The sequence below is a fragment of the Trichogramma pretiosum genome, unplaced genomic scaffold (genome assembly GCF_000599845.2).
Source record: "Trichogramma pretiosum strain Unisexual culture from Peru unplaced genomic scaffold, Tpre_2.0 scaffold129, whole genome shotgun sequence".
NCBI classification, from domain to species: domain Eukaryota; kingdom Metazoa; phylum Arthropoda; class Insecta; order Hymenoptera; family Trichogrammatidae; genus Trichogramma; species Trichogramma pretiosum.
In genome coordinates this window covers 1-71723 of record NW_019641679.1, presented here as the reverse complement: position 1 = coordinate 71723, position 71723 = coordinate 1, and the positions used below count along the sequence as shown (strand labels likewise).

Below are 71723 nucleotides of genomic sequence, written 5' to 3'. Positions count from 1 at the left end.
GTGTTCAATTTCTTCTATTCTATTCTATTCTAAGCGTCATATCACCGCCAAAGTTTTGCTCTCATTGCTGCAGCTTGGCCATGATTAAAAATACATAAATTTAATCAGTAAAACTTTAAACTATATAATAAAAATATATAGGTTGAAAACAATTTTCCTAGAATTTTTTACGTACGTGTTGCATCTATTTGTTGAAAATAAAACGAATTTTTAACAAAAATAATATTCGGTGATCTTAGCAATATTTTTTAATAACAGTAGTAAATGTATTTTGAGTAAACAAAATAGAAACAATCATTAGATAATTATTAAAATAACATCATTGTCTATTGGTTTGGTTATGCTGAAACTATTTAAATATCGTTACAAAACTCCTTTCACCGTTGAAATTGAATATATCGTCGGCGCCGCGCACGTGCGGTGGATTTTTGTTGGTGTGACAGATTGCTTTCGAGCCTAGTTGCTTGTGGAAAAAGTAATTTTTTTATTTTGAATCGAATAATCAAACCAATAGAATGGATGTGCTTTCATTGGACGTTCATTGTTAATGATTATCATAGCAACTATTTTGCAATGCTCAATGATCATAACTATATCAAATAAATATATAAAATAAGATAACCATGCCAATAATTAATTTTTTATCTACTGGTAGTCACTCCATCCATTGACTTGATTACTCTGAAACTTTTATTTATATAATTAAAATACTCTTTTTAAAATTTAAATGAAATTTAATGAATTCTTGAGACGAGTCCACGAACAAGAATTCATTGTGTACAATCATTAATTTGAGAAGAGTATTAATTAAAATTATTGTACAATTAAATTTTGGTTATATGTTAGGATAAAACAGCCCCTGGTCATTATCTCGTGAAAATTAATTTGTTGTAAACTAGTTGTTGAAACGTTTATTTTCAAACAATGAAATATTGCGTCGATCGCAGCTAAAATTTTACTAGCGGTTAAAATTAAACTATGATATCGAGAATTCATCGACATAAATATGTTTTCACGAGGTGAACATATCTAGATTCCGAAGCTTCTTTTCCGTCAAGCGCCTTTAGGAAGGTCCTGTGGAATGACTCCTTGGATGATTCAATATTAAAGTTCGGCGCATGAAGCGGTGACGAGTTGATTTTCACCAACTCTTCCGGGCATATCTGTACATAAAACGTAAACAAAAGATTATTCTATTAGTCCTTCAATTCGGTGGGTGAGTTTTTTATAAAAATGTATGATTCAATGGTATTTACGGTTTTTGGGGACTTGTTAGTAGTGATTGTCAGGAGAGTGGCATACTTATTTGAGTCTCGAGGTAGAGTTCCAATAAAAATTCCGTCTCCGGATTTTTGCTCAAAAAGCAATACTTCTAAGATATTATTTCTCCGAAAAATAGCAATGATCACCTGCAATGAACATGTACTTTTGACAAATAAATCAAGTCGAAAAAAGAAAAACAAACTCACGAATTCTTTCATTAATTTTCTTAAGTGGGCCACTCTGTCTTGATTTTCTCGGGTACCGAAATAAAACTTCTGACTGTTTTTTAATGCATGACTCTTCAAGTTATCCTGCATGAACTCTCTACTGATTAAGAAAGCACGAAAAACTCGCGGGCATCCCTCCAATAATCTGCGATCAAAGCAAAAAAATAGATAAATAAATAAATAAATAAATCAACCCTCGCAAAAATCAAAAAATTCTCTCTCCGAGCATGAGTGAAAATTACGTCAATAATGGTCTGGTGTGCACCAAATCTTGATTCAAGACAAATTGCATGCAGAGCTTCGCCTGTCCGTCGACGTTCCACAACAGTTCGAAGGTGCCCTGCCACATATTTTCCAGTCCCGTAATGATTTTCGGCCTGCACGGAGCCAAGTCCGCGTGATGATTCGGTACCATTCCGATGAATTTCTTCCACCGTCTATTGTAGGTCACGATCATGATTCTTTCGATTTGCGTTTGGCACTCTTCGAGAGCTATGTATGCGACCTTGAGAAAAAAGAAATTAAAAAAAAAGAAATTAAATGAACGAAGGGAAACAACCGAGTCGAAGCCGCGCAATGACGAATGCATTACAAAATTGTTCGCGATCTTGTTTTTCAGCAACTTTACGCCCCTGGCCCTTGGGTCCAGATTCAAGATGAACCATCTGGCATTGACTATGGTCGATTCGCGAACGACCGCGTTCACGAGCTGGTCGTGCGGCGCCACTCGCAGGCTCATCCTCTTCATGCCCTGCGGTATCTGCATGATCCTGCAAACACACGATCGTGCAAACACATTATGTAACACATTGCCCAGTGTATATAATACGAAAAGATGCCGCGTACGCACTTTATGTACTCGAGCTCGTCCATCTCTAGCTCCGTCAACTCGCAGGGAAGCTCTATGCACATCCATTCCTCCTTTCCGCCCATCCATTCTACGGGCACGCTGAAGTCTTTGGATTCGAGGGTGCCCTGCCAGAAGGACGGTCGCAGTCTCTCTTTCCAGAGATCGTCGGGAAGGGCGTTCGGGTCGAGTCGTTCCCGCGTCTGCGCGAACAAACGTTACGCGAATCAACGTTTTGCTTTCGCTGTTTATACTTTATGATTGTTCGTTCTTACGCTCGTCAAAGCCGTCAGCGACACGAAGTGTCGGAACTCCTGGTAGAAGCCGAGCTCGTGGTCGATGGCCTGATACAATCGGAGCAGGAAATTCGTGGGGTGGTGAGCGATGATTCCAAACATCGTGTTCGGCAGAATGTTGTCGTACCACAAGTAGATCACGTCCTGAGTGGTATCGTACGGATCCGGCGACATCATGCAAGCGACGACCTGGGCGCAAAAAAAAAATTCGAATGAGATCGATCGCAGCTGCTGCTGCTGCTGCTGCTCCGCGGAGAACAATTTCAACGGTCGACCGATTGCGTACCGAGCCCGAGGCCATCGTTTTCAGGAGCATTCCCGTGTCTACCGGCGACGACACCTTTTTGAACTGGAAAAATCTCGACGGGGTCAGGTACTGGGCGGCGTCGCTCGATTCCACTATGTACCTCGGCACCATGACCAGATTCATCTGTTCCGGCCAATCGAGCTTGAAATGTCTGAATCGACGATGAAAAATCGATCAAATCGCGGCTGCGATTGCAAACTCGAACGAGTATAAACAAAAAAAGACTCACGGCATGTCGTGCATGTCGATCGTGGGATACCAGATCTCGTAAGTGACTCGATCGATCGCTGCGCCGCTGACTCGCAAATTTTCCGGCCTCTGAAGCGAGCATTTGGCCGTACCCGTCCAGACTCTCGTAAAGTCGGCGGCGGTCATCTTCGGGGCAGCGAAAAAATGATTAGTTTCACGCACTCGAGATCATGTAAAACATCGGATGGTTACCTCTAGGTACAAGCTTCTGACGTACTCCTCGCTATCCTTCAAGCTCATGTGACGCATCCTGCTACAGGCTTCTTCTGCTACTTCTGGGTTAATGTAATCGCGCGGATTCTGCATCATTTTTTTCTTTTGCGCGGTATAGACGACAAGAACGACGATAACACGAAGCACACACACACACGGGTTGAAAAAATCCAATTCACACTGGCGAGAGCGGCTCGCGACACAAACACACGCGCGCGCGTTGCTCGAGAGCGTGAGATTATATTTACGGGTCTTTGCCAACGTCGCCGATGGGAGCTGTATTATTATTACAATTATTACAAGACGACAGGACGTAAAGCCGATCAGCTGTGTTATTGTCGGTAACGCATGAGGCATGCAAAGATCATAACATTTAAAATTTACTAATTCGAGCAGCAGTGGTACTCGTTCATTGACACACACTCTCGTTCGCGCGGTCGATTCGAATTTTTCGATTCCCATTTCTTTTCGTAATTTGAGTTATTAGTGTATTAATTTACAATAATTTATAAATAAACGCGCGTGCTGTGTACAAGGTGGGGATTTAATATGGAAAACTCTGGAAATGTCGCAGGTAGTTCATTGGTGACCTTGGATCAGACCTTCAGCGTAACTTCAATGCTGTACACAGCGAACAAAAAATATATTTTTCTATTAGAATCCCTTATTTTCGAGTTTTTGATTTTGTTGTCACTACCTTTAAAAATAAAATCGTAAAATTGATTTTTTCAATTGTATCGAGTGGGTTTTCTCGAATAGATTTCTTAGAAATATGTTGGAACGATGAGAAAACGAAACGATTGGAACATTGTTTTTAGATTTTTTCGAAAAATTTCGGCTTCGATGTTGGTTTCATTTTTCATTATACCATCAGCTCGTGAAAGTATCCAATTTTTTGAGTAGAGGCAGAAAAATTTGAGTACTCAGGATCTTGATAATTTTTGAGTTCATTGACCACTGTCGCACATTTTTCCACTTGTATCAATGATACCTTTTGAAAATAATTGGAACGGTGAGTTTTAAAAAATCAAAAAAAATTCTTCACGAGGTACAAATATGGCCAAATCTAAAAATAAAAAGCAATTTCACCAAAAAAAAAAGTGCAATTTTTTTAGCTCTCCCATAGGCCTGGTCTCCGGGAAATTGTTCCTGAAGGTCCTGCCATGAGGAAAAAATGCGTGAACGTGAAATTTGAAGATACATATTCTTATTTAGCTACTTTTGTAATTTACAGGACAAAAAGTTGTATTTTCACGTAAATACAGCTAATTACTCGATTTCTAAGTCGTTGAAAAAGTATCAAAACTCATCTAAAAAAGTAACTGACTATGTTCAATTGGAAATTTCCTCAGATTTCCGATGGCATCATTCGATTTTTCGAAACATGAAATTTTTACCGAGAAAATTGCCATCAAACAAGCAGAGCTAAATATTTCAAAAAACTCGGTACGGCCAGAGTGAACTCAAAGGTTCATTTTAGATTTTTTTTCATGAAAATGTTATGTATCAGAAAAGCTGACTGAAACGCAAGAAAACTTTAAAAAATTTCAATCAAAACCATGTTGAGTCATCTAAATTTTGTCGTTTCGATCGAACAATTTTTAAGTTTTCTTGCGTTTCAATCAGATTTTCCGATAAATTTCAGGAAAATCTGTGGACCGCGTCCGCAGGTTCATTTAAAAAATTCTGAATCTGACCCAAGTATATTGAAAATATACATGAATGTTCAAGTACATGTTTTAATATAATTTCAATTGAAAATGTGCCAAGAGAATTGAGTTTATCTTGATATCAACTATCATGACTTTTTTTTCACTGTTTTCGGCTCATCCAAGGATCAGCCCAAAATTTTTTTTCGAGTCTTGTTCAGAGCTAAGATGAGCCGAGCGAAAGATTTTGATAAAGACGTAATCGGTAAAAACCATATTTTCTGTCAAAAAAAAAAACCAACGTTGGGAATCATTTAATTATTCAATTAAAAGCAACAATTGTTTTTTACTTTTTATTTATTTATTTATTTCGATTTTAACATTCATTGTAGCGAAGAGTTGGAATAGCTGTTACAGGGTTACCAATGAAGCAATGACGGCCCTTTACGAACATACGATCACGAGTTTTGACCGAAGACCAAACAAATATTGCACAAGTCTTGGTTCGTCAAATTATCGATGATCATTTCGCAGCAGAGAATCGGCAGTCGGTAATGAATCAGCGCCAAGAATGGCTCGAGTGCCCAGTCCCGGAAAAATCTCCTGGACATTTTTTCGCACAGATGCATAGCGCAAGCCTCTTGCGATCCTGCGGGTAATTGTCTCCACCCTTGCATGCCCTTCCCTGATCGCGCGAAGAATTCGAAGTAGTCGGTGTTTGTGCACAGCTTCTCTATCTCTCGGGATCGCAACCGCATCAGATCGTAGAGCGACAAGTCCGCTTTCACCGTCACCTCTTTCGCTTCGCTCGCGAACTCCTCGTCCTCGTACCAATTGGGTTCGAGATGTCCGGAGTTCTCGAATAATCCTCGCTTAGCGAAAAATTTCATGACGATCAGCGCTTCGCTTCGGTACAACTCGCGTCCCCTTCTCTCTAGGATATCGACAACTGCCAGCGCTCCGGACACCAGATTATACTTGTAGTGATGGTCGTGCTCGTTCCCAATTTCATGGAACTGGTCAAAGTCCTCCTCGGTGGGAAAGACGAAGCCAGACAGATCAGCGCCACGATCCAAGAGTTCATCTACAATATGCGGAAGCATTTTTACCACAGCGTAGTACAGTGGTGTCCGACCCGACCTGTTCCGGGCGTCGACCTCCACCGACTGATTCAACTCGTTGTTGACCTCGAAGAATAGCTTAATTAAGCCAATATGATCGATGCTCCCCACGCAAACTACGTGCAGAGGAGTGTATCCACACGAGTCTGCCAAATTAGGATTGGCCCCTCTTCTCAGCAACGATTCGATTTTCTTCTTTCTTCCAAGGCGCATAGCCAAGTGCAGCGGCGTCCGACCCAGCTTATCCCGGGCGTCAATGTGCACCGACAGATTCAATTCGTCAACAATCCGAAAGAATGGCTTCAGTGAGTCTTCGATGCGATTCTGGATTACGAAGTGCAGAGGCGTCGATCCCTCGAGATTGGTCGAGTTCGGATCCGCGCCTCTGCTCAGCAGCAATCCAACCACTCCGAAACGGCCAACCTGTTCCAGAGCCAAATGCAGCGGCGAGTTGCCATTTGTTGGCACGGGACACGTATTGGGATGTACCCGGCCGAGATCGAGAAATTTCTCGACGACGTTGTCGCAGCCGTACCGGCAGGCTATGTGAAAATGAGTCATACCATCCTCGTCGACGTAATTCGCGTCGAATTTGTTAAAAATCTGGAATAGGTTGCGGATAGCCCAGTAGGAGAGGCTGTGCACGCGTCGAGCCGCTCGATGCACCGGTGTGGTACGACGCAATAGCGGCTTGCCGTCTTCGCCGACTTTGGGCTCGTCCTTGTAGCCGGTGCGAGCCAAGAAGCTGATCAATTCACAGTTTTGCCAATTGTTCAGCAGAATAATTTCGCCCGTATTGATGACGTTTAGAAGACTCTCGATGTCTCCCTCGCGAAAGATGTCTCGATGATTTGGTACTGCAGCAAACCAATCACGGACAAGAGGATGAAGTTGACGGATAAATTCATTCCGCTCGTCTTCGATCTGCAAATTGAATCTTTCTCGCAATCCCTTCAATGTTTCTAATCGATCCATTTTGCGCACTTACATACACGACACACAATCACTCACGATAATTTATGATACTTATTTTTTTTTTCACTCGCTGCGATCTTTCTGTACGCTGCGGCGTCGTAACGTGTACTGGACTATCGCGCGTACACTACGGTCTACAGTTGGAAAGTTAAAAAAAAACACATGGCCGAAAGCAAGACGATTAGAAAGCGTCTATGAAGGTTAAAAGCGGTCGCTAGTGTGCATTGTAATGTGGGCGGGAACGGGACAAAACATACATATATGCGACCAGTCGATCCGTGTTTACGGGACATCCACAAATGACGTCATCACCTGGAGAGGGGGAGAGATTCTTCAATCATGACACTTGATGACGGGAGGGCGGGGGGTTTGTCAATTATGACGTCATACATACACTCGGCAACAAAATTATGGCAACAAAAAAATTCATCGAAATTTCATCGATTTTCAAATGCTTCTATCTTGAGCTAGATTTATCGTATCGACACGCTTTTTTTTTAATTTCTTGGAAATTTTGTCCTCTTTAAATTCATATAAATTAAGATAAGATTCGAGTTAATGTTGAGTTACCAGTAGTATTTGAGCGCGACACTAAAAATTACTAAAAAAAATTAACTGTTTGAACGTGTACCAGTACCACAGTAATTTTTCTATGGAAATTTAACACACACCATCGCAAAGTGCTCTTTTCAACGAGTAATTTAAAAAAAAAGGACCTCTCTACGATTTTTTTAACGCCCTGTAGGTCGTTTTGAAGATACCATTTAAGGTACGTAAAATCCCCCGTTTAGCTAAAATCAAGACAATTTTCTGGGCTTTTTGCGTACACAAACTATACCTTCAAATCGACCTACAGGCCGTTAAAAAAATCGTAGAAAGGTCCTTTTTTTTAAATTACTCATTGAAAAGAGCACTTTGCGATGGTGTATGTTAGATTTCGATAGAAAAATTACTGTGGTACTGGTACACGTTCGAACAGTCACTTTTTTTCAGTAATTTTTTGTGTCGCGCTCAAATACTACTGGTAACTCAACATTAACTTGAATCTTATCTTAATTTATATGGATTTAAAGAGGACAAAATTTCCAAGAAATTAAAAAAAAAGCGTGTCGATACGATAAATCTAGCCCAAGATAGAAGCATTTGAAAATCGACGAAATTTCGATGAATTTTTTTGTTGCGATAATTTTGTTGCCGAGTGTATTTATGTTAACACATATGATTTTAGCAGCACGAAAAAAGAAATTTGCAGCCGTTCCACAAAGCGAGAAATGCGATTTTCATGCTTCTAGTATGTGCAATGATATCCTGCTATGAATAGCGAAAAAATAAGTATAGCCTTAAAGGGCACAAAATTTTGAGATCATAATAACTAAAAAACTATAATAGATATCAAAAAACGAGTATTTGTTTCCTTTATGATAAAACGATGAGATTAATTGTTTTTAAATAACAATATGTTATCAATACAAAACCACAGTTTATCACTATAGTTCAGTGCAAAATTTTTTCAGTGTATACGTCCGTTGATCAGGCGACTAAAAAAATTCAGGCACTCGATAAAACTCGAAATTTAAAAAAAGACTCGGTTGCTCGCACATCTCTGTAGCATATTAACTGATTAAGCGGCATGTTTTTCGTGAACAAGCGGTTGTCGATAATAATATTTGAAAGACAAAATCAATACTTACGAGAGCTGATGAATGCACTTTTGCGAGCTGGTAAATTCGAATGTTTTTGACGGCTGTATCGATGAATCGTATCAACGAGCTCTTTATTTTTATCGAATTTTAATGCATCTAATTCCATCTGCTTCTTTTTCGCTCTTATATCCTGCAAGCGAATCCATCGCGCTAGACTTGAGCTTCCCATTTTAAACTTGTGATACACGGAGGCTTCATAATATATAATATAATATATATTACGCAGCGGGCAGAGTCAGATTTTCGCGGAGGTAAGCATGAAAGTATGCACGGTCTGTATAGGCGGTAGCGCATAGGAAGCAGCTTGTCGCGCGTCTGGGTCCTCCACGCAACGACCGCTCGGAGCCGCAGTGACCGGGCCTTGACGCTTCTTTTTTCTTTCTTTCTCTCCCTACACCCATCGAGGATCTTTATTCCACGAGAGACGTCGGAGCGCGAGAAGAGTGCGAGGGAGAGAAAGAGAGAGGAAGTAGCGCGGAAAAGCGCTTGGAAAGGCATCGTCGTCTATTTTCCACGCTCCGTCGATTGCTAAAGATGAAAAAAAAAGTAGAGGGACGAACCGTGGCGGCGCACGTCCGGGGGTTTTTTTTTCATGCCGAGCTTCGAGCCCTCGTGCACTTTGCATTTTCTATATAGCAGCTGTCGGTGTGCGCTTGTGCGTATATATACACGTGAGGCTGGCCGATTATATATATATACACCATCACTCCTATACTACCACTGCAACAGAGAAAGGGAGAAAGAAAGAAAGCAAAGCGGCATTTATCGCTGAATAATAACGTGAAAGCTCGATCGACGAGCAGCGATTTTGTATACAAAGAAGAGTTTGATGCCTGAAACGCGACAGCCTGGAAGGCGAGCCTATATATATTATAATACATAAGTGGTCGATCGAATGGGAATTACGCGTGAGATGTACACACGCATTTATACGGACGCTCCAGCTGAATTTTAAACTCGTGTACTTTAGTTTCTCGAATATTTATTTACTCGTACACTGAGAAAAAAATTTCATTGATTCAATGAAATATTTATTTAAATACAATCTGTGAAATAATTTCATTGATATAATCTTTTTTTATTTCATCCAACAAAATATTTAATTGTCTTTACCAAAGTTTCATTGCTTCAATCAATCATTTGATTAAATTAATAGTACATAAAATATTAAATTAGATTTCATTGAATCAATGAATTTTTTTCTCGGTGTACGTCGCAAGTTGAAATATTTCGCGCGAATTTCGACGTATCGCCGCGTGGGTCATTTAAGTATTTTTAACAAAAATAAAAAAAAACGAAAATGTCTACTCCGAGAGCTTCGACGTGCGGCTAGCAGTTGAACAAAGCTTTTTCATTATCGATATCGATACAAGATTGCTATAAATTAAAAAAAGAGAGAGAGCAGCTATTGACTTCAATAAAAAACTTATTAGAGACTAACAATTGGACCGTCATAACAAGGGTTTTTTCCATTGAGGCGAACCGACACTGTAACATAGAAACCGGGTCAACGAGATGATTGGTCATTGAACGAAAAAAAAAATCACTCGTTCCCTGCAAAATGGAAGGAAAAAGGACAGTGTGCGTTTCGAGTTGGGCGTAATATTTTTTTTTGTCTTTTTTTTTTCATTTCTTTACCTGACGAATCATCGCCGCTATGGGCACTGCAACGAGAAAGTTTATCGCTGTAAATGATATCATTTCCAGGCTCATCCCAGGGAAACGTTTCACCGGGGCGCACTGAAATAATTAAAAAGTACAGAATACAAATGTTCCTCCGTACGGATTTGCGCTCGAGTCTTTCAGCGATTTTTATCAATTATATATTATACGAACTACTTTTCTCTTGTCGGATTAACGAGCTTTACCCGTTAACCCGTGAAATTCTCCCGCTGATTTTTCGTTTTCTTCGTTTGTACAAACATTTTGAAATCATCTTTCGCGCGCAGTCTCCGTCCGATAATGATCGCGCGCGCGTCACGAGCAGTAGTGTCGGGGCGTCGCAACTTTAATTTCCACGTGTAATTATGAAATCTCGCGCTGCTGCTGCTTTATTTTTCCATTGATAAATTGAACGAAAACAGCGTCGTCGTTGTTGCCGTCACGATCCTGTGTACAAGACGCTCGACATCTTGATGGGCGCGCTCGACGTTCGCTTTCGCGAGAAATTACCTTATACTTTGCCTTTCTCCCTTTTTCGTTGCGTATATTCGTAGCGAAACTCGGTCTATCAATTATTCACGTAATCTCGAGTAGAGTGTTAAAATTAATTAGCTTTCCCGCAGTTGCGAGATCAACGCGCGCTCGTTACTGCATGCTTCTTCTATGCCAAATTTCGTTTTCTTAGCCCGGCTGATTTTTAGTACTCGTTGCATTTGGCTGATGTAACTGACAATTTTCAATGGTTCCCAGCCGTGAAAAGATCCCAAAAAGAGCTGAATTATTTCCATGAAAAAAAATTCCTTGTTCGTAGTTCGCTGCGCCGTTGTACTCACCTGTTACGCATACGTTTTTTTTCTCGAAATTTTTGAAGCCCCAGAATTACGTTTAATAATCAAAAGATTTTTAAGCAAAATTAACATATTATACACGTTTTTAAAATTTGCTGCACATATCTCGCGTATACGATGTATAACACGTGAAAACTGCGAACGGTCGAGAGAAGCCGCGCACGCGCGCAATATTACGCCCGTGATATAACACGTTTTCAAAAGTTCGAAAAACAGTTTCCACTCGTTGGGAATTTTCACTGCGAGCAAAGTTCATCGGACGCTCGTCGTAATTTTCATACGTATAATATAAAAATTAATAATCGTACAACGCAGCTGTAAAAAAAGGAAGAATCTTCATAAATAATTATAACGCCTACAGCGTTTCGCAGCCTCGGAGTCGATGAAAAAATCGCTGTAAAAATTAACAATCATCCCCCTCGAAAAAAAAAAAAAAAAAAAAAAAACAATGCAAGTTTTTGGGGCACGCGTTAAATGATTAACGACCGCGCACCATCTCACGCAAACCTCTTGTTTAATGTGCATTAAGTTTCAACGAGTCTACTGCCGCTTAATCACATTTAAATAATTCAGCGGTGCCAGGCACGAAGCAGCGCGAGTCCCTTGGGTTTTGCGCTCAAGTCGACGTAGGTATAATACGCGCGCATATAGCAACGCAGCAGCCGTCAATATATAAACCTCCGACGCGCCAAAGAAAATATAATGTACATAAGTACGATATAGTCGTAAATTAGCGAAAATTCCGCGTGGATGAAAACGCGAATCGTATCTCGCGTATACTCTCGTGCGCGAACGGCGCGCGCGTAAAAATGCATCGAAAAGGGAATTAAGCTTTATTCCTAATAATTTAAGCCTCTTATACGAGCCCCGGCTCGACCTCCCTTACTGGCGAAATAAGTGCTTTTGTGTGTTCCGCTCGGCGGAGAAAATGCTCTCTCTCTCTCTCTAGCTCTGTCGGTCTGCTTTAGCGCATTACCAGCGTTTCGATAAAGCGAGTTATAATCTTAGAAAACGAGAGGCAATTATAATGAATTACGAGCGACGAGCACAGATATATATAATACGATAGCGCGTGGTTTTGCTTATTTGTGTATACTACGGCATTGTGTGTGCTCGCTCGCGGTCATTTTCATAAATAGCTCCGCGCACTACACACGTGTGTGCACTGTTACTCTAATTTACCCTTAATTATTATCATTATCAATCCTAAACGATCGACTAATTTGGACAAAAGAAGAAATCGAATCAATTCCGCGCGCCGTAAATATATTTCAACGCGCGCGACTGCAGTCGAGGTACGAAAAGACTAAAAAAAATAAAAATAAAATAAGAGCTCATACGATGGCGCAAAAAATAGCTCTCGGGATAGTATTTCATAAAGGCAAAAAAAAAAAAATAAAAAAATAAAATAAAACAGTCGTGTACAGCGCGTATCCTTTTATTCTTCGATTAAGTTTTTTCCCAGCTCCCAGCAAATGTGTATATAAATATATATACAACGTAGTTTTCTGTTTCTCTCTCTCTCTCTCTGGTATGCTAGCAGGACTGCAGCACACACACACACACACACATGCACACAAGCTGCTCCAATTTCCCAGCCGTTTTTCTTCCGTCCTATCTCTGATGCACACGGTATTGCGTTATATGAGCAATTCTCCAAATGAAACGCATTTTTTGAGGTAGAATCGCGACAAATTTTTTTTTCAACCTACGTGGATACAGACCCCCGGGAAATGTTTTTGGGGGTCCTAGGAACCTGTAACCACGTAGGAACCATTGAAATTTCGATAGTGCTTATTTGTATAGCTACTTTTGTGATTTAGAGGACGAAAAATCATGTTTTCTCGTAAATACGGCTAATTACTCAATTTCTAAGTCGCTGAAAAAGTATCAAAACTCATCTAAAAAAAATAACTGACTACTGTGTTCGATAGGAAATTTTCTCAGCTTTCCAATGGTGGTATCAGATTTTCCGATAAATTGCACATTCACCGAGAAAATCACCATCGCACATTGAGGGCTAAATATGTCGAAAAATTCAGTACGGAAAAAGTGAACTTTTTGGATAATTGTTGATTTTTCCTTGTGAAAATGAAATTTATCGAAAAATCTGACTACACCATGAGAAAGCCAAAGAAATTTCCTATCGAAAGCATATCTTTATTTATTTTTTCGGTGGAATTACAATGTTATACATGGGAATTTCTTTCACGTTGTTCGCTGTTTTCTGTTTCCGAGCTGATTCAGCGCGGTCGCGAGGTTTTCGGCTCGCTACAATCAAAACTAGCTCGTAATTCCACCGAAAAAATAAATAAAGATATGCTTTCGATAGGAAATTTCCTCAGCTTTCTCATGGTGTAGTCAGATTTTTCGATAAATTTCATTTTCACGAGGAAAAATCGAAATTAAACCTCAAAGATCACTTTTTCCTTACCGAGTTTTTCGAGATATTTAGCTTGGCACTTTTGATGGCGATTTTCTCGGCGAATGTGCGACTTATCGGAATATCTGATACCACCAGTGGAAAGCTGAGAAAATTTCCTATCGAACACAGTAGCCAGTTATTTTTTTTAGATGAGTTTTGATACTTTTTCAGCGACTTAGAAATTGAGTAATTAGCCGCATTTACGAGAAAACATGATTTTTCGTCCTCTAAATCACAAAAGTAGCTATAAAAATAAGCACTATTGAAATTTCAATGGTTCCTACGTGGTTACATGTTCCTAGGACCCCCAAAAACATTTCCCGGGGGTCCGTATCCGCTTAGGTTGAAAAAAAAATTTGTCGCGATTCTACCTCAAAAAATGCGTTTCATTTGGAGAATTGCTCATATATGTGTAGTAGCAGCGCAGCGTGTATATCGCGCCGTTATGCTACTCCTATATAGCTGCCCCAATCGAAATTCATTTCAAACGGCTATACGGCTATATGCGGCACGTATGTATAAGAAAGTGCATTATTCACCGATCGTGTGTAATGCTATATGCTACAGCTAGCTACATAGCTTCGCGCCCCCTTGGGTAAGTCGACTCTAGGGTTTCTGGGTTTCGCGTGCATCGTGATTTCCCTCTCGCTTTTCGCGCTCTCTCTCTCTCTCTCTCTCTCTCTCTCGCCCTCTGACCCCGTGACTGCAGCCACGGAAAATCTAATTATTTTGCTCGCGCGCGCGAGGCCAGTTATACCGAAACGTTTAACTTCTCTCGCGCTGGCGAGCAAAAATTGAATCACTGCACTGCAAGGCAGCTAAGCGAGAGAAATTTGCACTCGCGCGAAAAGCAGGGGAAGTGTCCTTTAATTTCAATAGGCGCGGGCCCCGATGCCGTTGCATATACGGTTGTATATCGCGGAAAAGGAGCTGTTGTTCGCGCTAGCTCATTCTTTTGCCTAGATAGAGAAAGCTGACGACGACGACGACGACGACGACGACGGGGCGAACTACTGCACGAAATGAAATTCTAATAACTGTGTCGAGCTCAGCTGTAAGAGCTGCATGAAGCGATACAGAGTTCGAGCACGAGCGAGTTGACTCATTACTCGCGACTCGCTGCAGCCGTGTATACATAATGCAACTGCTGAATGGGGCACCTATTAAAGGTTTCCTCGAAAATTCAATTCCTCGCGTCGACACGTATACTCGGCTTGGCTCGAGCGAGACTATTTCATACGTTTTTCATATTTTTCTCGGCAGCGCGCTCGGGATGGACCGATCGCAATCACGTTTGAATCTCAATCGCTGCTGATAATTTCGCGAGTCCAAAGAGATACTTTCTCGTCCCAGCTCCAGCTACGTCGAGCGATCCATCGTTATGAAAGTATGTACACAATGATATGCGCCGTGACGTACAAGTGATGCGACGACGCGAGTTTCGGGGTTCGAGCGCTAGATGTCGTGTTCGAATCCAAAAGTGAAAGAGTCAAGTACGGTAGATATAATTTACATCTGTCTATAAAAAATAAAAGATAAATATTGTACAAAATAGGAACTTTTCCGTTTCTGACTCAAGTCCCAGCGAACCCGTGTTCGAATCCGAACGCGAAAGAGTCAAGTACAGTAGGTATACTTCGAAAAATCGCAGTTTCCGAGAATCGCACAGTCATCTCCTATTAACAATAATAATGTACGAATGACTAGACAATCATTGACTCGAAATATTAAACTGCGAAAGGAGAACAATTTTGAAAAATTAATTAAAAAACAAAAATCAAAAATTCGAGAAGAGTCGAATAAATTATCTCGAAAGAAAATTCGCCCAAGCAAAAGTACCCTTTCGTGTAGATATACAAGTTCAATGGATTTCATAGATAATTTTACACGCGCGTGTCTGCGTACGCGGGTTCTCTCAGGCCCCTCGTCAAAATTTAATTACGGAAAATGTATACGAGTGCACACGCATTACGGACGCAGCTTCGAGCATCGAGCTCCGAGCGCACAAAAACAAACGATGAAATATTTTTAATCACGAGGTATATATACCGAGTACACGCAGGTGTATATAGCAGCAGGTAGTAGCATTAGTAGTAGTACAGTAGCGATCGGAACTCGCGCACGAACAATGTGGGTATACGAACCTCCCTGGAGGAGGGGGAGGAGGAGGAGTAGGAGACAAACAAGCTGCTTGCGCGACTACTACCACTGCTGTGTGTATATATATGTACAGGATAACTCATTGAACGCGCCATGACGCGTGCTACATCCATTAATAAATCCCCCGTCAATCACCGGTGTGTCGCGGAACGATGACAAATTAGCCTCTCGCGCTTATACTCCCCTCTCTCTCTCGCTCCACTGCCGCTGCTGCTCTTCGTACATTTTTTTGCAGCCTCATCTACATGGCTGCAAATATATATACGTACGTGTATGTGTGTGTGTGTGAAATGCATAGATATACATCGGCGAACGCTCGACGGTGAACAAGCGGCCAATTAAAAGGGAAAGGTCGGTATGGCATTTCCGCACTGCGCACGAAACGCGACGGCAAAAAAACTCTCGAGGGGGATGAGCAGGAGGATGAAAATCCATCTCAGCGTCGGTGATGGTGGTGGCGGTGGTGGTAGTCGTGCACTGCACTCGTCGTCGTCGTCGGTGCTGCGGTCTAATTGAGCGGAGACTCGATTACACGACGACTTTGTTTCCTTAGGCTGGCCACGTTCTTTTTTCACGACGAGGTATACGTATGTACCCCTCCCCGCTCGCTCGCTCGAGATATTTTCTCGTTCTCTTACGCTCGAGCTCTATACATATATATAGCAATCGTATCGGTGCAAGGGATGGGATGGAAAAAAAGTACGTACGTCCTCTACTTCTTCTTCTTCTTCTTCTTCTTCCTTTTTTTTAGACGGTACCTATACGAGCTCACGAGCGCCAGGATTAAGATCGTCGCTGCAGATATACACACGTGTGACCTCGTTTACCCCTTCAGTAGAAGATGTGTTGGAAAGAAAGGACACTTTTTTTACCAGTTTTTATTGTAAAACTTTGGCCCGAGCTATTGCTGCGCAGGAGAATAGAGGATACGTGGAGATCGCTAGAAAAAAAACACACATACATATACGTGTGTGTGTTCATAGGTTGACGTTTACGCGCGCAAAAATCGTCGCACCGAGGGACCAAGAAAGTGAGAGAGAGAGAAAAGTTTGTATCTCGCTTGCGATCGGACGTTACCTCGATTGCTCGCGCACCCACTCGACCCCTTTTCTCTCATCTCATTCTCGCATATAATGCGAAAATTGAATAAATAAATAAATAAATAAATAATTAAATAAATAATATTAATGAGATGTATTTTGTATTTCAGTATTTCACGTGCGTGCGAGACGAAATAATTGCAAGGTTTACCCGTACGTAAATTCGACTGTGTACTTCAATCTCGTCAAAGACATAATCACTCGAATCGCGTCGCTTCGCACCGGGACTCGATTACGGCTCGCGCAGACGAGTACTCGTACGTACCCTCGATGAATCCACATGCGCCTATATCATATATATATAGCGCGTAGAGAGGCCCGAGTACGGTCGCAATTATCAAGTGCGACTCGCGTGGTATATTATTAAAAAAAATAATAATAATAAAGAAGATAGAAATAAATTGACGTCTGGCTTCAGTTTTCCTCGTCACAACGATCGTATTTACAAAATTGTACATGATATAACGAAAGCATTGTAATAATTGTGAAACGAAAACGAGAAAGAGTAAAAATACTAAGTCGCTGTTCTCGTTTATTGTTGCAGACTAGCGCCGATAACAAACGCACACAGACACACACATGAGCGCCTGAAGCCAATATAGCGAGACGAGAATGGGGAGGGCCGGGGGCAGCGATTCCAAGCCACCAGCAGCAGCAACGCCGACGTCGCCGAGCTCGCAACTGCTGCCACTGCTGCTACTGGTTTGCTTGGCAGCCACCGCCGCTGCTCTCGACAGAGGTGAGTTTACATATTATAATATCGCGGCCTAATGAGAAAATCGCGATAATAGCCCGAAAGCGTATAATAATAGCCAGAGCTTGCACTACTACTGCTGCTGCTACTGCTGCTGCTGTTGTTGTTGTTGTTGTTGTTGTTATTATCATTATTATATTTTCTTTGCCCTCTGAAACAACTCCGAGCTGCGAATATTGCGTCGAGTCATCTAATGACTATTATACGACTACTAAGTAAATTGGAAACTCTCGGCTTGTATACGCGTGTGTTATATGTATGCCACGGCGCCCCAAAAACACAAAAGGGCGCGGTGCGGCGACGTACTGGTACACATAGGCTAATTCTCGACCCGCCAACCCCCCGGACGCACACGTTCGTATAGCTCACGAGTGAATTCGATGCGAATTTGATACGAAATTCATTAACACGCCATAGAGCTATTACGGATGCGGGGCAGTTGATGCTTTCGGTTTTCCTTTTTTTTCAGAGCGACAGCTGTCAGTCCACGATAAGAATTACGCGAGGCGAACGCGATTCTTTGCCCCCTGCGAGTTATATCAAAATGTAGCGAATTTGTCGCGACAAGTGCCCGAACGCGCCTGCAGAAAGTTAAACGCGCATCGTATCGTACATTCATAGGATTTAAGAGTTTATCACAGGCAACTAACTTTGCATACGGGACTTGCTGAGCCATCAAATAATTAACCGGACTCGAAATATGCACACGCGTGCGCGCAGGTAGTTATGTATACGACGCTATAATATGATATTCGCAGACAAAACACGCGTGGGTATGTACCTTGAATGTGTACAACGCACCGCGTCCGAAATGGATAATTCAACGCGGGGAGGTACTGCCCCGTGCGCCAATGTGAGCCAGGAGCCGCTGCGCCACGTTGCAACGTATATAACTAATCTAATTTTCCAGGCTTCTATTATACGTATGTAAGTGCGTGCGGGTGTACGAGAGAGAGTAATCGCACATACGCGTACGTACGCGCGAATATATATTTACCAAAAATGAGAGAGAGAAAGAGAGAGAGGGCCAATAGCGACTATTAATTATTATATGGTATATGAGCTTGCGATATAATGCTGCTTGCGAGGCGAGGAGACCCCTATTGAAATAAGTCACCGCGCGAGTTGTGCAGTTAGTGCACTCTGAACTCTCTCTAGATGTTTTATTTTTATACATATGTGCCCTTTCAGTTGAGTTGGACGATTTGAATATGGTTGACTTGATTTTCGATTTGTTATACTTGCTTTTTAAGAAAATGTACCCTTCCTCGTCCTCCAGCTGGAGACGATCGACAGCTACACTTTCGTTTTTCTAGAGAGAGCTGGAAATTTTTTGAAGTACAGTGGAAACTGTTTAATTCGAACCTATTTATTTCGAAAACCTGGTTAACTCGAAGAAAGGTGCCGGTCCCGGCCAGCTTCCATTTAAAACAACCTTTTTATTTCGAACGAAACCCTACTTATTTCGAAAAATTTTTTCTGAATATTTTCGAATATTGCAGGTTTTTAATACAATGTTTTCAAAATAAAAATATTATAGTCTAAAAATCATTCATTAATGCTTTATTTTGAATACACATACAAAATGTTAACAGAGTTAAACTCAAAAATATAATTATAATGATTCAAAATGTAAACAACGTTTAGTGATGGTGAAAGTATTGTCGTTATTTAAACGTTAGTCTCAGTTTTGAATTTGTCTGGAAAACTCCTTTGACAAGTTGGAAAAAGTAGAAGTGTTAATTGAAGATATTAACCATTTGGACTTCATTAATCATTATTATATCGAATGAGAACGTAATGTATCATACGATGAATATGTAAATGCCATACTTGACTCTTTCACGTTCGGATTCGAACACGACATCTAGCGGTCGAACCCCGAAACTCGCCTCAACAGAACACATTACCATTACGATACATCACTTGTATATGTCACGACGTTTATCATTGCGCGTAGGTACTTTTATTTCGATTAGTCGATTGAACAACGCTAGCTACGCTCAAGTCATTAAGATTTATGTTTGAACATGTCAGAAAAAGGGAAACCAGAAATGGATAAGAACGGTAAAACTGTAGAAAAAGAAAATGTTTCTTACTACAATTATGGAAAGCGAAGAAAAAATACCATCGATACCCAGACAGCATTACAACCACCGAATAGAGCTAGCTCAAATTAGCAATAGAGCCGATGGAAGGCTCGTCGATTGACCGGGTTCGCGGACGACTTAAGGGCCCAGCTCGGAATCCATTTTTACGTGGACTAGACGATGGATAAAGTGATAAAGCAGATCAAGCTCAAGGCCCTGTCGAGGACCGTGCATCGCTTCTTTTACAAGGAAAACAGTAGAATGAAAGATTTATTCAAGTAAAATTTCGGGAAAAAAGAGGAGAGAAACAAGAAGTAGACGATACTTTACTAGTTCCATTGTTTGAATCAACCCGACAATTATCGAACGTTAGATATACTAGAAACAAAAAAATATATTTTATCTCGCGACTAGGTTTAACGTATTCCGCACTTCCATTATTTTTGTACAATAGGAACGATATTTTTCAGTCGCTTTGGAAATTGATATTTTGTAGATTTTACCGTGCGCCACAACGAATGAATGTAATCGTATAATCCTCTTACGTAAGGTATTTAGTGTAAAATAACAATATAACTGAATTATATATTGAAAATAAAAAAACACTGCCAATGACGTTTGTCAAAGCCTAAAAGTACGATGTTTCCCAATGTTATTAAAATTGAAAATATTCTTCTACTTTAATTTTTTCTCCCAGTAATTGAAAAAAAAAGAAGAAGATGCGCAGTCAAGCTTGCAAAACTTGCACCCACCCCATATAATAGACGTCGGCTCGCCGCTAGACCGAATCCCCGCACACGTCAAACTTATATACACAGCGTTGTTGGTTGGTTGGCGGTGATGGCGATGGTGGCCTATTACGCGAGGGCAAAGATCGGCTCGACATTTATCGGGAGAGTTCATGTGTCGCGCGAGCGAAACAAGTGAGGCCCTCCTCGTGGGAGAGGCCATATTGAAGGCGTAAAAAAAGTATAAAAAGGTGAGAGAGACTGACTTCGCCCGTGAAATTTTTTGACGCGACGGCTTGTACGATCGATACAGCATTGAAAATATTCGCTCGCGGCCCACGCGATCCGACGAAACAAAAGAAAAGAAGTTTTTTTTCGCGCAGCTGCGCCTTCGCATGCCGTTATATGTATATTTATTTTATAACATATCGCGTACACATCTATAAATTTTCGACTCGCGTATTATACATACGAGGTAATCGTCGTCGAGTGCGGATAAGTAGCGGCTGCTGCTGCTGCTGCTGTGTGCATCGCGAAATATAATATCGCACGGAGATTAAGCGTAGAAATGAAAAGCCACTCGTTCCTGTATATACATGTGTATACACACATTCGCAGGAGCAGATGCTCCTATGGATATAGATATCGCTCGTTGAAACTAACGAGACGGCCTGCCGCTAGAAGGTACTAGCGCGGCTAGAGTTTTCAGATCCTCTCGCGAGGAAAGCTCGTCTATATTATCGTGTGTGTATGTGTGTGTGTAGCTACTTGGCTGCTATACTCAGCCGCTGCTTTACGACGGCTTACGATATGTATGAGGCTTTTCAAGCGGCCCCGTATTATATCGCGCGCAGAAATTGGCCGCGTCGTTGTAGAAAAAAAAAATGAAGAAGAAGCACCTGCTTTTGGCTATATAAGTATAACGCGTCTTTCCAATGAAGAGGAAGTTCGACCCCTTTCGCTCTGTTTATTCGTCATCGTCGCGCCAGAGACAGGAGAAAGTAAAAACGTTGAAAATGATAAATATAAATGGATTTGTAAATTGTGTTTAAGAAAATTCAAAAAAAATAAATAAAGTGGTTTGTTTGTATCATGTGTGTATGCCTATACCGATGTATCATGTGTGTATGCCTACTTACGCGAGATTTATTATAAACGTGTACGAGAGTCGAACGTTTATTTTTCCTCCCCGCGATACAGGAACTCGACGCGAGGATTGTCAAAGTTGTTTAATCGATAACAAAAAAAAATCGAGCCTTATACGAATCGTATATAAAATGTTTGTACCTTGTCTTTTTGTGTCTGTTTGCGTGTGTGTATATGTTTTTCTTTTATTACTCGTGGTACATTCACCCAATGATGCTATGTGACATGCGATGTAAGTTGAAAATACGTAAGAATAGGATTGATCCATTGCTCAAATGTTTTCGTCGAAAGAATTTAAAAACTCGATAGAATTTCCCTTTAAAATGAGAAATTTTTAATCCATACGATTTGACAAAACGTAATTATATTAGTAGTAAGATTACACACACTCAACGCTTTTTTGAGTTGAACAGCCTAATAATGATCTGATGGTCAATAAATGTCAATTTACAATGTTGCAGTATACATTGACATTAACTTTCTTGTTTGTGGTAAAATTTCCATTACAATTATGTTATGTATATGGAGCGAATTTTTAACGACCTGAAAATAACTTTGAATGCGATAATGTAACTTTCATCCGCCACCGCTAGATGGTGAGTTGTGCCTATGAGCACAATCTGTAAGTGGATAAGTCGAAATAATTGTACAAGTCAAAGCAGGATGCGTCTGTTCGTTAATTCAAAACTTATTATATAGTTAACAAATCTAGTCTTGTGCTCTTGAACTTTTGTGAGTACAAGTATAACGTAATCTAAATTTTACGTATAAAATACGTGTAACGTGCGTGTACGTAGTCTTGTTCTCGCGTGTACAGATTTTGTTTACATATAGTACGCAATAGCGCGCGAGATTTGTATTTACAAAAAGTCGGAATAAAACGTGAATAGGGCTCTGAGTGTATCATTTACCACTGCTGCGTCTCGTGTATCGGCAAAAATTAATACCTCGCTGTACCAATAGGCGGTTGGTCGTATATATACAGCTATTTTCGGTTATAATTTTCCTCTCTTTTTTTCCTATAACGGAATAAATGTGCAGCATCGCGTCTCAGCTGTCCGCAGCGATTGCATTAAGGACTTCGTTAAATATAATGCGGTATAAGTGCGCCTACCTGATCGGTGCATCTACTCGCGGACTTTTTTTTTTAACACACGTTCGATGTGCGTCTTTGTGTACTATATATGTGTATACGCGTTAAGTCATTATTATTCCTCCCAAAAGAGCTACCCCCCGACGATAATTAATGCGCATTACGTCCGATAACGAATTGAAAAAACCTTTTATGCAGCTCGCGAGCGGTGAATTATGGGCGCGCATATTATATACATCGCAAGCTCATCGAATTCTAAATTATTCATCGTGGACGCGCTTAAAAAGTTGATACACATAATGCGAGCCAAGTGACGCGAAGAATCGCGCCCCCCCCCCCCCCCCCCCCCNCCCCCCCCCCCCCCGAAACGTTTCACGTGCATAATTGACGCGATCGAATATGCGACGTATATGCACATTATGATGCGTGTGCATAATTTTTATCGTCATCCCGTTTATTCCCTTTTAAGAAGCTTATTGATTCTTTATCGCGTAAATCTCTTTGCTCTCTCGATTGGACAAAAAATATAATTAAATAGAGACGCGATAAAAATATCGCGCCATTGATAAATCCTCCTCCTCGCGACTACGAGAACAACTGGAGCTTCTTGAAAACAAACTGCATTCATTTATAACGACGTTAAATCAAGAGAAAATTTAATTAATTTCGGTCGTGTGCGCGGACGTACTTTACATATAAACTGCCGCTGCGCGCCGAGGAGAGCCGCAGCTCGTGACTGGGAAAAAATTACTTTGGGCAAACAACGCGCCTCTGTACGCAGCCAGTTCAGCGTTAAGTCTAAAGCAAACGCGCGCCGTAAGAAACGAAGGGCGAAAGAGGGAAATAAAATGCACGCAACACGGCCGGCGAGGTAAAAGAAAAAAAAAAATTCGGAAAAGCAAAGTCTGGCGAGCCAAGGTTTGTGCAGCGCCCGACGCATAAGCATTGTGTTCGGTATATAGTGGCAGCGGTGCTAGTACTACGACGACGACTTTTTCCGCCCAGTCGAATGGTAAATGGCCCCTCCAGTACGGCGCAAACACGTCGTCCTGACGCTTGTCGGGCCGGCGACGAGAGAGTGAGAGTGAGCAGCTGCAAAACAGTGTTTCAAAGTCTCGACTCCCTCATATATTCGTTACTATACTACGTGAACTTGAGAGTCAGTGAGAGGTTTTTTGTTATATTTTTTTTTTTTTTTGCCACCTCTCGCGTTGAATCATAACGAGTGTTAAGTTGGCCTACGTACCCCGCTTCGCTCGGACGGCCGACGCTCGAGAAATCTACATACAGCATCTATATAGGTATATGAAAACGTCGGCTATTTTCATCGCTCAGCTTTTTTTTTGCCTCCCCTCCTTGGAGTAGTGATATTTACTCACGGGGTTTACGAGCAGAGACTCGAAAAATGAATCCCCGCAAATATGTATATGGTTTATTGGCTCCATTCAGAAAAAACGACATCGAGCTCGAGCTACGTAAGTCAATCGCTTCGAATCATCCGTCGTAAACGACGACTTTGCACGAATGACGAGCGCAGCTCGAAAAAGAGAGGCTCGAGTCGGAGCTTTTTTTTCGCCTGCCGTCTTGCGCGTGACACAAAGGCGCCCCCCGCGGGGTTGAGGTATATAGTCGAGCACAAACAAACAACTACTTTAGCCGCTCGTGAAGCTCTCCGTGAGTCGAGTTCCTACGTACGCGTGTGCGGTACGGTATAGTTGACACGAGTCCCACGCGATGTCGAGTATCAAAGGTCACATACGCGCACACTTTACAATAGTCGCGTATGGTACGTATATATAGTAGCTGTCCGTATCAGCTCCCCGACCAAAATGTAATCCACTCGCTTTTCCGATTGGCATCGTCCGGCGAAACATCTGTGTGTGTGTGTGTGTTTGTGAGTTGGACGCGCTGTAAAAGCCACGAAAATAGCCCAAAGTGTCGACACAGACGCAACGAAACAAAGAGGAGGCAACCGCGTGTGATTCGCTATACACGTTTGTATCTCTCTGTCTCTCTCTCAAAAGCTCCGAGCGAGGCATCGATTCACTAGCGACGCAAGACTTTCCGAGCCGATTTTCGAGCTCTCTCTCTCTCTCTGTGGACACGAGTCATTTACATTACCGCATCTATCTATTTACCCTGCACCGAGGTCGACTTTGCTTTTCTTTGATTCCTTCTGTATACCGCGCTTCGTCGGTTTGACTTTTGAGCTCGCTCGAGGAAAGGCAGCTCCAATGCGCGAATAATACCTTTGACTCGGTGTATATAATATAATGGCAGTATACAGCATGCATCGATCCCTTTTCATTCGACGCTCGCATGTTATATATATACCGTATTAGATAATTTGCGCGAGGGAAGTACACCGATACACTTGCCCGAGCTCGCAATTTCTAAATGTATACGAGTCCAACGGGGGTAGCGGCAGTTGACGTTTCGTCGAGCGTCAAAAGGGAGACTTTTGAACACGAATTCGAGCGATTTGCCCCAAGCCAATGAGAGCGCGAGTTATTTCCAAAAACAAATTTTCTGTCAGTTTGATTCTTGAAACGGTGGAAATGCATATAACTTCGATTAGAGAGTGAAATAAATTATACTATAGATGAAAGGGCTAAAGTACATCAACTCACAGGTTGAGTTGATTTTTTTTTTGTTATGTGGGCTCAAGTTGCTGACTTGATAGAGGTCTAGCTACATTTAAGTAGACTCGATTTCATACGAGGCATTTTGCGAACGTCAAACGGTATTTTCAAAAGAGCCTTCTTTGCGATGGTATATGTTTGATTTGGATAAAAAAATTACTGTAATCCAGATACACGTTTAAACGATTCATTTTGTTTCCTTACAAATGAACCTCGTGGGATGGACTCGTAAACGAGATTTTGAACCAGTCGTTTTGGAATAATTTCTTTTACATTTTCGTAAAATTGATTGAATTCCCAATAAATCCGTCTGTACATCGGCCTTCTCAGCCTTTTGGCTAAGATCAATATTAATAAAAGTTTAGTTGGCTTATATTAGTGGTTGATAAATAAAAAAAAGCATCTTTCTACGAGGAATCTCTTTGTTAATGAATTGACTGCGGTTCTGTCATTGTGAATGACAATTGACTCAAACCTATTTAAAACTGTATATTATAAGACTCTAGACTAGAAAAAATGTCCAAAAAAACAAAAAAAAAAGAAGAAGTAATGGTTAATCGATATGATCGAAATTGACCTAGAAGCATTTAAAATTGGCAAAATTTTAATGAAAATTTGTGTTGGATTAATTTTGTTGCGGAGAGTGTAATGCGAACAAAATGACAAGAGGAATCGCCGAAACTTTTCAAGTGTCATAGATGCGATGGAATGATACTCGCAAGCACAACTCATGCAACTACTCTCCCAAGATCTGTACCAAATTTGCTTGGCGGCCACAAGCCAAAGCTCGTTAAGGGCATAAGCATAATTTCTATATTTTTTAAATGTCTAGTTTCCATATCATTCAAATAAATGATATTTGATCTTTGAGCTTTCATATTTATCCCCGCCTGCACGAGTTATTTTCAAAATCCAAAATTTTCTGTCAATTTGTTCGATTAGAATGTGTAATAAATTATCTATAAATGAAAGGGGTTGAGTACAGGTTGAATTGATTTTTTTTTTCGTTGTGTACACGCACTATTTTTGAGTTATTACATCGCAGCTGCAAGTAACAAGATGCAAGAATAAAGCATTATAAATTTTACGCGCTCGGCAAAGTTGGGCGCAGAGCTTACCGAATTCGCGACGCACTTTCGAAAACCCTTTACATATTTGATCGCATATATAAATTGTGTGTAAGAGCCTTAGCGACTCCTTTATATTTGAAAATCGATTAAACGATAGACGCGTGCACCAACACACAGACAGAAACTGTACCGAGTTTCAAGCACGATCGGCTCGGTATATATAACGTCGACCAATTTCTCGCCAAAACCGAAACTTTTAATGGCTTCTTCTTTACCTCTGGCCCTTGATGAATAAACTCTTGGTATTAGTTGGGCGAGTGTCTCGCGCGGTACAGAGGATACACGATGCTTGCTCGAAAAAAAAAAGGAAAAAAGTACGGATGTTTTCGACGAGATGAAATTGTTCTCCTGCTACACGTAATAATATATAATAATACACGCGACGTCGTAATCTCGTTGAAGAATTTTTTTCAGGTTATTTCTAAGCGCGGAGGAGGATGACGACACAAAAAAAAACTTTTCTCCGCTGCACACTCTCGTCCGCGGTCCGGTAAAACAGGGTGGTAAAAAAGAAAGGGACACGAAGACTCGCGCGCGCGAGAGAGAGGATCGTATGTATGTTTGCGCGAGGTCACGAGATTTTGTACTTTGCGCGCATCAGCCCCGCAGTTGCAGCGAGCGCGCGCGAGTAGTTGAGTAAATCGGATTCTTTTGTTTCGAGATTACACTCGAAACGGGAAGGGAAAAAAGTTGCACTAACGGCGAAGTATATATAAAAAAAAAAAAAAAAAAAAGTTATAGAAAGTAGAAGAAGAAGCAAACACGAGTATCGGATTGATTTTTTTTTTTTTTAAGTTAATTCAAAATGCATTTCGACTTGTTAGTGCAGTAAAAAAAAAACAGCAAACAAAAAAATTGCCAAGACGAATGAAAATAAAAAATATGTCCGTGTTACGACCAATAGATCGGACGACGTAAGACACTCTGGTTTTCTCGAAAGTTTTTTGCCCTCGAACAAGAAAAAACAACGCGAACCGAGACGATCGACGCTCGTCGACACAACATTAGAACTCGGCACGTAAAAAAGTTTCATAAACCCTATATATAAACGAACTTACGTAAACAACAATGCAGTGCAGCGTACTAACAGATAAACACGATTGATGTCTCTATCTCGTTCTGGGAGCTCGCGTATCGCTGTATATTCCATCGGAATGGGCATAATACGAGCACTCGACACGAGAACCCGTCTATTATATATAAAAAAAAATTTGCCAGCCGCGATATGCTACACACCGGATACTCATACTCGTACGTCGCGTATACGAGGATGCGCTCGAATACAAAAATGAAATACATGAAATGCGTCCCGAATCGTTTTGCTACACGATATTCTCCTCCCGTCCGTCCGCGTGCGAGAGGGTCATTGTTCCGAGAGAATAAAAAGTTTCTTTCGTGCATCGACATTGATAGCATTAATATCGTAAATGAGAGAATAAATAACTCCAACTGAGAAAAGGTAAAAACATCGACTGCCTTTCGTAGATGTAAACTCACTCTCTTTTTAGTGCCATGTATACGAGAGAATTGTCCAACTTGATAATTATATAATCTTGCTGGTGTACAATGAGCTTGTGACATTTTTATAAGCGCAAACCTTTTTCCATCATTTTTTGTATTTGCTTTTCTCGAAATTTGACCTACAAACCTTTGCAGCGAATCTTTTGTAAACTTTTTTTTTTTGAGAATTTTAATAATCCATATCCGTGACCTAGCTATGTTATATACGATTGGCTGCGGGGTCTTTTTCACACACACCCACAAATACGTGCGCGCAAAGACGAACCAACGAAGAAAAAAAACGACTCACACTTCGTGAATCGAGATGAATGTGTGAACGTTCGAAATCATCCCCGGAGCGATACGAACGCGCGTACCTTTTAAATTTTCTAGTCGACACTTTTTGCGAGAAAAATGTGAGGAAAAAAAAATAGACTCGCGTGGAAAAATGTCGAAACGTTCATCTTTGTAATGCGCACAATAAAAAATGATTGTATAATTAATTCAAAAATAAAGAAACTAAAAGCTCGATAATTTATTCAAAGTCAAAGGATAACTTTATCAATTCTCGTTCGAGTGTTAGCTGCTGCAGCCACGCAAAGCGAGACAAAACTCACACCTCTCTCAACAGGCTAAAAACCGATAAATAATCCTCTCGGGCGTTTTCCATAGTATCACACACTGACCTCTCACCCAATTCTCTGTATACACATTCGCGTGGATCGGCTTGTCTCGCTCTCGGGCGCAAATGTACGGTATATATACAGATCGGCATAATATATACACCGAAGCGACGTGGCAAAGAGTAAAAAAAAAAGAAAAGTTCGAGTATTGAAAATCAAGCGAAAAAGCAAATTCTAATGGTCAACAATAACGCAGACTGGTCATTGAAAGTATTTTTTTTTTATTTTTTTCAGTATCAATATCCTCGAACAAAGCTAAGAATGGAAAAAAGAGCAATGAAAAATAGAGAAAGTGTATTGAAAAAGAAGAAAAGACAATGGGGTCGGAGGAGGTCCTTTGGAGCTTTTGCAATATGACATAACTCGTTTTGCCCGCACGACCAGTCGTGTATGTTTATTCTAGAAAGTGCAAAGCTCGATATGGCCGCTGTTGATTTACACGCATCGATACTGTCGCGCAATATACACATATATATATATAATGTGCGGAGCTTTGGCTGCCCAGCGCACGTCCAATAAGTTATTGTATACATATGCAATGTGATCAATCGACTGTTAATCTCATTCATGAATATTGAAATAATTTATGGGATTTGCGATGTTGTTTTGATTTCGAATTAATGCGCGAGTCTTTTAATGGCCGCTAAAAATTCATATTCGTAATTGTGCCATACTTTAGGTAACTTTTATCGATTTACTGGATAATATTTGTTTGTAAACATCCAAGCTTCGACTAGATCCAATCGAGAGACGCTTTGTGCGAAATAATTATTTATCGCGTGTATACGCAATCGAGGCTATTTTTACATAATACATCACGATCCGCGCGCAAATATTCAATGGAAATATTTTTGCCGAAGCAAAATATATGATATGATTGAAAGTGTTTTTATTGGGTTATGAACAAATCCCTACGAAATTTCTCTCGATATCACAGCTGATATAGGCTCACACGCCCCCGTGTGTGTATACCTTGAATGTATCGAATTGCAAACAAGCACGCGCAGATAGAGAGAGAGAGAGAGATGATCCAATAACGTCAGTGTACGCGTGCGTTTACTTGAAGCTCGCCGAAGTGCACCGTGTGTACAAGTGCATGTATAAGTGGGGATGCGATATTTGCGTATCGCAGCGAAAAAAACAACCCAATCGCGCAAATACCTGCGCCTTCGTGTAGATGCTAAATGAGGTAACATACATCGGTGTAAATAGAGCAAGAAATAAGTTCAAGTTAGAAAAAGTCAAGCTCCTTTCGAGATGAATATACATTTTATAAATGATTTTCTCATCCATTTGGTTCAAGATACGAGGAGGTTCGCATCTGTTGGCAGATGTTGCGTCAAAAAAATGTAAATAGCAATTATTCGCAGAAAATAGTCAATACATTTTTTTGAGTTGTAGTTGGATAATTATTGTATACTAATTAAATGTGGAATTTAATTTTAGACGTTAAAGTTTGGTACGTTGTGCGAAACAAATCACACCTGTTTTTACTTCGACGCAGAGGTAGTTCTCGATTCTATGCAGATTTAATCCCAATGAGTCATTAGAATCAAACTGAACGATATTAAATTATATTTAGAGTACTTTTACATGATCTCTTCGTAGAATATTAATGTTATTTCACTGTACATTATTTTTAATAAAAAAATGAAGTAAAATGATTTAATTATCTACTCAAATTTACGAATTTTGATCGAATGTTAATATTTTCATGGAGATTATTTTTTGTCTTACTTTACCAAATATTTTCGAAAACTCAATGAAAATTAATAAGAGTCTCTGACACTAGATGGTGAGTACTTTCATCTGTAAATCTGCAAGTGGTAAAGTAATAATAACTATACAAGTCAATTTACGGTTTTAAGTCGAATTGATATTGATCCAATTAAGATTATATTTTTTGGGTTAAATATTTTACTACGTTATATATATTATTTTGGCGCATTAATGATAATCATTCATTTATAATATTCATGAAGAAATTTATTTTTAACAATGAAGAAATTATTTCCGTTTCGTGACTAACAGTTTTCAGTATGGGTATACAATCATACATTAAAGAAAAATTAATCAAAAATTTTATTATATTTTATTTTAATTGTATTATCGATAATACAAATTTTTCACCAAGATAAAGCCCTCCGCACAGTTTCTTCTTTATCTGCAATCCGTAAAATATCTTTTGCGAGATGCATCGACGAAGAAAGTTAACAAGTCAATATTTTTTTTTCTTTTAATTGAACCTGTTTGCATCGGATACAGTGCAGTGTTATAAAAAAAGCAAAAAAAAGGAAGAAGAAGGAAAATACATAGTCTGGTTTCTTCTCTGCGTCACTCGGCCCTCAATCGGTCCTTCGAATACCTTGAAAAACAAGTTTTTAAGAGCGCGCGACGAGTCAGGTGCACGCATGATGCATCTCCATACCACGAAGGTCATTCGCCTTCGATTTAATACTTTGGCAAAGCCCTTTTTCGAGGTTATACACTTTCATTGTCGTTGTTGTTTTTTTTTATGAATTATTCACAAAATCCTAGTCGATCGCTCATCCAGATCTACGAAGCCTCGCGGTGCGCGAAACATTTTCAATCCAATTTATCCGTCCGTTGGCCGATGGAATCGCCCCGTGCATCCTCGACAAAAAGAGGAAATAATTTATGCGGACAAAAAGTTTAAAAAGCAACAAAAGCAGCGGGAAACTGATTCCGCGAAAAAATAATATTAATCCGCGGGGTAGGAGATTTTTTAACGAGCCATAAAGGGAAGAACAAATGAGAGCTGCACGTGTTGCCTTTCCAGTTACTCGTCTCGGTCCTTCTCTTTTTTTTTTATTATTCTTAATTTTTCCCCGTACCTGATTCAAAGTTCGTACCCCATGCCATCATTTGCAGCGGTAAAGCCGGCTTACATCTGTTCTTTGTAGTCATTGCAGCTCAATGCTCTCTCGCGGCCAGTTCCCTCATCACTGAAAATCTCACGCGAACGTATACAAACTTTATTATTCGTGCGCGGTATTTCGTATCGGACTGACTTTAGAATTTATTACAAAAAGGCGATTATCGTGTGAAAAAATTTGTGCACGACGCAAGAGCTTAGAGAATACAAATCCATCTCACGTAAGTAAACACGATAAAAATTATTAATTGACTCGATGCGCGAATAGCATGTAAAGAACTCGATATATTCGATCACTTTGAATTTCATTAAAGTAAATAAATCGGTAATGATATCAAATGCTCCAACGAAGTCGATCTTTCTCGTTGTTGCGCGTTAAAATTTGCAATTTATCTCGTACACACGAACTGTGCCGATATTTATGTATAATATTGTAAAATAATTATTCGTACTTCAATTAAAACGTCATTTTGCTATTATGCACCATATTCGTACGCGTCGAGCACAAAATTCAATGGGCACTCGAAAATGATAAAATGCATTAAATATTTAACTTTCGATTGATTGACCAGCTGCATACGTGTATATATCGAAATAATTCATAGAAGCTCGAACTAAAATTCACATTATTAATAATAGCTGATTCGTACTCAATTACAATTAACAAAATGATTTCAAAGCGATCGAATATAAATCGAAATATCTGCTGCACGGAAAATTGACTGTTCATTATTTTCAGATCGCGCCCGCGCAACGATGAAAACTGATTCTAAAACGTGAGAGATTTCCCGCACGTTAAATCGGAAAATTCAATATTCGAGAGAGAATCAATTTTAATCACAGCACGCTTGCCAGCAACAAAAAATTTCGAGATGATTTCGAAGTACGTCCCGCTGGCCGCGATAACGATAATCCTCGCGACCTACGTCGGCCCGAACTCGTCCGTGTTCTTCGACAATCTCGACAAGATACTGCCGCTGTTCGCGGGCAAGATCCAGTTCATTCGCGACTTCATCGAGTACGGCAGCGAGGAGATGTGCGACACGGTGCCCGAGCAGCACGCGGAGTACGACTACATCGTCGTCGGGGCGGGCAGCGCCGGCTCCACCCTGGCCGCGCGCCTCAGCGAGGACCGGGACGCGCGGGTGCTGCTGATCGAGGCGGGCGGCCACGAGTTCCTCGTCCACGACATACCGATAATGGCGCTGCATCTGTACTTCAACAAGGCCATACACTGGGACTACGCGACCGAGCCGTCGAATCAGTTCTGCCTCGGCAAGGAGAATCACCAGTGCCGAGTGCCCGTGGGCAAGGTGATGGGTGGCACCAGCACCGTCAATTTCATGATCGCCACCAGAGGTAAGAGAGAAACGATGTGTATAAACGGCGTAAAATCGAGTGTATGTAATAACGATCGAGCACGCATTACGCAGGCAATAGAAAGGACTACGACGAGTGGGCCGAGCTCACCGGCGACTCGAGCTGGTCCTACCAGGAGATGCTCAAGTACTTCAAGAAGCTCGAGACCTTCGACGTGGACCTGGCCAAGGTCGATCCCGCCTATCACAACTTCACCGGGCCCGTGCGCATCGCCAACATACCCTATCGCACGAAGATAGCCGACGCCTTCGTGGAGGCCGGCGCCGAGCTCGGCTACACCGCCGCGGACTACAACGGCCAGCGCCAGACCGGCTTCCATTACATGCAGACGAATCAGGTGCACGGCGAGCGCATGAGCGCCAATCGGGCCTATCTGCACCCGATCGCCAAGGACCGCGACAATCTCCACGTGAGCATGAACAGCCACGTCACTAAGATCCTCGTGGACCCCGGGAAGAAGGTGGCCTACGGCGCGCAGTTCACCAGGTACGAGAAGTACGCGAAGCCGCGGCGCTTCGAGGTGTACGCGAGGCGCGAGGTGATCGTGTGCGCGGGCGCCCTCAACACGCCGAAACTGCTGATGCTGTCGGGCCTGGGGCCGGCCCAGCATCTGCGCTCACACGGCATCCCCGTGGTGCAGGATCTGCCCGGCGTCGGCGAGAATCTCCAGGATCACATTGGCTACGGCGGACTGTCGTTTCTCGTCAACGACACGGTGGCCATCTCCGTGTCGGACATCGTCGATCTCAGCAAGTCCTTCACGGCGGACTATCTGAATCGTCGCCAGGGCCCGATGACGACCCTCGGCTCGATCGAGGCCATCGGCTACGTGGACGTGGACGAGCCCGAGCCCCTGAGCAGCTTGGCCCGCGATCGGCCCAACATGGAGCTGATGTTCGGCTCGCTGCATCTGGGCAACGACAAGTCGCTGCATCTGCCCTTCGCCATAAGCGAGGAGCACTGGCTGCAGTCGTTCTCGCGTACCCTCGACCGACACGGCTGGCTCGTCTGGCCGATCCTGCTCAAGCCCAAGAGCCGGGGCCGGGTGCTGCTGCGATCCGCGAATCCTCGGGCCAAGCCCAAGCTGCTGATGAACTATCTGTCGCACAGGGACGACGTGCGGGTGGCTGTGAAGGGCATACGCTGGGCCGTGGACGTGAGTCGCACCCGGGCCATGCGTAGGTACGGCTCGGAGCTGCAGGTGAGGCCGGTGCCGGGCTGCTCGGAGCGGCTGGCCCACGACACGGACGAGTTCTGGGAGTGCGCGCTGCGCACCTACACGATGACCCTGTGGCACTTCTGCGGCACCTGCAAGATGGGCAGGGATACGGATCGCATGGCCGTGGTCAATACCAAACTGCAGGTACGCGTGCACTACTTGTGTATATGTAGCTGTACGTCCAAAAGGAAAATGTTGAATGAGTTCTCGTGAATTCGCTAGGTATTATTATCGACGCAATAAAAATTCTGACATAAGTTCTTACGTAAGAACTGCGGTTCGTTTTTGAAGCTCTAAATATCTAATTTCTCGCTAAGAATTTATATTTCGCGCAAGATTTCGATCAAAAGTAAATACAAAATCATCAATCCAGTTTCTTGAAACTGAAATTATTTTTTTTATCAATTTTTTGGTCGAGAACTTACATAAAAATTCATGGAAGTTCTTCTTACATAAGTTAATGCTTAAGTAAGAAATTACCCTCATAACAAAAACTTGTATTGATAATCATACGTAAGATCTTACCTAAGATCTATGAAAGCTCTTGGCAAGAACTCGGATGGGAGCTTATTCAATTTTTTTTTGGAGTATAGCTACTTGATAGCTGGACGGCCTCTATGTTTTTATTATTATTTCTTTCATTCACTCTGACTTTGTTCTCCCGGGCAGGTGAGAGGCGTGCACAGATTGAGAATCGGCGACGCATCGATAATGCCCGAGGTACCCACGGCTCATCTGAACATACCGACGATAGCCGTGGCGGAGAAGCTCGCCGACATCATCAAGTCCGATTGGAAGTCGTCCATGCAGAGCTAGACGATGTAATTCTGTGCGCAGCGAGCGTCGTATCGTATACAAAGAACGAGCGAAATATTCAATTTTACGATTCTCGCTCGATCTGCGCGCGAAGAGGAGTCGACGGCCAAGTCTTAAATGTAATATTAAGAAACGCATATTGTACTTCAACGAAGCAAACAAAAAGATTTCGCTTGATGAAAAGAATAAAAATAAAATAAAATTGTAACGGCCTTGCGCCGATGAAACGATATTATCCTCTCTAACGTTTTGCGCTGGTCGAAGCGCCGAAAATAATTCGATACACTCGCTATAACAACGCTATTACCCACTTGCACAAACAATTTTTAGGCAGGTATATAAAAAAAATGAATAGGCAATCGCAACATAAGCGCACAAATCAAAGTCTGGTCTATACGCGTAAAGAAGCCAAAAAAATTGCAACATTGAAATGGCTCGAGAGCGAGGCGTTACAGGGCGCTCAAGTTTTTTGATGTATAACGCTTTTGCTGCTGCTACTGCTGCTGCCCGTACGAGAAAAAAAAAAGCGCAACTCCTGTACTCTACACTCTCGGCACGTAAGAAGCTCCCCGAGTCGAGAGAAGTTGCCGCTGCACGGCATAAAATAAACGCTCGCCTCGTGTCGGCTCTAGCTCCCCTGGGTATATATAATAGCTGCTGCTGTTACAGGCAGGCATGGGTGCAGGCGCGAGTGGCAACAGTAAAGGATACAATCGAAGCGAATTCGAAGTTTCAAAGGAATGAAAATTTTAATTTCTAGAATCAACATCCCTCGTATACATCATTCGGCCACGATCGAGAGGCAAAACAGCTTTATTTCCCCCTCCAAAATTCTCCCCAAGTCCCTCTCGCCTCATCCCCTAGGTGCCTTCTCGCGCGCAATATTTTTAGCCCTCAGTTGCAGGCCCTCGTAAAATCCGTACTGCTGCCGCCGCACTCGTCTCTCTCTCTCTCTCGTACCTTTTTTGCTCTCTTGGCAGCCCTCCCCCCTCCTCCTCCTCCTTCTGTTCTTTTTCCGTGTGCGTGGGTGGGTGTTTTCTCAGATTCTGGCAGGAAAGAAAGCACACACGGTACACGGCGTGTATAAACTATTTTCCTTGGCAGACACACACACACGCACACGCGCGAGCGAGTGAAAAATAGCTCGAAAATTTTCTGACGCGCGCCCACGTGAAAGCTTAATCGGCCGGACAGCAGCTATAGCTCTGCATGAGCACACGTGTGTGTGTGTGTGTGTGTGTGTGTGTGTGTGTGTGTGTGTGTGTGTGTGTGTGTGTGTGTGTGTGTGTACGTAAGAAGTTGCGACGAGGGGGCATAAGCTTTTATATTCCGGGGCTGGGCTTTTATTTTTTGCCCCGCTCTTTACACAGTCCTTTGGTTGAGGTACAGTAGCTGGCGCGGGGGAATGTTTACTTCCTCTCCCTCTCTCACTCCCCCGAAAATCGGCTGGTACGTCGTAGTGTGTACCAGCCAGCCATGAAATTGCGAGTGTGTGTGTGTGTGTGTGGATTTAACGCTCCGTTTGAGTTGTATACTATGTAAGAGCGCGTCCACTACTGGATGCACACTCAACTCGCTGGACTGTGTGTGTATGTACCGCGTCGTTTATGGGCCTCGCATGTGCTGCAGCCAAGTATACGCGAATATTCCAAAGACTAAGTTAGTATAATAATTTCTAAGACGATGTACTTGCACTTATACCATTATTTTTACTTTGCCACTTGCAGATTTAAAGATATTGATACTCGCCACCTAGCGGTGGAGGCTGATATTATTGTACTTAGAATGGTCAAAAACTGGTCGGATTTGATCAACAATTAAAAAATTGTCACTTTCGGGTCTTTTAAACGAGCTCATTATTTTTTCTAACATTATTGTAACCAAAAAAAAATCGTGCAACAGACACTTTTTGTTCATCGAGTCCTGAACATGGCTACCACAGGGCAATCGAATTAGATTAATTAAAAATCATCCAAACCGATGAAAACCATTCGGAGTCAAAAAATCTGAAACACATCGCAGAGCAGATTTTTCTCGTGGACGCATGCAGTTCTCGACTCCTCGTGCGCTCTCGAGGATTGAACGCGAAACATATTGCAAATCCGCATGGCGTATACGAGAGAGAGAGAGAGCTGGCCAGCTCTGCGCGATAAAAGTTGAGGCCTCAAAGAACGAATTTCAAATGTACATACAGCTCTGCGTACATCTCGTGTACTCCTATTTTTCTTTTTTTTTTTTTTTTTTACTCTCCATGCCTGCAACTCAAAATATGAGCAATTTTTTCCCAGACGTGCGCTACACGCGCTGGTTGAAATTTATATATATGTAGAGAAAAAAAAAGGAGCAAAAACATAGCAACATAGTTCCAATATTTTTTTTCGTCCATTCTGTACACGTCAGCGTGTGCGAATCTCTATATGCGCGCATCGCACGTATATATATAGTTATATAATACTCGTAGCTATACATGTAGCCTTGAGCGTTTACTTCAACATACATATATATTTTTTGAACGAGCCCCGTCATTTTGTTATTATTATTTTTTGTTTGTTTCTCTGCAGGATCATGCAACTCAGCCCTGGGCATGGAGTCCGGGGCGATAGCTGATTCGGCTCTCAACGCCTCGTCGTCGTACGTGGCGAACGTCGGGCCGCGTTACGCCCGGTAAGTATGCAAGTTACCCGAGCTTTCGATTATGCATTCGAAAATCAAGGAGAAACGAGCGAGAAAATTTCTCAAAATCCAGCTACGGCTTCGTACGGTCGTGTAAATCAAAACCAACTTTTCGCTGCCTCGAAAATTTAAGGCCATCGTTGCTTTTTTTTCCAAAAGAAAGCAAAAAAATATTTGCGCGCCAGCGTGACTCAAAAAATGTATTGTGATATATCAGCTCGAACCAGCGTCGAATCGTCGTTACTCATCGAGATTCGTTTTGGGCGTTCTGGACGAAAAAAGAAAAAAATTTTCCGACGAACAACAAAACAAAAACGAAAAACAAAAAAAAAACACGAGAGAGAAGGAAAAACGAAGCCAATCGAATTGACGATGGGTCGTGCTTCATCGACCCTTCGATCGTTCGGACACGCGATGACGAAAGATTGACAGCCGAGACAGTAAATATACACGTACGCGCAGCTATATCTACACAACTGCAGTTCGCGCGATAGATTTATATTCGTACAAAAAAAAAAAAAAAAAAATACGACACGATAGAGAGCGAGAATCGAGGCTTCGCGCGATAAAAGCTTATTTTACGCGCGAGGACAGAGGGAGAATGAGATGCCCCGTAGCCGCTGCCGGCCGCCCGGCAACCAAACAAACTCTGACGCAGATCGAGTGGCATAAGCTCTCTAGACGCTCCTGAGGGACGGGATATATACATCGTATAAAAGACGACGAGTTACTTCTTGCGCGCGAGCTTGAATGACCGATACGTTTGCGCTGTGTTTTGGTTTTCGCCGATCGTATATACATGTTACACACACAGCCCGTCCGGGAGACAATCAATATAGATCGCCAAATCGACTTGCCTGTGTACAGCTTGATGTAAACAAACGACTTCGTATCGTCGAGTGATTTTTCCGTATACGCAGTTTTCATGAATTTTTAAAAATATAATCAACTCCTGCTCTCTCTCTGTGCTTCGAATGCTTTACAGCCGAGACTATTGTCAACGGAATTAATGTATATATACCATATATATACACAACGAGAGTCGCGTCGTTGTCGTCCGTGAAGGCGCGCGCGCGACCCGTAAACTGCCGCACAATATACCGGCACCGTGTGCGCTGTACACATTATAATACGGCGCGTCTATTCAACGCGAGCATTTGCATTTTGGCTCTCGCCGTTCGCGCGCCGAGTCGCTGGAGCAGCTGTTCACGAGTCGCATTCGATTAAACTCATTGTCAATTTCGCGAAATGTATAATAAGTAAATTCGCTTTTCAATTTTTAATGCGCGCCGCCAGTGACGCATCGAAGCATCATCCACCAGGGAGAGAGATATCTGCAAGCTCCACGTACTCGTGAGCGCGCGCGCGTTCGAGTAAAATAAACATAATGGCGGCCTTATCCACATACATACAAGCTATATGTACGCCATTGTGCGCTGCACTTATAATTCATGGTCATTCATCATTCCCATATACATATTATTTTATGTATATAGTATATTCTTCAACTTTTGCGCGCGACTCGCACGTACGCACATACGTTTTAGTATATATACTTGAACGCATTTATGCTTCATTCTGCGGCGATCAATCATTTACCTTACGAGTGTCTCTCTACTGTGAGCTACTGGAACTGTCAAATAGATTATTTATTATGCTCGTTTCGACCCCTCTTATACCATTGGCTTCGATGCAAGCCTTACTTTTTTTCTGTCTCTCTTCTTCTGATGATACATCGAGACTCTCTCTCTCACTCTCTCTTCTTTTTCATAATTCTGATGTACTATTTTACACGAGTTATCGATCTCTATACATTCGAGTCATCATAGAGAGTTGTATTTTTTTTTCGTTTCATTTCGTTTCATATTTTGAACGCTCGACTCGGCTCGATTGGTTCGCGAGTGACGAGAGATCGACGTTAATCCGTGCGGATAGATTTTGATATAAAAAAGAAAAAAAAAATTAAACAAATTTCACGGATACGTATTATACACAATCGGTGCCGCTGCCCCCCGATCCTCCGTGACGAAATTGGATGCAGCAAAAATCACCGACGACCGGGCGAAAAATCGATTGCGATATAGTCGTCGTCGTCGTGTACAATGCTAGGATAGAACGTCCGTATAAATATTGGGTCTTAACGAGATATACGTGGCACGGCCGGCGGGATCAATCGTCGACGACGACGACGACGACGACGTGCAAACAGCCCGTCGCACGACAGTCAAAGTTTTCCTTCCGGTTTCATATTTTCCAGCGCGAAATCCTCTATTCTCGCTTAACAAGCAATCAATTTTTACGACGCAAAGAGGACAGAGGCACAGAGAAGAGAACTCGAGCTTGCAGCGTACAGCTCTCTCATTCTCTCTCTCTCTCTCTCTCTCACGGCTGAACTGCACATGGCGGCGGCGCTTCAGATGTTTGAGCTCGCTCGGAAGATACAGTTTTCCGCCGTTGTACATACGACAAACAACACGTCGATTGGGCTCGAGCGAGCGAAATCAAAAAAATTGCTGGAACTTTGCAGGTTTACGCATGGAAAGAAACTTCTGAGCTTTTTTTGTTTTTGCAACCCCCCCGAGTCGCACTGCGAAAATTCGAATTTAATTTTATCCGTACCGGCTACTGACGAACTGACCAGCACGTCAATGTTTCATAAATTTCGAGGATAACTGTGTGAATCATTCATCCTTTTTGAATTAATCGTTACTTCAAAAAAAAAAAAAAAAAATTACGAAAGTATCAATTGAGTACATCAAAAAGGGGATAAAAAATACGTCGAGCCACAAATAAATAAATATACAGGCTAGCAAGTATGATTTTTTGTCCGCGGCTTTCAATAATTTTCCTCTCTTTCTCTCTCGATCCTTCTATATCCACCTACATACACACACTCACGCTCATCCCCATACAGCAACGAGCTCTAATTCGCACCTACGCCCGCGCGTACACAAAAGCCTCGAGGGCACCTTTATACACTTTGATAAATCGTACATCGGGTAGGAACGAATCGAAAACACAATCCCCCCCGACACGCACAGAGGGGCTCGACCATATATATAAAAGAGTAGTGGGTGTAGAGTCTATACATGGTGTGCGTCATCGACACAATCCTCTCAGCGCGAACACATTCGTCCATTTAATTTGATGACTAGGCTCGGGGATTCCGACGGCGCTACAAAGATGACGCTTTCTAGATAAAACTCGAGCGAGCACCGCCTCCCTATATAGCATGTACAGTGTCAGAGCTCGATTGTGCGAAAAGCTTTCACGTATACATCGTGCGGTATGCGACTAACGAATTTCCCATCGTTGCTCTCGATGGCGGCCGTTGTATACTTTACATTGATAAAATATAAATGATTTGTGTGTGCTGCAAAGAGCCGTATTATGTGTAGTAGGGGGGAAAGACGCGAGATTATACTCGCTCGCTGCAAGTAATGCTTTTTCGCTTCGAATACGATGAAAAAAAATAAACGGATGTCTATGTGGAGTGTTTTGGGCTTGCATTTTCCTTCTGTTCCGTTAATGTTTCGTTCGAGCTCCGAATATTTAAAATCATTTCGCTCGTGCGCGCGCGCGCCCAACCTATACAGCGTTTTTTTCGGTATCAAAAATTTAACAAAAAAAAAAAAAAAANTATAAAAAAAAAAAAAAAAAAAAAAGGAACGAGCTGATGAAAAAAAAAAGAAGAATTTACACGTAAACGATACCACGATCGATACGTACAAAAAATATTTACGCTTTTTTTTCTCTCTGTCTGTGCTTTTCGCCGCATTATGCAGCTTGCGAAAGGAGACGGCCGGCGGCGGCTGGTGTCCCAAGCGCCAGATCGAGGCGAGCGTGCGCGAATGGATCCAGGTGGACCTGGGCGACTGGCATCTGGTGACGCACGTCGAGACCCAGGGCAGATTCGATCACGGCCGCGGCCAGGAGTACAGCGAGGAGTTCACCGTCGAGTACTGGCGGCCCGGATTCGCCGCTTGGCGCCCCTACAAGCTCGCCGATGGACGAGAGGTAATATACATGTATACGAGAGAAGACGATAGTTGCAACATTACGTTCTTTTTTTTTAATCAGCCGAATATTATACCTGTCTTTTTACAGCGGCGAATAATTACCCGATATACCCGCATATACGCGTCAGACACTTTTCCCGAGTAATTTCGAGGATGTATGTATGTATTCCTCTCCGTCTGGAATAGAGAAAAAAACTTTTGTTGCGCGCAAGCTCGCTATTTTTACGGATGTATTATATATTTGAGAGATAAAGCTCAAGCTTTACAGCTCGAAAATAGCAGCAGTAGCAGCAACACACGCGACGTATAATCTAAAATATATTTATTTCGAGCGTATGATGCACGTGAAAATTTCGTCCTTTATTAAACGAGCGAAAATATCATAAATACGAGTATCATTATAAAAGATCGTCGTTAAAAAGTCCATTATCCTTTGAAGAAAGCAAAGAAAAAAAGCAAAATGCATTTTCGCAACGTACTACGTGTATACCGCGGGGCCAAAAATATACGACTTTAATCGCATTAGGTCTTCATTGAATCGTAATTCCGCCTCTCGGGTGTGTGTGTGTGTGCAACGATCTTTCTTAGCGAGAACAAACTGTCTCCCGGCGAAAAAAGGCCAAATTGTCCTCTTTTCTCTCTCTCTCTCTCTCTCTCTTATGCACGAAATATATATCGTGTCTTGTGCAGTGCCCTGTATGCACGTAGTATTGCAGCTTTCGTGTGTACATACGGTCAAATAAATACGTGTTTGTGTGTGTGTGTCTACGTGTGTGTTAGCCTTTACTACTTTTTTCGTATTACTGTACTGGACTAGCTGGTTGGCGCGCTCGTTGGGTTTCGCCCAGCGAGCAGTCCTGCACCAACACACATGCAGACACAGCACAAGCGCCAAGCGTTATTGTGCGATTTATAGAGTTGAACGAGCGGTCGATTTTGCTACTGAACGCCGCGCGCGCGCGCGCGCCCGAATTCACGTGTTCCGTACTGTCCAAACACGTTCGTGTGTCTGTGTGTGTGTGCGTGTATGTGAGTGGTGGGAGTGCATAAAAATTGGATTTTGGATGGCTGGAATTACTGCTGGCATAGAGTGTTTTACGTGCGAAGCTTGTGAATATAGATAAGCATTTTTATTCTTTCGAGTTTTTTTTTATTTTTATTTCCTAGGAGCATTTATTTTATCAAAATACTTTATGGATAGTATGAAATATCAAAGAGAAAGAGAGAGAGAGAGAGAGAGAAACGGAAAAATACATGGAATACAGTGTCAATCACGTGCATATTTATTAGTATGCTTTCGCATATGAAAAAGTCTGACAGCATTCACGCGTACTTAAGGCAACTTTATGTAATAATAATTTTATTGATATTAAATTCATGCGGGTAAAAATTTTTCTACCAGCGCGCAAAAAAATTTTCTACAAATGTAATAAAAAAAACGAAAGATTCGCTCAAAGTTTATAATTCAAAGATGCAATGCACATGAAAAATTATTGTTTTTTTTATAGAATTTAACTTGAATGATATCAAAGTATACAAAAAAAAACTTACCAGACTCCGACACTCGCTTAGAAATAAAAGACCGGTAACGCTTCATTCAGTCGAGCCGAGCAGGAGAGCAAAAAGAAGGGAACAATATTTTTTCGTACACCTGCCAGGGAGCTTTTTCGCCCGAATCAAAAGCATCTTTTTGAGCTTTGAGATTCGTACGACGTCGCATACACGCGCGAATAAATATATCTGAAAGATGATCCGCGAATCCGCCTAATTAACGCGCGCGCGCTTCTAAACGAAGACGCGATGATACTCTTTACGCGCGTTTATGTATTTTTCGAGCGAGTGAAAGCTCGTGTACAGCAGCGCGCCGCAGCTCGAAATCTCGACTGGTAAATTATTCAGCCGATGGTGTCTCGCATCGTCGTCGTCGAAGCGAATAAAATATAAGCCTCTGTATACGTTTCGCAGGTATTCGCCGGTAACGTCGACACGTCGACGGTGGTGACGCGCGAGCTCGTGCCCGCCGTCCTGGCGACGAGGATGCGCGTGCTGCCGCACTCCCAGCACCGGCGCACCGTCTGCATGCGGATCGAGCTCAAAGGATGCCGCTATCGAGGTGAGTTTACTACAGACATACAGACACCCGAGTGCCACGTTAATGCTACTGAGAATATGTATTCGTGTAAATACGCAGCACAGATAGTATCCTGTGTATGAGTGAGTGTGTGTGTGTGTGTGTGTGGGCAACCACACAAACGTGCAAAGGGCGCCGAGACTTTGTACGTTTCACATGATGTGCGTGTTTAGTTTGTGTATAGTGTTTAGTTTTTTTTTTTTTATAACTTGATGAAAAAAATGTACAAATTTTCGATGATTCGAAGTAAACATCGAATAAAAAATTAAGCACACTTTCATCGATCGCTGCGACTCGTGATACGAAGACTGAAGTCATTTAGCGATTCGTTGGTAAAATTTATATATAAATCGAATATATTCGATAAATATCGCGATGTCAAAGATATTTTCATCGTTAATCAACTCTGATACATATTGAAGAATTTTGGAGTAATGATACCAATGATATATAAAATTGAAAACTTGAAAACTATTATTCAGCATGAACTCGTGCGCCTTTCGATAAAACATCCAAAAGTCTCGTGAATTTTCGTCCAGCCGAACCAGGATTACGATATCGGTGAACAAATTTCATTCCATGAAGTTCGCTGTCTCGGCGACGACACGAGCACGAACACCCCCTTAGGTCATCATCAGTTACGTGCGTGTCTGCAGACGTTTTATTAAAACCCAAAAAAAGAAGCTCTCGAGTTCGACTGTGTCCTTTTTTTTTCCTCGAAGATATCTCTAGCTCGCAACTCGCGCAAGTTCATAAAAGGTGCTGTCTTCGTGCAAGAAACTTTCTTTTTCTTTTTTTTTATAATAATATATTCCTTTGTGTCGAATCAATCTGATGCAGGCTGCAATAACTTCATAGAGAGAAAAACTCGTACCTATCATTTGCTTGCTCCAGCTCTCTGACATCGGGAAGAGATTTTTTCCTTTAACCCCGGGTCGGATTTCAATTTTTCTAAAATCTTCCTCACTCGCATCTACGAGTGCGCGCGCCATCGGTGTACGTAAAACTTTGAAATGAAATTTCGCATCGTTACACGCACGCAGCATATTTTTTTGTCGGATAACGTATTATATAGCGTATGATTGAAAAATTTCATTACATACCCTTGCTGTCTTGATCTGCAGTAATGGTTCTCTTCGATCAATGAACCGCATATTGACTAATCGATCATCGAGTTTATTTCGCTAACCAAGCTGCCTTTAAATCTGAAAATAAATTCAGATTATAGTATAGTTTCTGTTTGAATGACCTCCAAGTAACACTGTGAAAAATATTTGCAATTTTCAAGTCATTTTTAAGAGTAAAATTGTACGATGCAATTTTTTTAAATTACAGTTGCGCCAATTCACATGTAGATGGCATATCTAATACCTGCAAGTATACGAATGTCGTTGAGTATATACTAATATATGAATCGATGAGTCTGTATGTGTCTACGTAATCAGAAAGAGTTATTTTTATTAAACATAAATTAACTAAACTGAATTAACTAAAAATTCATTGATTCAATCAAACTTTTTTCTCGATGTAACATCTGCTAATCTGCTTGTAATTTGTACGAACGAGGATTAACGGTATTTCAAAATAAACGATCATGGCATCGAGATAGTTTTATCAAATGTCATAAGTAATTGATCTCCCATGAAAATCAAATAGAAATCGCAGCAATGCTGAACGATCGACCTCCCCCTCACCCGTGAAAAGTCCGAAAGTCAGCGAAGCGTAAACACGCGTACGAGTTTCAATTCATTGCCCTCTCTCTTTCTCTCTCTCTTTCTCTCTTTCGTTTTCTCGTTTATCTCGTTCGAACCTCGATCTTTGATTCTTACCCTCCCTCCGCTCCAAGACTTTTTTTTTCTCGTGCCAATCCAATCTTCCTGGTTCTATATTCCGGATGGGAAAAGCTTTAATTGCCGCGTAGCAAAGGTATTTCAACGTGCCGCGCGCGGCGATAGATCGAAAAGAAAACTTGGCGCGCGTGCGAGAGAGTCGTTTTTTTTTCACCCAACTCTTTATACTGCCTTAGTTGGTGCAGTAGTTGGCTTTTGTATCAAAAATAAAATAAAAACACGGCGAGAAATAGCCGATGACGAGCTAAGTGCTTTTATTAATTAACCTTGCATTGGAAAATTTTTAATTAGTGCGAATGAAAAACACTCGGGATTTTCGAAAAATTTTCTCAAGAAAAATATTATTGCTCTCTCACGATATTTCAGTTTTAATGCGAACATTTTACTAATTTTTGATAATTGAAAGGTTTCCTTACTCATTCGATGTCTTGCAAATATAGAATGAGTTTATTTTATTTTTCTATTTTAAATATTGAAAAATTGGTTAAGAAAATCGGGCACAGATAAAGAGAAACATCGTGTGTTGTCATTAACTTGAATAGATAAAAAATATTATGCGTGAATGCAAACGTTTTCAAACGTTAGATATACTGATGAAAAACAACTTTCAATTTAAAGCGATTATATGCATTATACATTATAACTTTGCTAAAGTTTCCATTCTGTTTTTAGATTCAAACATTTTGACTAAAAACTGATGTTTTATTACTGATTTGATTTTGGCGTTAATTGCTCAAAAAGTATGAAAACTTAATCATAATTAAAACCAATCTTCATCGCTAGATGGCGAGTACTATTCATTTGTAAATTCACAAGTGACAAAGTAAACATAATCATATTTAAGTAAGAGCATGTGTTTTAGAAAGTATACATATATCGGTGTGACTGATTGTTTTAAAATAATCACAGACATAAAAATGAAGCCATTTTATACGACCTCTATTCAAATTGAATCAAGTGACATCTACAGTCAAAATATCAACTTTTTCAAGGGACGACTGAAAAATTGACACGCACGAAGCGCGTCTGAAAGTTACGAGTACATAATACTGGCAAAGTCTCGTTTTCACGGCTTGTCACAGCGGGAGGAAATAGTCTCCCGAGGAATATTAAAAAGTCAATACTAGAAAAAGTGTTTATTTTTATCGCAGTATCACATTTTAAACCACTACAACAATAAGCAATAGCAATAATGATTATAATTAAGTGCTAACAAACAGCGGAATGCGTAAATTACCGCTGTGCTATGTGCAGGGCAGTTTAACCACACACACAGAGCCTCCCCCCGCCGGGCTTAAGGAGGCATTTCTATGCACTAATTAGAACAATCAGTCGGTCTGATATAAGCAATCAATGCCACCGCGTAATCAATTCGAATGGGATGGAGGAGAGATGGATCGATGCGCGTTGCAGCATTGCGAGCTGGAGGAACCTTAATTATTCAGCCGAGCGCAAACCTTTTCATACACATATACATGTATATAGCGTACATATAGAAGATAGACGTATATAATGTCGTCCCTCGCGTTCTCTGCCATTCGGACAACTTGAAATAGATGAAAGATTTTTTTCATCCTCTACCGCTAGATGGCGAAGTATCTATATCAATCAATCTGCAAGTGGCAAAGTGAAAATAATACTATAAGTCAAAGCACTGTTGGGTAAACAGTATTATTATGTACACAATTACATATACAAATTGTATTATCTACAAATAAATAAATGTAAAAATTTTTTTGGTGGTCATTAACTGGATGAGACGTCGATTTACATACGACCAGTAAATGACCGATTTTTTGAGAATACAATCAATTATAAAAGTTAAGTTTGCTAATAATCTACTTGTACTGATTTTTGCATCAAATCAATTTAAACTGAACCAGTAACAATGATTTATGATTAGATTCGATTATTAAAACAAAAGGCAACTTTTCAATTTCGATAAAACCTTGTAGAAAAGTATATTGGTCATTCTCTGGTCATTCTCTGGTCATTCATTAGCGTTTTCGTGGTGACTCATGAAATCGTCATTTTTAATAATATAAACGACGTAAAAATGATTTTTAAATATTTTTAATCGATAGAACATTTAATTAGCTACGCGATGATCCATTCAGTTTTTTTAAATGCGATTCAAACATTGAAAAATAAGAATTCTGTCATTCACTGGACGATTTACCCTACTTAGCTCAGACATTCTGAAACTTTGAAGCAGATTTTTGAAATTCAAGCATTAACAATAACGTTATGAAATTCAAATAATCGAATTTCATTTGATCCACTTGAATGTATAATACTTATTTCGCCAAACGCGTGACTTTTACTTAAAGAAATCAGTTAATTTTTCTCATTCGACTTATTAATTCTTCAAAACACTAAATACCACATCTAATAGATGGTCCTTTTAACTTTTTCGACGCGATTAAAAAATTTACATATCAATTTTCGAAAATACACCCAACTGCCAACGTCTAAAGTCGGTGATTTAGGTTTAGCTAAGGATGCACCACACGCGGGCTCGAATCATCGTCACGATATAAAACCCAGGAGTGGAGCTTTTTATGCACGAGTGGCAAATGATGGTATACCCGCGCGTAACGGCGTCACGGAAATATTCGCCTCCGCGCCAAGAAATTGTTGCTACAGTTATGTGGTTTGCGGCAGTAGTATAGCAGCTGCGATGCCAATTTATGGAAATGGAACGCGTATGCGAAATCGACACTTTTCAGCCTATTTTTCGTACGAATATATTATTCGTACTCTATTCGTCCGAAATTATTTACTTTGAAAAATGTAAAAATGTTAGATGCGTCAAAAAATTAATTGGGCATCAAAAGCTCGTCGATTAAAGGACAATACGAAGCGCTCTCGCCTTGCAGCTTTGACGCAGAGCGAGAAAATTAATTTGCTCCTGCGCGGCTCAAATTTTTAACCCTCTCCCTCTCGGTGTAAGGAAGCAGCGGCAGCAGCAGCAGCTCCGCTTATTAAACGAAACGCGAACAATTACGCGGCGAGGCTTATGTATTTTGCGCGCGGCACATAATACAGTACGCGGCGCGCACGACTTTTTGTGCCGTACAGCAATATCTCCGCTCGCGTTTACAATGGTATACGGAGCTTGCGAGCTCGAGTCTACTTGACGGCGCGGCGCTGCGCGGAAATGTGCTCAGCTGCTTATAGGCGCGCGGTGGTGACATTTACATTTTACTCGGTCGTAGCTGCAGAGATTGTAATTTCGAGGGACCGCTTTGTGCGCGCGGCTCGATGCGAAATGGCTTCAATTTGTACAAGCCCCACGGGCACACGTGTATCTATAACTAATACCGCGTGTCTCTTATATACACCTTTTTCATCTTCAACTTTTTTCGCGTTCAATTATTCAACGGCCACTCGTTTATATCTGGAAAAATTTAATTGGAAACTATTATCGACTGGGTAATTCACGATATACAATACACGTGTGTACACGCGGAGTGTATATACCGCGTATATAAATATGAATCGACGCTCGACGTGAAATATTCAACCAACGGTGCATTAAAAAATTAGCCAATTAATTTACTCGACAAATAAGTTGATATAAACGGCGCCGCCGCGCGATATACATAATACGAGATTTCGATGGATGCGTTGTATCGCGTGTGCATTATCGCGTTGCGGCTGCTCTTTGGCTTCTCTGCACCTTTTATCACCGATATGCACACGTATTATATCGAGAGCTATGTGCACTTATAAAATTAACGAGCGAATTATGCCTCCTTTGTGGATATACTTAGCGCGTCGCGCATCTCGTCAATCGTCGTGTTAATAATAGGCCGCGTTCGTACGAATTAATTATTCGGATCTAAATTAGGCATTTAGCTTATCGAATGTTCGATTATTCAGGCGAAGAAATTGACGTACCGCAGCGTGACATAATATACACGGAAATGGAGGAGGAAAAAAAGGTAGTCGTATCCGAGCACGGAACTTATTTGACACCGCGGACTAGAGGATGTAAGCGATAAGGCGAAAGAGAAGTCGACTTTTTTAATATATGTTACGATAATTACTCATTCGCTTGGCCGAGCGCCTATATTTTAGCGAAACTCGTTCTTTTTTCTTTCTCTCCGGTACTCTCGGATAATAAAAAACGCGCCCCTAATCGTACTTATATAGTTTCCCACTCGTAATAATGTCTTGCCGCCCGAAGCTCTCACCCACCCATCCTTCCTTATACCTTTAAGTTTTATCCCCGAAAAGCCCTGACGAGATAAGACCCGGCGCGCGCTCGACTGCGCGCGCGAAAATGCGATCAGTTTCGTTGAGGAATTATGGCGTGTTAGAGGCTGCTATGCGGCTGCTGTTGTTGTTCTTGCTACGTTTGAGCAACGTGTTTACAGCGTCGAGACAGAGAGAGAGAGAGAGAAGAAATCTTACGCGTGTTCGGGCTAAAGCTGAGGGATTTTCGTCGTTGTTGTTTTTTTTCAATGTGTGTGTGTGTACTGACGCTGCTTTATGGTATCAGTGAAATTTGTCTTGCGTCTGTTCGCCGACGACGAAGAAAATTACGGTCGCTTATAATTGATAATTCTAATTTCTTGAAAAGCAAAAAAAAAAAAGACTAAAACAAAAATACAACGTGCCAACAGGTGGCGTGGTCTCGTACACGATCCCGGACTCGCCGGTCGAGGAGCTGAGCGACACCTGGTACGACGGCGCGAGAGAGTCGGGCGTGCTGAGCGGCGGCCTCGGCCGACTCGTCGACGGCGAATACGGCCTCGACAATTACAGGCTGGAGATGGCGCCCGGCCGAGGCACCGGCTGGCTCGCCTGGATGCGCGACAGCTTCTCCGACGACTACGTCGAGCTGGACTTTCACTTCGACGATCTGCTGACGTTCGACGCGGTGCATCTGTACACCAACAACTACTTCAAACGAGACGTTCAGGTAAAAACAAACAAAAAAAAATTCCCCTTCATCGATCAGCGGCATTAATTTCACATCGCGCGTATGTATCCACCGCGAAATATTTTCAACTCGAAATTTGCATGTGGAATGCGCATGATACGATTCGTTTGAAAAACGTACATATGTACCGAGACTCGATGCTCGCCGACCACGACCGCATCAATTTGTAAAAAATTACTCATTCCCACGCGTGCATATGTACAATCGGATCCGCGTTGAAACAGAAAAAAAAGAGAGGAAAAAAATGTAAAAGCTTCCAGTGGTATATAATCGCTCTCGACGCACAAAAAGCTCGTTTTTCTTTCGCGCAATCATTCGAGTCAAAATTGACCGAGGTATTATGTATAAAATATTGGCACGTATTCATATATGTGCATCTTTTCTCTTTGACAGAATCGATTATTAAGTCGACCCAGTTCGCGCAACAAATGATTGCGGCGCGCAGCATCGACGTCGCGCCGCGCGGCAGCAAAAGGCGCTTTATACGTATACTGTGTTTTGTGTTATAACGCAGATCAATACGCGAATTTCATACAGTATCAATGAAAATGTATGTATACATCGTCGGCCGTCGGTATATATACGAGCCAGATACGGGCCAGATAGAAATTTCTCCACTTCCAACTCTCTGGCACATATATCCGCGCGTAACGATCCTACAACATACTTCTGCTACGTGTAGCGCATTACATCGCATGCGCTCGAACGAAAATTCGACCCTCTGAATTTATCACGATGATTTCGTCGTCGTGGCGCAGGTATTCGCTCGGGCGGACATCTGGTTCATCGATGCAGGAGCAGCAGCAGCAGAGACGACGGACGAGTCGTCCCCCAGCAGCAGCACCGCCGCATCGACGTCGACGACGACTCGGATCGTCGACGTAGAGCTGCCGAGCGAGCCGGACGTCTCGTACGCGTACATACCGGACACGAATCTGGAGAACGCCCGCAACGTCTCGATAGCTCTGCACGGCAAGCGGGGCAGATCGTGCAGGTTCCGGCTCTACTTCGCCGCCAGGTGGATAATGATCTCCGAGGTCACGTTCGACTCGTGTAAGTATACATACGCATATCGCGAAATTTCATATACGCGATCGATGGCATCGTCATTGCGACGATACTGAGCTACGATATGATCATAACATTATATATATGGACGATTCGTTAAAGTTGGTCCCGTGGTTTATCCGCAGGAAAATTTGCGAATATTTTTAATGGAGAAAGTTCCAGCGTATTTACCTACTATTTTCTTATATACATACATATATAACTTTATTCGACCGATATTCGAAAGATCGCGAGCAGAACAATCCCGAACGAGAGAATATATTGCTGCCTGAGTCAATATGATCGTCTCGTTTGTTTTCCATCAGAGGCGAATAAAATGTGGCCGATAAGCGCGACTTTTCTTCGGAGGGGGGGATCTTTACTCAAGCTCTGTCCAATCTGAATGTATACCCGTGAGGATGCAAAAAAAGGAGACGGTGCGTTGGAGAGCCAAAAAGTTTGGTAAATGCACGTAATCATGATTAGAAAAGGACTACGATATAGATACGGCGAAAATTAATTTAAAACCTTGGACGAAGGTACACGATTGCCATGACCTTGTTTCGCGCGAGTTCGAAAGGTGTTTTTTTGAAGACGATAATAATAATAATAATAATAATGATGATACTTCATTGGCACAGGGAATCCCCGAGCGAGAGAAGTTACGACCGAGGAAGCGGCCGCGGCTACCACGCTCGAGAGCGCGTCGGCTTCGGCGGGAGCCGCCGAGGACAGAGCTCAGCTTGGCCAGGACGCCGATCTCAATTTACAAACGAGTGAGTATGCGACGATCCTCTCGTCTTTTTCAAAAGACAAACAAGCCGAGAAGTGCAGCTCGTTTAATTCAAGCTCGAGCTATTCTCTTCATCATCATCTTCTTCTTCTTCTTCTTCTTCTTGTTCTCTTTCGTCGCTTCAGCTCTCAGTTCTCTCTCTCGCTCAGCTGCACGCTGGAAATCGCATAGATTTACCGATCCCCGGTGGTAATTAGCTCGTCAACTGGGAGGGTTTGCGGCCGCAAAATCGACTCGTCGTTATAACTTCATTAAGAAAATGAGGCGCGCGCAGATGCGATTATACATGTATATACGTATAAGATCGAGGCGCAAAAGTGAATCCAGGCGACGAGCTTAGCCCCCGAGAAAAGTCAGTGAGAGAGAGAGAGATAGAGAGAGAGCAAAACTTGGGAATGTAGAGGAAAAGGAGAGAAACAATTTGCCCAGTAGGCGGCCCTGCCCTGTATACACGCGCGGCGCACTTTATAATTCGCTCTCGGGGCGCGCGCGCGCAACTTTCGCGCAACGTAAACAATTAGCCGGATTAACTGCGAGAGTAAGAGAGTATAAGGCACACGCGCTCTACCGAGCAGCCGGATGAGGGCCCGGAGGAAGTTTAAATACGACGGGCGAGTAAACGGGGTTGTAAGGTGGGCTATGCGCCAGCCTCGCACAGCTCACGTAGGAGAAAAAATATATATTTTTTTACGCGCGGCAGACGCGCAGTTGCTCCCTTTTTTTATTCTATTTTTTCCCCGTACCCTTTGCCTCGTTCGATTCTTTCTTCTTTTCTCTTTCTCTTCTTCTTTTTTACTTTGAACCATGACCTACGCGCGCGCGCCTCGACTTACACAAAGTGACACGCAAAGTTCGACGTTTGAAACTTTTTGATTACAGCTGCTGCTGCTGCGCTCACGCGAGAAAACCAAAGGAATGAATTTCCGTGGGTTTGACTATCTGTTAATTAATGCGCGCGTTAATTTTCACGCGGCTGCAACGATGAAGACAATCACTAGTTGTAGTTTCTTAAATTAATATCACTAGATTTAATTACCAACGAATGTAAGTTCGAGTCTAATACGAGCTTAGTTGAAAAAAATATTTAGTCATTCAATTACACAAACAATACGCGGAAGTATAATATAATTCATATACATAATTGATCAAAGTTGATCGATTGATGCAAAATAATTAGATAGATCAGCTTTTATATCGGCCTTTGCAACTGTTAAATCTTTGCGTGCGTCAATTTTGGGAGGCCAGTCGAAATTTGATGCGGGGATCTTCTGACGAGCAGCAATTACTTGAAAAAAAATTAAATAGCCATTAAATAGGATGTTGAAAGTTCGTTTTTTGAAAAGAACGGTATTTCAAAGAACAAATGCACGTGAAACCGTGTTGATATTTCAGTTCTTGTTTGAAAAGACAATAAAAGATTTTCATAGTGACGACCAAGTGAATAACAGTTTGAAAAGGTTTATTGTTCATGACAATAGTTATCTAATATTACATAGAGTATAACCAGTTTGATTACAAATTTTAAATAAATTTCATACTTCTAATGTTTGTTTTCCTTATGTACTGCATTAATGTGATTTTCGAGACGATTCTTGCGGTCAAATGACTGGTGACAAGTCTCACATTCAAATTTTTTCCGTTTATGAGTTGAACTTACGTGAGATTTGAGTTTACTCTGGTATCCAAATAATTTTTGACAAATATCACACTCGAAAGTTTTGCTACTCATATGTACTGCACTCATATGCATTTCGAAGTTGTTTTTAGATCCAAATGATTTGTGACAAGTATCACATTCAAAGGGTTTGCTCCGATTATGTACGTTCAATATGTGCCGATTGAGTACACTCTGGTATCCAAATGATTTTTGGCAAATCGCACATACGAAAGGTTTGCTGCGTTCATGTACTGCCATTAGGTGCCTACTGAGATCAAACTTTTGTCCAAATGATGTGTGACAAATATCACATTCAAAGGGTTTTTCCTTACAATGTACTAAATTAACATGAGTTTTAAGATGATGTTTATGTCCAAATAATTCGTGACAAATTTCACATTCAAAGGGTTTGCTCCGATGATGCACTGTTTTTATGTGCATTTTACGAGAACTTTTTTGGCTAAATGATTTGTGACAAATGTCACATTCAAAGGGTTTACTCTGATTATGTACTTCATCAATGTGACTTTTGAGAACACTTTTTTGGCCAAATGATACATGACAAATATCACACTGGAAGGGTTTGTTTTTATCATGTACTTGCTTCACGTGTCTTTTGAGTGAACTTGGGGTACTAAACGATTTATGACAAATTTTACATTCAAGTGATCCATCGTCCTTATTCGTCGTTTCTATTTGTCTTGTTAAATTCGATTCTTCCCCAATGGTAAATCGATGGTTCTTCTCATAATCGAATCCTTTTTTAATTAAAATTGTAAGCCTTTTTCCATTCGAGTCATTTGTTGGATTTTCTTCCTTTACAGTAGGTTGGCAGATGGTCGTCAATGAGGGCTTATGTTCCTGTTTTACCAATACGCTCTCGCATTCTATCAGAATATCCTCATCTTTCTTCTGCTGCGAGGAAATACAGTCATTGGTTGGATTTGCCGATGATTCATTCGTCGATGATTCATCAGGGTTTTCGACTTTGCAAATTTCTAATTCATGTGATCCATCGTCCTTATTCGTCGTATCTATTTGTCTTGTTAAACTCGATTCCTCTCCAATGGAAAATTGACGCTTTTTTTCGTAATCGAATCCTTTTTTAATTAAAATTGTAAGCCTTTTTCCATTCGAGTCATTTGTTGGATTTTCTTCCTTTACAGTAGATTGGCAGATGGTCGTCAATGAGGGCTTATGTTCCTGTTTTACCAATACGCTCTCGCATTCTATCAGAATATCCTCATCTTTCTTCTGCAGCGTCGAAATAGAGTCATTGGGGGGATTTGCCTAAAATTAAAATTGTGTTATAGTTTTTTTAAGGTGGAAATCAGAACATAATTTCAAAAGATAGTTCTTACCGATGATTCACTCGTCGATGATTCATCAGAGTTTTCAGTTTTCACCAAGAACTCCGGATTTTCTTCCTTTACAGTAGCTTGGCAGATGGTCGTCGATAAAGGCTTATGTTCATGTTTTACCAATACGCTCTCGCAATCTATCAGAATATCCTCATCTGTCTTCTGCTGCGACGAAATACAGTCATTGGTAGGATTTGCCTAAAATTAAAATTGTGTTATAGATCTTTTATGGAGCAATTCTGATCATAATTTCAAAAGATAGATCTTACCGATGATTCATCAGAGTTTTCGGTTTTGCAAATTTTTAATTCATGTGATCCATCGTCCGTATCCGTCGTTTCTATTTGTCTTGTTAAACTCGATTCTTCTCCAATCGTAAATTGACTGTTATTATCGCAATCGGATCCTTTTTTATTTAAAATTGTAAGCCTTTTTTCATTCGAGTCATTTGTCGGATCTTCTTCCTTTACAGTAGGTTGGCAGATGGTCGTCAATGAGGGCTTATGTTCCTGTTTTACCAATACGCTCTCGCAATCTATAAAAATATCCTCATCTTTCTTCTGCTGCGTCGAAATAGAATCATTGATGGGATTTGCCTAAAATTAAAATTGTGTTATAGTTTTTTTATGGAGCCATTCCGAACATATTTTTATGGTGGAAATCAGAACATAATTTCAAAAAATAAAACTCACCGATGATTCATTCGTCGATGATTCATCAGAGTTTTCAGTTTTCATCGAGACCCGCGGATCGACACACTCGTTGACTACATCTTCACAATTGTCATGCGGTTCCTCTTTAACACTATAGAAAAGCGATTGTTTAAAAATATATTTTTGGCAATCGTAAAAATGTGTTTACCTATTTAAATCCTTTCTGCTTTCCATCGCTTCGTTACAATAATTTATCTTGAAATTATTCAAAATTAGATGCCTCGAGTAGCCAACACCGAATCTTATTTTCACCAATAGACTACAGCAGGAAAAGATTAATAGCGACTGAGTGTAAACAGTTTTGTACAACGATGAGTATCCACTGACATGTAATTAACATTATACCCAGATGACAGATCGTAATGAAAATATCATTCACTTAGGCGCACAATTAGCTTACACGAACGGGCGATGTGTGCGAAGAAACGATAGCACAAAAAGTATCTTTCAGTTTACTAGTCACGAAATTCCGGGAGCATAAAAACATAGAAAAATTAACCATCGTCTCAGGCTTTAGAAGCTGTTAATCCTTTGATGCCTCAAATTTTAATCGTAGGCATGAATTTCCAATTTTCAAAAATTATCCAGCTATTGATTCTTACGTAAAATGTCATGTTTTTTTTCTAAATTCAATATTGCAATGTGCAATATGAAATGGCAAAATCATTGAAATTGCTGTAGAAAAATTATATTTTAGAAAAATTGATCGAGAACAAAATAGCGATATAGTTTCGATACAATATTTGCGAATGAAGAAAGTGCATGTAAAAAAAAATTTATTTATCTTTCACGCGACTTGGCTCGTTTCGACTAATTAAAATATGTAGGTCAATGCAATATTTACGCGAGCGAATAATATAATTCGGCGATTACTTTAATTTTTAACACTGAATTAAGGCTGAAATTCGACGGTGTGTGTATAAAATAATAGGCCAAGCTTTACGGAGGATGGTAGAGGGTTATTACGATACAATTGAGATTTACATAACAACGGGATATTCGTCGAATAATTGCGAGTTTAAAATGTATAATGTAACGTAAATATCAGCGGATTAAACGGCGAGCGTGAGCGCCTAGCAAAAAAGAGAGCTTCGCATTTATCTTCGCATTTTCCTTTTCTCCACCGAAGTCGATGCAGAAATTTACCCTGCGCTTCTGTGAAAGGGTGGAAGATATTTTGACTCGTGCTTGCTTTTGAGGTATTAATATTTTTAAAAAAATAAAACAATAACGATGGTATGTCTGTCGTGCGCAGTCACCGCCCGCGAAGAGGACCAGGAATACGTGGAGGTACTCATCGGGGTGCTCACAGCGATAACGCTCCTGCTGCTGCTCGTCTTCCTCGTCATTCTGTGGCTGAGCAAGCGTCAAAAGCTCCAGACCTCGCCCACCGTCTTCAAGAATCCGTTCGGCTTCGCCATCAGCACGAAGGATTTTCTGCTGAATCTCGGGCTCGGTCGCTTGCTCGCCGTCGCAACCGCCGGTCGTAGCAATAATAATAATCATCATCATCATCATCATCATCAGCGCGAGGAAGTCGTGGCCGGTGACGATGACGACGACGACGACGAGGATGACTACGACGCGGAGGACGACAACGAGAAGTACGACGACGAGATCGAGACAGCGAACATCGTGAACGTCGGTGCAGCGGATCATCGACCGGAGGAAGAACTGAGCCAGGAGTCGCTCGCGATGGAGCAGCAGTTGAATTCTCCGCTGGTCGACGCCAGCTCGCAGTACAACAGGTCCACCTACGCCGTCGTGGCCACTAGCGGTAGGTACAGTTTTTTTCTAGCCTTATACGTACAACGTAACGTGTAGCGTAAAGTGAAAATAATGCACTACAGGCTTCGGAGAGCCAAAACATGCGCGTGACCCATTAAAATATATGATTACAGCGACAACAACGGCCCCATGCAGTTTCTGGCGAGCCTCGTCGCGTCGTAAAAATCAAAAGATAGCGTGACTTTACTGTGTGTGTACGTATGGTCATCGCCTTGTGGTGGGCCTGCAGCAGCCGTGTATATAACGTAGCTGTAAAAAAAAAAAAAAAAAAAAAAACGAAAAAGCTCGCGAGCTCGAGCGCTACGCCATGCCCGCAGTGCTATATGCAGCCGCCAAATTGAATACCTCGAACATGTGCACGTATATAAAGCACGAAAAGACTCTCGGCCCCCCCGGCTCTTTATATATACGCGACATGCAAAAGAGTATCGATCGATCGCTCGACGTATACGCGCGCCGCGGCTGCTATATAAACGCGAATTGAATTACGCGGGCCTGAAATTATTTTCGAGCTTTGTTTCGTACTTACCGTGTGTTTTTGCGCGTATTACAGACGGTCCAGCGGCGTTTCACGAATTACAACAGCAGCAGCAGCAGCAGAGAAACAGCGTGAATAAAAGCGAGCTTCGTTCGAGCAAGAGCTTCGAGAGAGGTGGCTTGTACGGCGCGTGCAACAACAACAACAACAACAACAACGGCAGCAACAGCAGCAGCAGCCGCTCGGAATCGGGCGGGGCGAACTACGCGTCGACGTCCTGCAACAACACCGTAGTCGGCTCGAGTCGATCCTGCTCGCCGGCCCACTCGGTCTCGCATTACTCCTCGTCTACTACGTCTGCCAAGCAGCAGCAGCAGCAGCAGCAATATTATCGTACCCTGGGCCACCAACACCACCCAGGCCAGCACCATCACGGCCAGACGAGGTATTACGGCGTAGTCGGTGGCTCGACCGCTGCTCTGGCCCAGCCGATCTATCAGCAGCACCATCATGGGCATCATCAGATGTCGTCGTCGGATCTCGAGTGCTCGTCGTCGTCGCCGACTCCGATGAAGCGCTGGCAAGCCTCCGCCAAGGTATTTCAGTCAGAGAGAGATTCTCATTAATTTGTCGTTGGAGAGAGCTTGAATCGCTGCATATACTCGAAAAAGCTCTACCCAATCGGAAATCGGATTATATAAGACATACTTTTATTCGAATTTTATAACATTACTTGATTTTTCGACTCGTCTATCGTTAATTTATAAAAAAAAGAATAGAACTAATAATTGTGAACTTTCCGAAGGTACCACCACCGCCATCAGCAGCAACAGCACCACCACCACCACTGGTCAGATGGAACATAGGCCCCTGCCAGGACCAGCTGCAGTTTTACGCGGGTAAGGAGGTCGAGCCGGCCGTCATACCGGCACAGTGTCTACGCACCATGGAGAAACTTGGTTCCGGTCCTATCGGTGAAGTACGCACACAATTATATGTTATATATATAACGCTCGCTATCGAAAGGGGGGCAACGAGACTCGATCCCATAGTTGCCTCTCTCTCGTACAAACTTACTACTTACCATCCCTTGCTTACGTTCGCTCGTGTATATGTGTGTGTGTGGGTATGCAGCTGGATGCGAGTTTGCTGGCATCGCAAGCCGCGAGAGAAACTTTTCAGCCTCGAAATTAGCCCTCTCTCTCTCAGGAGGAACTTGGCTCGCAGCACTCACATACACACACGCGCTTATATAACACATAAAGAGCTCTCCCTCTCTTCCTAGTCGATCGATGTAATTTCGGGGTTCCGAGGAACGCCGCTCGCGGCTATGATCTCGCAGTTATAACCAACCGCACTGCACGTATTACGTATATATATACACCTATAGGCCACATGCACCTCGACTATACGCGAGAGGATATTAGCGGCTTTGGACGCTATATATGCGTGGACGGTATAGTACAGCTTCGAGTCTCTTGCGTTAATATCGATCGACCATATTATGCGAGCTAGTTCAAACTTATCCCCCTATCGAGATCCTTTAATTTCACGATATATATCGTTGGTATTTAAAGGTAATCGTGTGCGAGATGTCGGGCCTCGACGAGCTGCTCCTGTACAAATCGTCGTCGTCCTCGTCGTCGTCCTCGGCCGAATCGCAGCAGCAGCAGCAGCAGGCTATGAACTGCCCGAGGCTCTGCACAGCTCGAATACCGATCAATGGCAGCAACGATCATCCAGCCGAAACCAGCCAACAGCTGACGACGAGCTGCTCGACCTTGACGACGATCGGCGACGGCGGCGGTGACGATCATCGTCACGATTACAACGTCGGCGAGGCGATGCGCGAGATCCGTCTGCTGGCCGGCCTGAGGGACTCGAATCTCGCCCGGGTCCTCGGCGTCGTCTTCGTGTCTTCGCAGGACCAGCAGCAGCAGCATCGGGTGCCCTGGACGATCCTCGAGTACACGGAGCTCGGCGATCTCGCGCACTACCTGCAGTACAGCGAGCCGCTGATCGTCGGCGCCGCCCAGAGGCCCAACTGCAGCCTCAATCTCATCAGGTATATACGTAATATAAAATATATCATTATACTGTATAATGGCTGCAGCGTACAGGTGCATATATTACACGAGGAAAGTGTAACCTCGATTCTCTTCTATTGTTTTTTTCCTTTTCGCTCTATACCTGTACGTATAATAATACTACTATAGCCGCGGCGCGTAATTTCAGCGATTTATGGTCGCGAGCCTAGATTTCGTGCACTTATACATACACACACGCGCGCGTACCTACACAGATCTAACGTATGCATGTATGAGCGCAGCTGAAATCAATTTTTCGGCGAGCACCGATAAGGCTTTTACGATGCCTCGACAGCAGCAGCAGCAACAACAGCAGTAGTAAAGTAAGCCTACGTCGTCGTCGTCTCTGCTGTTGTTGTTTCTTTTTTTATATAGAGCACGTTGACTTTTATTATTATCGTTTCTCGTGCGCAGCGGCGGCCAAATCGCAGCACACCCCCGCACACGTTACGTATTGTTTTTTCGCTCCTCGACTTTTTCACGACGCTACGTATACATACACACAACGTTACAATGCATAATTCGTCCTGCTCTCTCTCTCTCTCTCGGCTTACGATGTCGTGCCGATAATTGACGCGCGGGTGGTGGTGGTGGTGTACGTTCGTCGTCGTGCACTGCGCAGCGAGCGAGATCGCGACCACCACCGGGTTATTGAAATAAATCGACGCGGCGCGCGTGATAATGGCCGGGTAATGATGCACACCGTACGTTAATTATACATATGTATACGCGAACCACGTACAGAGACCGGCGCGTTGCACACGACGTTCGCACTCTCGAAATATTATTAAGGTCCGTTCCTTTTTATTTTTTTTTTTTCTATTATTCCGACATTAAGTTTCATACGTTGCGGTTAGCCCCGTTGAAACGGCCATTAAATTCGACTTGAAAAAAAGCCCCCTCGCGCGCTCTCTAATTACACGCCGTGTATAGGTCATTGATTCGATTTTAAACGCGCGCTAACGACTCGTTGGCGTGCGCGCGCGCGACGCTTTTTCATTTACATGCATATAATATAACAAAAGTCACTCTTATGATATATCAAAAAGAAATTATATTTTTATACGAATAAAAAAAAATGTCGTTCGCAACCAGCCAAAACTGCCTGCTGTACATGGCCGCCCAGATAGCCTCGGCCATGCGTTACCTCGAGTCGAAGCAGCTCGCGCACAGGGACCTGGCGGCGCGCAACTGCCTGCTGGGCAGACACTACCAGGTCAAAGTCACCGACATCGCCTCCTGCAGCGATCTCTACAAGCGCGACTACTACAGCTGCGAAAGCGGCGGCGAAGCCAAGCCGATCAGGTGGCTGGCCTGGGAGAGCATAGTGCTCGACCGGTACACGTGCTCGAGCACCGCCTGGTCGTTCGCCGTCACCCTCTGGGAGATAACGAGCCTCGCGCGCGAGAAGCCCTATCAGCATCTGTCGGATCGGCGGGTGCTGCAGAACGCCGAGACCATGTACTTCGGTAGCGAGCAACAAGTGAGTCGAGCATTTTATACGAATGCACACCGATCGAAGTTATATATATGCAGTGTAATCGATTTTTTTTTTGTCCGAATACAGGTCCTGCTGCCGAAACCAATGATGTGCCCGGACAACGTCTATCGCATAATGCGCTCGTGCTGGCGAAGGGACGAGTCGCGCCGGCCGAGCTTCAAGAAGATTTACGCGTTTCTCAAAGGCGTTGTGGCGGATTATCGGCCCTGAGCGAGCGAGCGCCACAAGGGATGATGACGATGATGCGTTCGCCGCACTGTGATAACGTATATAACGTAACTCTCTCTCTCTGAGCGAGAAAAAAATAAGAGTAGGAGGAGGAGGAGGATAAAGAGGGCAACTTGTATATTATCATATAAGCACGCATGCCTTATATGTAATGCGAATCTATAGAACCAAAGAGGGAGAAAAAGAATAGCGAGAGAGAAAATAAAAATAAAAGAGAGAGAGAGAGAGAGAAGAAATAAAAGCGATCCTAGATGATGTATTAAATATTATACAAACACAGCTCTGCTGCATACCGTACAATCGTTAAGTTTACCAACACACAATCACAAACTGTGTATTGTATGCGTGCCGCGCGAAATATTTTAACGAGGCTCGCTAAAAAACAATAACGAGCTCGTAATTCTCGAAACGCGTGTATATATATACACAGTAAGATCGGACTGATTCTTTTTCTCTCTCTCTCTCTCTCACTCAAATTCGAGATGAATATTTACGATAAAAACATATCGACCTCGGTTATTAAAAAAGAAAAAAAAGAAGGGAAAATACTCTGTACTCGTGATGTCGGGGGAGGGAAAGTCGAGCTTTAGTTTCGAGCACGTTAGAGATACGATAGAAAATAAATGTACGAAAGAATACAAAGAATAATGATCAAGAGCGTCGAGTCGAAGAGACGTTATAATGAAATAACCATATCGCGGTAACAATGTGTACGTTATAATGAAATAAAAAAAAATAATAATAATTATGATAATGACCTATTTTCACTGCAAAAACAAAACGAAACAAAGAATCTGTAATTCCAGTTAAAAGGACTGTAAAAATAAGGATAAATACAAAGACTTAGGGATATAATAAAAAAAAAACTATACGTTGAAATTTTGTACGATCGTCGAACGCGCGAATATATAATGTGTATAATGAAACTCGAAAATGTACAGATATATCGAACGACATTATTAATTATAATTCATATGTAGAAGAAACAAATGTATAATGTAATCGTCTGTGCTTTAACGAGACTTATGAAAGTGTAAATACAATCATGAGATTATATTCGTTTCAAAAAACTCGACACAAGTAAAATTGGATTGAATAATTTTTTCGAGCACTATCATATACGTAATTTCTGTATCTTATGAAATTAAAGCCATTAAACAGTATTAAATGCATCATGATTCATTGAGCTACTGTTTAGATTCGAGTCTTGGTTTCAACCGAGTAATTGCGAAGCATGAAAATATATACTCAAAGAGTTGAAATATTTTTCATCGTCGATTCAAACGCGTGTCGCGCTATTATATACGTATTCTTCGAAATACCGTCATTTAATTTTTTCATTTAATATCATCAAAAACAATTATACTGCTTGTAAAATGGAATATGAATAAAGATAAATCGAAAATCGACTCGTAGCGTCTCGTATTTTTTCAATTTCCTTGTCATCGCGAAAACTACAGTACCAACCGATCGTCGCGCTATATACATTCTAAAAGACGATTTTCGCAGCCGCAGCAGCAGCAGCAGACGATGCGTCGGTCGCGCGCCGACGTAAAAAAAAAGTCCTGTTAGACGAGGCTGTAAAGTTTTTGTGTGTGTGCATATACGTACATTATAAAACTTCCACGATGCTCGGAGCTCTCGAGCGGCAGCATTTGGTCAATGACCGCAGCCGCCGAGAGAACAACAGAATGAAGAGTGTCTCCTTGACCATCGCATTGCTGCTCGGCGCTCTGACGTGTCTAAGTGAGTCTTTTTTTTTGAAAACATTATTCGTAGCGAAATGTTGCGCATTTAACGACGATAAAATTCTATGCGTGTGTGTGTGTGTGTGTGTCGTAGCCCGTTCGAGCCCCACGAGCTACAACGAGAATCGAACGACGGATGCCTTGATCCCGTGCGATGGAGCTTGGACAACGAAAAATACGACGACGAACTTCGTAGCCAAGTTCACTTGGATATTCAACGGCAAGCCCATAAGCGAGATGAGCGACAAGTACAGAACGACCGGATTCGGCGATCTGCTGATCAACGATTTCACTTACAGAGATTACGGGGTATACGTGTGCCAAGTCGACGACGAGGCGGCGGAGATCCAGTCGACGGACAGCGTCATCAAGTACGTCGATCATACTTGTGAGTCTCGATTTTGTCGTTGTTGTTGTTGTTGTTGAGCCGACAAAAAATGTGTACAACCCGCATTGCCAATTTAGATGCGATCTCGGACGCCCAGTGCGCGCTGAGATCTTGCGTAGCAGCCGAAAAGTGTCGTCACGCCGGACTGCCGACTTCTTGTCCCGACCGAGGCGAGGTCTGCTGCAGCGTCGGTAAGCAGTCTTGTAAAGATACAAAAAAAGCTCTCGCGTTGCGCGTATATATTCCAAGTTCAAATTTTATCGTTCGTTTTTACGACTCGACGCACGAGTTAACGACCTATACAGCTCGGATCACACGGGATCACACGGATCAATAGCTTAAAACTCGAGATATTTAACGAAGTGCAGTATTATGTGTAAATTTGATGTTTGTCAACCTCGACGCTCTGAGATGGCGTTGTATTATTTTTCTTACCGATTCTTATCGAGCCGAGCATAATTCTTGAAATTATAAGGTCGAATTAATTGCACCTCTTCGCCGAAATTTGCCAACAGTGCTGGAGAAGGACAAACACCTGTGTCGTCACTTCTTGGGCGAGTGCATGGAGTACTGCAATCGGCAGATTCAGATAACGAGAGCCGAGGACTGCAAGGGCGACGAGAGATGCTGCCCGCTTCTGGTCGCCTGAGACGAATGATCGTCGCCTCCTCGTGCGATCTGTAATAATAATCGATATAGAAACAAAATTAAATGGTTTTTACAAACATTGACTCAGTCGTACGAGCGCATTTATTTTCCCATCTCGCGATGCGCCGCGGGACTTTTATCCGGCCTCGGTAATTCCCAAATAAACGAGCTCGCGACGATTTCATCTCGCGTTTTACTCGAGTCGACCGATAACGCGCACACGCGCGCGAGCGCGCGAAATTGCCATACAGTATAGTTCCTGCTCTACCGGTTAAATTCCCTCTCCTCGCGGTACGCAACGCGCGCGTCTCGCAATAGCGCATATATAATTTTCCCGGCGCGGGCGGTATACGTCGCGTACGTCATATAGTTTCGTTCGTATAACGCGTATAAAAGCTCCGAACGCACCGAGCGTATGTACAACTTGTAACGGTTGCAAAGTTGTGCGCGCGTATATAAACGGAAAAAAAGTTCGGACGAGCATCATGAGGGCAGCGACGACGGTGATTCTCTTGTTGGCGCTGTTTCTGCTTTTTGCGGGAAACGTCGAAGGTACGTAAAAGTGCATTACGCAGATGAGAAAGTCGGATACTCGACTTATCGGTAACTGATACATCGTACGGTTGTGCGTAGTTTTTACTCGATTCTAAGAGTCGTTTTATTAATTCGATGCGTTTTGTGTGTATGTATAGTGTGATTCAAAGTTAGATCGATCATTACTGTTGTCCATACGACGACGATTAAAAAAAAAATTAATTAATCGGTATAATCCTTCGTAAACATACAATTTAGTTTTATTTTTTTAATGTCTGATATGATATGCTTCCGAAATGTCGAAACTTTAATAATTCCAGACTATCTTTCGAACAAAAAGACGTATAGCGAGGAAAGCGCGTGTGTTTATTTATTTTAACTTTCTTATCGAATTTTTTAGGAATCATCGAGATCGCGAAAACAAAACGTTTACTTTGTCACGAGTCACTATTCGAAATATACCTGACAATCGATTGATTATTATACAATTGCTAAGCGAATCGAGATCGTTGAAGAATGGGGCCATTTATGGGAAATATCGCGCAGTTGTCGTGATTTGCAAAAAAAAATTTAATCGCGATTTTTTTATATTAAAACGAGAAAGAGCAAGAGATTGTCAAAAAGTAATTTCTGCATTAGAACCACTACTATTTCTGGTTTCTTTTTTTCAGCTATGAAGAGATCGGCTGATATATCGTGCACGGACTTGTCCGGAGAGTGCATGAGCTATTGTCACCCGAGAGTTCGAAAGCCACAGGCGCAAAATTGCCCCAAGACACAAATGTGCTGCGTTCTTGTGTAGTTTCATATCGATACTTACGTGTTACACTGCAAAATTCTGTATCAATTCGATCGAGAAATAATAAAAATAATAATTATCTCCTAATTACTCCTGCATCCGATTTATTTAAATAATAATAAAACAATATCATCATTACTCATTATGGATCAATTTGATGCAATTAATTAAGACATTAATTTGTTTCTTACTGCTTGAACATTTGACGGTATTTTTTTTTTCACTTCACTGTTATAAAATTAAAAGAGATACAACTCAATCGTTACAAAATAAAAACAGTAATTACTCTATTTTTTTGCTTTCATCTCGATCTCTTATCTGCTCATAAAAGTTTTCATGGAAAAAAGATTTCAAATTTATATCGAACCTGGCGCAGTCGGTAAGGTCACGCGCGCGACAACTATTATATAGTTCCGATCAGTGATGTCAGAGGACGCCGCATTGCGTAAATGCGTCGTCTGGTTAAATACCACATGGGCACGCCGGATTCTTCTAAACATGTGCTCGAGTCCCTCCGACCAAATGTAACAGTATTGTGGTTGTTTATTTAAAATCGAATCAAAATGGGTAAGAAAAAAGGATTCAATGCCAGGGCGAGGAGCGTCGCCAATATCGAGGTCGACGACTCGACGACGAAAAATGTAAGCCTACTCCGATCGACTTTGTTGCTCGATTTTCAATCGTCAATCGACAACTGTTTACGGATAATGAAACTTCACGCTCGTTGTTTTTTTTTTTTGCAGATCAACCTGGACTTGGATCATCGACAAGAGCAATACGATGCGTGCAATGCATTGGTTCTGCCGAGCGAAAAGAGAAAAACAAAGAACAAAGACAAACCGCTAATCGTGAAGAAATTACTTTCAAAGAAAAAGAGGAAATTACTTGAAAAAGTTATTGAAAGAAAGGGAAAAAAGGAAAACGTACGTACAATTGAAAAATTAAATATTAAATTAAAGACAGCAAACAAATTAATTTATTCATTTTATATTAATTACAGAGAGCCAAGCTACTGGAGGAGTTGGCTAAGGTGAGTATTCCAACAGAAGAACTCCAACAATATTCATCTTTGGTATCGATGCAAACGAAAGGTTTGAGAAAGCACAAACGTGATTTAAATAAACCTGTTGAGGCGATTGTTCGTAATGAAACCAGTGAAGGACAAAATGAGTCTATCGTTGATACATCCATGAAAGGAGCTAGAAAACGACGATTAGCATTGCTACATGATTTTGATAATAAAAGGAGAGTAAAAGATCCAAATGTGCTAGGATTAGAGGTAATATTAATTCATAATTTTTCAATAATAGATGATTTCACAAATATTTTTAATGCCTTGAATTTTTTCACATATAATAGGAATCCAGTGAATCTGAAAGTGACTCAGGCAGTGATTCAAAAAGTGACTCTGGCAGTGATTCAAAAAGTGCTGAAACAGAAAACACAGAACATGCAAAAGACAAAGAGCCAGAAAACAAAGTTAATGAGAAAGCTGGTACCAACGATATCAGTGCAGTTATTGATCAAGAAGTTAAAAAAAATGATTCAAAATGTGAGAAAAAAATTGAATCTGCAAATGAAAAAAAAATTAATAAAACTGTCAAAGTGGATGAAAAAAAAATTGACAAAACTGTGAAAGTGAATGAGAAAAAAACAGTCAATCATATAGAGCCGAAATATAAACGTGTCAATGTAGTTAGAAACAAGGAGATAGAAAAAACTCGTATTAATTTACCAGTAGTACAACACGAGACAGATATCCTTGAAACAATCAATGAAAATCCAGTTGTTATCATTAAGGCAGCAACAGGAAGTGGTAAGGATTTATGAAAATTCTCTTTTAAAAATAATTGTATTATATTAGTTTTTATTACTTTACTTATTAAAATCCTTCACTTTGAATAGGAAAATCAACGCAAGTGCCGCAGTTTTTATATGAAGCAGGATATGCTACGGATAGAATGATTGCAATTACTCAACCTAGAAGGGTAGCTGCAATTTCAATGAGTGAAAGAGTTGCTGAAGAATTATGTTTATCATCCAAAGAAGTATCATACCTTATACGATTTGAAGGTAATGCTAATCCTGATACAAAGATTAAGTTTATGACTGATGGGGTTTTATTGAAAGAAGTACAAAATGTAAGTTTTAATTTTTTTAATTTCATACGAATGGTTTCATTTTGACATTAAAAAATACGTATCTACTTCTTTACAGGATCGTTTATTGAGAAAATACTCAGTAATTATATTGGATGAAGCTCATGAACGTAGTGTACATACAGACGTATTAATTGGGTTATTGTCTCGTATAGTATTTGCAAGAAATAAAGCAGGAGATCCATTAAAGCTCATAATTATGTCAGCTACTATGAATCTCATGGATTTTTTGGAAAATGGAAGACTATTTCCAATTGATAATAGAGAATTATTCCCTAGCTATCCTTTGGTGAAAATTGAAGTGGAACGCAAATTCAAAGTTATAGTTCATCATAATAGAATAACTCCTCAAGATGATGGATACATAAAAGACGCTATAAGAAAGGCAGTCAAAGTGCATACACAACACCCCACCGGTGGAATTTTAATATTTTTGACAGGTAAACCTTTTATTTTTTTTATCTTTCATTTAGCCATCACTTCAAAAACTCATTTTTCAAATTTTTGTCATAGGCAAACGTGAAATAAATACAGTGGTTCGTCAATTGAGAAAAGCATTTCCATACCCTAAGAAAAACTCGAAGATAAAATCCAAAGCAAATCCGAAAGAAAACGATGAAGATAAAAATCAAAAAGAAAAATCAAGTGAGCGTAGCGATGGTGAAGATTCAGAGGACGAATTCTTCAAAGAGGGTAGAAAAGGTCATAAAAAAACGTCTGCAGTCCCGAAACTATTACATGTTGATCTTGATAAATACGACATCGTACCGCCTGATGATGATGAAGACGAATTTAATGATTCTGATGATGGTTGTTCGGATGACGAAACTGAAGATACAGACGTCGATTTAAGTAAAATCAAAGATGTGCAACCAATGCGCGTGTTACCTTTTTACTCGTCGTTGCCACGCGATGAGCAGGCCAAGGTCAGAATACATCAATTTACTTATTAATTACAAATTCATTACCTTTACAATCATTGAAAGATCTTTCGTTTACTCTCAGGTCTTTGAAAAATGCCCAAACGGATACCGCACCTGCGTTGTAGCGACCAACATAGCTGAGACATCTCTGACGATTCCCGGCATGAAATACGTGATCGACAGTGGAAAAACGAAGAAAAAATTTTACGACAAAGTGACCGGAGTCTCGACTTACAGGGTCACCTGGTGCAGCAAAGCTTCCGCGCAGCAGCGCACAGGTCGAGTGGGGCGAACAGCCGACGGCGACTGTTACAGACTCTATTCGTCCGCGGTCTTCAACAACGATTTCCCGGAATTCGACGAGCCGGAGATAGTGCAGAAGCCGGTCGACGACATAGTATTGTTCTTGAAGCTGTTGGGAATCGACGCGGTCGGCCGATTTCCGTTCCCCACGCCGATCGAGGCCGAGCAGCTGCGAACGGCCGAGGAGCGACTCAAGGTGCTCGGAGCCATCCAGGCGTCGTCGCGCAGAATCACCGAGCTGGGCCGAAGCATGGCCGCTTTCCCGGTGTCGCCGCGCTACGGCAAGATGCTCGCTCTGTCCCACCAGAGCGACCTGCTGCCCTACACGATCTGCATGGTGGCGGCGCTCTCCGTGCCGGAGCTCTTCGTCGCGGAGGACAAGAGGCAGGAGACGAGCAAGCAGGACAAGAGCAAGTGGATGCAGACCAGACTGTCCTGGGCCAGGACCGGCAAGAACTTTTTGCTCGGCGACGCCATGGTCCTGATTCGGGCCGTCGGCGAGGCCGAGTTCAAGCACGCCAAGAATCAGTTGACGCGATTCTGCCAAGAGAACGGCTTGAGCGAGAAGGCCATGACGGAGATAAGAAAATTGCGCCAGCAGTTGACCAAGGAGATAAACATGCTCGTACCCAATATCGATCTCAAAGTAGACCCAAGGTATGAATTTTTCATGGACGCGTGAATTTTGACGTAAATATCTTACTCATTCTTTTATACTCACTTTTTTATACTCATTGTCACAGTATGCCGCCACCAACTGAAGTACAGGCCAAATTGCTCAGACAAATCGTTCTATCAGGTACGATCGATCAGGTCGCGCGTAAATTAACGTCCGAAGAGATAGCCGAGTGGAAGAGAAAGAACGACGATACAGGGGGTAATGCCAAGTGGAAATACGCCTACAAGTGAGTAATCTACGTTGTTCACTCGAATTTTTCTACCTGCCAAAATATTGAATTGAATTTCATGGAATCGAAACGAATTTCAGAACCACGACGATGGAGGATCCGGTATTCATGCACGTGACCTCTGTGCTGAGAGCGTCGGCTCCAGAATGGGTCGTGTACCAAGAGCTGTACGAGCCCGACATCCACCAATCGAACGAATCGGACCAGCCGATAAAACCGAGAACGTACATGCGGGGCATTACGGCTATCGAGCCGGAATGGTTGCCGAAATTCGCCACCTTGTTATGTAATTTGAACGATCCGATGCTGGAACCCGAACCACGGTACGTTGAACTTGCAGCAGTTTTCGAGTTATAACGTACCACGAAAGTAGAACGAGTTGATTAAATAGTTACACGAATTAATGTAATTTTATAGATACGATGAAACGAGCGGGCAGGTACTGTGCCACATCAAGGGAACATTCGGACGAGCTGCTTTGGAACTGCCGCTCATGGAAGTTGAGCATCCTAAAACTATGGACGGTATCAAATGGTTCGCGAGATTTTTATTAGAGGGTCAAGTTTTTCCGAAATTGAAGAAATACAACAGAAAGAACGGAGACAACCAAAGAGTTCTTCTGACGAGTCCGTCGAGCATGACAAAATCGTGGGCCAAGTAAGTACACGAAATCTTGGAATTATTTTTATGAAATCATCGATAACTTTGATAATAACAAACGTGTTTTATTTTAGATTATTGCCTAGAGTACAATACATCACGAATTCACTTATGTCAAAGGGTATCATGTCGAGAGATAAGCTAAAAGAAGAATGGTGCAAAGATCCTACCTGTATGTATTTTCTTTATTTTAGCCTTATAAAACACAGTAACATTTTTTTTAATTATCCGTTCGTTGTTTTCAGTTTTACTCT

The 71723-nt window shown here is 41.9% G+C and overlaps 5 protein-coding genes across 5 annotated transcripts; 3 read left to right on the top strand and 2 right to left on the bottom strand.

Annotated features, from left to right (window-relative positions):
• Positions 1 to 225: 225 nt before the first annotated feature.
• LOC106651764 lies at positions 226 to 3703 on the bottom strand. The gene is made up of 10 exons (XM_014370431.2): positions 3382 to 3703; positions 3170 to 3315; positions 2920 to 3091; positions 2613 to 2822; positions 2341 to 2540; positions 2083 to 2260; positions 1733 to 1995; positions 1470 to 1635; positions 1257 to 1409; positions 226 to 1163 (listed from the first exon to the last, which is right to left on the bottom strand). Exons 1-10 carry the CDS (start codon positions 3496 to 3498, stop codon positions 993 to 995), a joined length of 1776 nt encoding a protein of 591 aa, XP_014225917.1. The 5' UTR covers positions 3499 to 3703; the 3' UTR covers positions 226 to 992.
• A 28876-nt stretch (positions 3704 to 32579) lies between these two features.
• Positions 32580 to 63848, top strand: LOC106651710. The gene is made up of 17 exons (XM_023460908.1): positions 32580 to 33066; positions 33141 to 34450; positions 34976 to 35117; positions 37684 to 37786; positions 41581 to 41812; positions 43780 to 43927; positions 50427 to 50725; positions 51505 to 51572; positions 51642 to 51799; positions 52435 to 52569; positions 57573 to 57784; positions 57851 to 58094; positions 58659 to 59179; positions 59389 to 59562; positions 60161 to 60648; positions 61766 to 62153; positions 62238 to 63848. The coding sequence occupies exons 1-17, from the start codon at positions 32580 to 32582 to the stop codon at positions 62379 to 62381; spliced, it is 5253 nt and encodes a 1750-aa protein (XP_023316676.1). The 3' UTR covers positions 62382 to 63848.
• On the bottom strand, positions 54078 to 56585 carry LOC106651746 (zinc finger protein 578-like). The gene is made up of 5 exons (XM_014370397.2): positions 56466 to 56585; positions 56297 to 56408; positions 55874 to 56200; positions 55605 to 55802; positions 54078 to 55533 (listed from the first exon to the last, which is right to left on the bottom strand). Exons 1-5 carry the CDS (start codon positions 56489 to 56491, stop codon positions 54127 to 54129), a joined length of 2070 nt encoding a protein of 689 aa, XP_014225883.2. The 5' UTR covers positions 56492 to 56585; the 3' UTR covers positions 54078 to 54126.
• Positions 63849 to 64047: 199 nt separating the features above from the next.
• Positions 64048 to 65200, top strand: LOC106651709. Its single transcript, XM_014370355.2, has 4 exons — positions 64048 to 64145; positions 64242 to 64535; positions 64613 to 64726; positions 65051 to 65200. Exons 1-4 carry the CDS (start codon positions 64091 to 64093, stop codon positions 65182 to 65184), a joined length of 597 nt encoding a protein of 198 aa, XP_014225841.2. The 5' UTR covers positions 64048 to 64090; the 3' UTR covers positions 65185 to 65200.
• Positions 65201 to 67003: 1803 nt separating this feature from the next.
• Positions 67004 to 71641, top strand: LOC106651708 (probable ATP-dependent RNA helicase kurz; the record flags this gene model as incomplete). The annotated part of the gene is made up of 12 exons (XM_023460906.1): positions 67004 to 67157; positions 67260 to 67439; positions 67517 to 67795; positions 67876 to 68332; positions 68422 to 68657; positions 68734 to 69115; positions 69189 to 69601; positions 69681 to 70558; positions 70645 to 70806; positions 70890 to 71132; positions 71227 to 71466; positions 71544 to 71641. Coding segments are annotated over exons 1-12 (3646 nt in total), but the record flags the coding sequence as incomplete, so codon positions are not given.
• Positions 71642 to 71723: the final 82 nt, after the last annotated feature.

Coding starts and splice junctions, on each gene's coding strand:
- LOC106651764 (XM_014370431.2), bottom strand. CDS start 3,498: ATGATGCAGAATCCGCGCGATTACATTAACCCAGAAGTAGCAGAAGAA. Junction 2,261..2,340: donor GACGAGCTCGAGTACATAAA/GTGCGTACGCGG, acceptor GTGTGTTTGCAG/GATCATGCAGATACCGCAGG. Junction 1,410..1,469: donor GAAAATTAATGAAAGAATTC/GTGAGTTTGTTT, acceptor TGTTCATTGCAG/GTGATCATTGCTATTTTTCG.
- LOC106651710 (XM_023460908.1), top strand. CDS start 32,580: ATGATTTCGAAGTACGTCCCGCTGGCCGCGATAACGATAATCCTCGCG. Junction 35,118..37,683: donor TTGGAAGTCGTCCATGCAGA/GCTAGACGATGT, acceptor GTTTCTCTGCAG/GATCATGCAACTCAGCCCTG. Junction 51,573..51,641: donor GCAGAGACGACGGACGAGTC/GTCCCCCAGCAG, acceptor AGAGCTGCCGAG/CGAGCCGGACGTCTCGTACG.
- LOC106651746 (XM_014370397.2), bottom strand. CDS start 56,491: ATGGAAAGCAGAAAGGATTTAAATAG. Junction 55,803..55,873: donor AAAACTCTGATGAATCATCG/GTAAGATCTATC, acceptor TTTTAATTTTAG/GCAAATCCTACCAATGACTG. Junction 55,534..55,604: donor CATCGACGAGTGAATCATCG/GTAAGAACTATC, acceptor TTTTAATTTTAG/GCAAATCCCCCCAATGACTC.
- LOC106651709 (XM_014370355.2), top strand. CDS start 64,091: ATGAAGAGTGTCTCCTTGACCATCGCATTGCTGCTCGGCGCTCTGACG. Junction 64,146..64,241: donor CGGCGCTCTGACGTGTCTAA/GTGAGTCTTTTT, acceptor TGTGTGTCGTAG/CCCGTTCGAGCCCCACGAGC. Junction 64,536..64,612: donor CAAGTACGTCGATCATACTT/GTGAGTCTCGAT, acceptor TTGCCAATTTAG/ATGCGATCTCGGACGCCCAG.